General features: G+C 38.1%; 1 long non-coding RNA gene across 1 annotated transcript; it reads right to left on the minus strand.

Annotated features, from left to right (window-relative positions):
* Positions 1–17,096: 17,096 nt before the first annotated feature.
* On the minus strand, positions 17,097–53,108 carry LOC110346581 (uncharacterized). The gene is made up of 2 exons (XR_015449076.1): positions 52,339–53,108; positions 17,097–17,554 (listed from the first exon to the last, which is right to left on the minus strand). It is a non-coding gene; the product is annotated as an uncharacterized LOC110346581 (long non-coding RNA).
* Positions 53,109–72,089: the final 18,981 nt, after the last annotated feature.

The raw sequence follows: 72,089 nt of genomic DNA on the forward strand, positions 1-72,089 counted from the left end.
GTCCTAGCAAAACAAAGGAAAGAGAACATTACATGCTAATGTTGGACCCAAAGGACACCTGGGGCTTGTTTTGGTTCCAGAATTTAACAAAAAAAATTTCAAGAAAGGAAAAGGGAGAGGCAGGTCTTTCCCAGAGAGGGCCTGCTATGCTACAGAGATTCTTCTCATGGGGCGGTCTTGCTTTTGAAAGCCAGCCCTAGGAAGCAGCAACAGGAAATGCAGAAAGGAATAACTCTATTAGACTCATTTTGGTTTTTTTTAAAAGAATTTTATTTTATTGGTACAGTTTAGGTGCACAATATAATGCCATTCATCATTGGAAATTTGCACCTTTACATAGTCTCTCTTGGTAGACTCATTTTTCTTTCTGTTTTACAGCACAGTTTTTGTGTTCTTCCCCCTAGATTTTGGATGGAAGTCACATTTTCCTGTGACTTGCACGAATTCCTTAACCAGAAAGAGTGAGTGGAGTGGGTTGGGTTGAGAGGGGTCAAACAATGCTGTCCAAATTCTGGCTGACCCTCTTCACTTACTCTAGGGAGGGTGACGAGGGGAAGCGCAGACTTTCATAATGTAGTTGCCTCCTTATATAGCATAGCATTGGTTTCATACTTTGTATGACGTTATTGTAAATAATTTTGCTCAAATTTTGAGACGAGAGTCTTTGTGACTTCTAAGGAGCTCTTGGGGCTGTCTGCCTGCTTGGGATAGGCAGGAGAGGTCAAGTGAAGACTCATCTCACCACACCCTCGACCCCTTCTTTCCAGAACAAAACCAGGGTTTCCTTGTTCTATTGTTTATGCTTCTGTCTATGTGACGGACACTCTGGAGGGCAGTGGATTCCAAGTCCTCTACCTTTCCCGGTTTTAAAACCTTTGCACTGTGCTGTGTTTAACAATATCTCATGTAGCTTCAAGATGGAGTAGATCTTTGCCTTTCACAGGAGTCTTTGCCTTGAAGTAGTTCTCATTTTGGAGGAACTGTAAGCATTTGAAATTTTGCTGATGCACAAATTTGAGCTTCAAGCTCTGAGAGTTTGCTTGGGATCCAGTGAGATGGCTGAGTTCACTTATTTATTTGAAGAGATGGGAGCTTGATATGTCGCTCAGGCTGGCTCCAAATTCCTGGGCTCAAGTGATCCTCTTGTCTCGGTCCCCACAGGATTTCAGGGACTACTGAGTAGTTGAGATCATATTTTTGGCTCCAAGATGCTACTTTAAAATATAAATTCTGGGGCTGGGGATTTAGCTCAGAGGTTCTGGCGCCTGCCTTGCAAGCGCAAGGTCCCAAGTTCAATCCCCAGCACCAAAAAACAAAAACAAACAAACAGATAAAATATAGATCCTGCATTTCATCCCCAGTTTGTTTTTTATATAAACTGAGCAGTTCTTGGTTTTAGATCAAGCATTGGGAAATTTTTTTCTATAAAGAGCCAGATAGTAAATATTTTAGGTTTTGTAGGTCACATGTGATATCTGCTGAATATTCTTTTTCCTCTTTTTCTTTTTATAACCTTAAAAAAAATGTAAAGATGGGCTGGGGATTTATCTCAGTGGTGAGCAAGGCCAAGGTCCTAAGTTCAATCCCCGGTACCAAAAAAAAAAAAGATTGTTTTTTATCTGAGGGTTTTAAAGAGCAATTTAGGAGGCTGGATTTGGCTGGTGATCATAGCTTGTTGACCTCCACTTTAGGTAATGTCATCCTTACTTTAAGATTATGGCTCATCACTTAGAGAGGGGAAGTAATTAATCCAGGTCACACAGCTCACAATGAGGAAGACCTTTGCCTGTTTAGCTCCAAGCCCATGTGTTTTCCACTGTCCCATAGATTTCTTAGATATATTTCACCATCTCATATACTTCGTAGTTCTTTCCATAGTCTCCATAAAAATAGAGACACCAGTTTGGTGTTTTGCTTGTTTTGTTGTTGTCGTTGCTATTATCATTTTCCTCGAACCTTTTCCCGCAAGAAACTCATCTAACAGAATGGTCTCATTTTTCAGAAATGCGATGAAAAACTAATATGAAACAGAATGTAGGCCAGATTAGGTACCAATGATCTTGTCTTGCTGTAGTTTGCTAATGAAGATGATTTTAACAGACATCTCACACTTGAGGATAAAGTCATTTTGATGTAAACTGCATCCAGTCAACACATATTTTTGCTTACTAATTTTAAAAAACAAATTCAGTAGAGCAAAAACTCCCAACAAACAGGCTAAAGAAGGCTAAAACCATACTTGGGAGCATCCCTGAGCTACTAGACTCTTGCCGAAGCTTAGGAGTTTCTGTAAGTCACTTGTTTCTCACCTGGAACTGGGTATGACATGAGGAGGGAGTTGAGGATCTTTCCTGAACCAGTTGTTCTATCCTCTGTGAGTGGGAGGCAGTATTGTATGGTGGCTTCAAGCCTGCCTGGCCTGGGCTTGCTTCTTTGTCTTGTGTCACTTGACAGTTTTGTATTAACTGGCAAGTTATTCAGGCTGAATATCTGAGTCTTCCCTTATGTTAACCAGGAAAACTACAGTATAGACCTCATTGACAACACAGGTTCACTAAATGAGATAATGTGTGTACAGCACTTAGTAGTAATCATGCAAACATTATTTTTGTTGTTATTCTCTCCTCAACAGGTGCACAAATAGGCCTTGGGGCTCAGCATGCTTCAGACAGGCTTTTTAGTTACATTTCTCTTTTGCTCCAGGACATAGCTTCATCCCCTTATCATTCATGTTGTTATTGGATTGTCCTTACCCCCGTGTTCTGTGATCTCAGGACTGTAATGAAGGGGTCACGCTTACTCCCTATTCCTGCACTTTCAGAGGGAAAGAGAATTCACACAGGAAGACACTAGCTAATTAAATAACTGAACAATCTGGCAGCCAGTAGAGACTGGCATAATGAATCAAGAAAATGAGAATATTGTTCTAGAAATGATATGTGTGGTAGATTGAAGCTGGGTGAAATCCTAAGATAGGAGCTAAGAGTCTGTTTTAACAATTTAGATTTTAGGGTAGGGTTTCCCAAGCTTGTCAAGTCCTAAGCATTCCCTGAGATGCTTATTGCCTAGAGGGATTCCTGAAATTCCTAGGTGACCTATAGACCTACTGAATAGAACTAGACAGAAAAACCTGGAATATGCAGTTTAAATACATCTCCCTGGTGATGCTTATAGAAATACTGCTGTCAAAGCAGATGGTAATATAATGGGGGACACAGGGATAAAATGCCTCTCATTAATTTTTAGAAGTAATAACTGCCACTTCAGCGGCTCCTATAGAAGATATCTTTGCATCTCTGCTTTCTGGTTATATGTGAGTCTGTGTATATTTGTAATATTGTGACTGCCCATCTTCACTGTACATTAGAATCACTACAGAAACTAGAAGAATCAATTTCTGGACCCCATTCTAGATCAATTAAAGTAGAACCTTTTCAGTTGGATTCCCTGATTTTATTTATGTTTTTAAAGTTCTCCATTTATTCAAATATGTGCTCAGGCCTGAGAATGATTGCCTTGCCTGTGTGCGTGCCTATGGTATTCTAGTTATTATTTTTATTTTAAAAATAAACTTTATTAGGATATTTTACATGTAGTCTATTTTAGCTACTTTCACACTCCAAAGATCTTTAAGGGGTTCAGAATATACGCTGCTGGTTCACATCAGCTTGGAGGATGGGTATAACTATGACAATGACTGGGGCTCGTTTATCTCTGTATTGTGATTATAATTAAGGCTTCACATAGTGGATTTTGAAAGAGCACAGGCCTCTTTCAGGATCACTGGGAGCCAGATATACACACATCTGTCCCTCCGGGTCCTCACAAGGTCACTAGGGCACTGCAGGAGAACCCGAGGCAGCCCCGGGGAAGTGTTCAGACTCTTAGAACCCTCCTCTGAAGCATCGCAGGCTGGAGAAAATGGTGCTCCCTATTTCGGCTCCCAAGGCCATCTGGCTGGGCTTCTCCAGCAGTCTTGAGGACAATGAATTAGGAGCTAGCATCTCCATTACCTGTTTGGTGTTCCACTTTGTGCCTCCAGGAGGCCCTGTGAGGCATTCAGGGTTTGTAAAGTGATGATTAAAGATGTTATAACAATTAAACCATGATGGCTTTTAGGAAACCCAAACCCTGAAAAATCAGGCCCCCAAATGCTCATGTCATTTAAAATGGTATCACTTTGGAAATATCTAGATGGTGACTGTACTTGCTTCCTCCTGATATATTGGTTGGACATTGATTTTCTAGAGCTTTGTAGCAGAGTATAATTGTACTCAAGGGTTGGATGGCACCTATAATCAATCATGTCTTTTGGAAGGCTGGAAATATTAACACCAAATTCACATTAACTGAAGAAGCAAGAGCCCCTGGATAAGTAAAAACAATGTCAGAGAGGTTAATAGCACCTCATGCAGCAGATTCACACACAGATCTGTCTACTTAATGGACCGGGGCTAGCAACTGTCACATGGAGAGAAAACAGAAATGATCAGAATAATTCAACGTGGAGATGTTTTGAAAATAAAACTTACAGCTGAAGCAACTTTTTATGAACTGTCATTAACAATGTACCTACTCATTAACAAGGTCATTGACAATGTACCTCATTAAGAAGGTACCTTCCTACCAAAATGGGCTCTGCCATGCTGAGGGGATGATTTTTCTATCAATAACTTTCTTTTACAGTAATTTTGTGTTTGTTGCCTGTTGTAGCTACTTTAACATCTCTTATGCCCTCAGGTTGTCCTTTATTATCCGAGGGGATGAGAAAACTCATTCGATTTTATTTATATTTTGGTGTGATAATTAAGTGCAACCATCCAATCAAAATGGAGATATGTATTCTAGTTTTTCTTCATGTGTGTGAGTACTACAGATGATGAAGCCGAATGGGTACAGGGGTTCTTGCCTTCCTTCTATTTGACATCCCAAGTGCAGCTGCAGGCCACGCTGGTTAAACTTAGGGTGTAGGCAGTGGGAGAGCCTGAGTTTCATTCCCTGGAGACTCCTTTATCTCCAATCTGCAATAAAAGGGGTTTTTATGTCAGGGCCTCTTGTCCCCCCGAGGCGAGGTGGAGGAAGGCTGTTGGTCTCACTGGTAAGGAACTGCAGTGGGGGAAAGCTGAGCTTGAAACCAAAGGCTCCAGGTGGACCCTTTGCACAGGAAACAAAGCTTGGTCTGGGGCGGGGGTGTGTGCGGCTGAGAAAAAAGCCAGGGCTGGTGTTGCTAAACCAGCAGGGAGCCCCACAGGGCCCGAGCGGATGGAGAGAGAATGGATGCCAGCTGCGGGACGGGACTTCGGAGGGGTGAGTCCCCCAGGTGCGTAATACACACTCCGATCTCTGAGGCCAGCAAGGACTGGGGAGCACCCCGGAAGCACGAAGTTTCCTTTCCCCCACTTCAAGATGCCACTGTGGGGAGCAGAAGGGGTAGGGGAGGAGATTTGAAAGATTGAGCTATTTTGAAAAGAAGTATTGTAAACAAAAGCAGACTGCTTAATGCAGAATGACTGGGAATTATTTCGGAGCGAGTTTAAAGTTCTCCTCTACCTAGAAGGAGGTTGGAGGTTGCAGTGCAAGATCACCCAGACAGCAGAAGTAAGAAGCTGTGTGTGCTTCGCCTCACAGTTGTGTGATGAAATGTGGCTCACTGTGGCTCTGTGATTCAGTCAGACAAATGGGAAGGCACCGCTCTCTGTTCCGAGGACAGATGCGATTGGTATCACTCAGAGCTGATCACTGAGAAGATCAAGAGAGGTGGGGACTTCTGAAATGTTGTATTTTTGTATCTCTAAATTTGCATGTGCATCGGTGAGGCTCTTACAAATGTGAAGACATGGAGTGCAAAAAAAAAGCTCTTTCCTTTTGCTTCTCCAAGTGTTCTTCATTTCTGTCCCTCGCCCGGAGAGTGGTATGTCATCAAGCACCGCAAACAGGTTTCCCACTGCAGGGACCACATCGTGGGGCCTCAAAGGAAAAAGTTCCTTTTGAACACACTTAATAAATGACTCTCTGAGGCAGGATATCAGGAAAGATTCCACATATGTAACAGCAGATGATAAATCCTGGTAATTTACATCCATAGGTCACTCTAAGGACATTTCTGATTTATGGCTTGGAATTGAGGAAAGTCTAACTCCATTCAGGATCCTGGTAAGGCAGAGAAAGAAGCAGCGCTCACGCCTGCCATCTGGTGTGAAACAGAGGTAAACACAGCCATATTTTCCCGACTGAATGCGAATCTGTTCCCGGAGAATGCCCCTAAGTCCGATTCCTTCCTAGGTCTGACAGTCTTGTGTATCTTTGACACAAACACACAACGTGCCCTGCTCCGCGCTTCCTGGCGCCCCCTCCGCAGCACCCGTCTTCCTCTCGCTCACTCTCGGACGTCCGGGTTCTGCCTGAGCGCCGCGCTGCCCTGCACCATCGCCCTGCAGGGGGAGCGCAGCGCATCACGGCCTCGACAATTGCTCCTAATTTGAGCTCCGTTCCTGCCTGTGAAAGTTTGCAACTTGACTGTACGTAAGTTGGGGACTTACTGTATTTTTTTTTTTTTTACCTTGTAGATACTGTAGTCTTCTTGATGCCTTCTGTTAATATTCTTAAACTCACAGAAAAACAATGGTCTGCATTCTGTGTTTAATGATGTATGAATTTCCCATATATATTTGATTTTGCAGTTTGGCTTTAAAAAAAATCATAGTAACAGGAACTTGAAAGCAGAAGGGGTTGCAGCATATAAAATGAGGAACAGAAAAAAATAATAGCGATTCCCTCACGATGATATTTTCCTCTTTACAATTAAATTTTTTTTTTTTGGTACCAGGGATCAAACTCGGAACCTTGCGCTTGTGAGGCAGGCGGCAGAACCACTGAGGTAAATCCCTGGCCCCCAATTCAATTCTTTTTTTGATTGGAACATTGTGGGTGTGAAGTAAGAACCACAATGAAAGCAGCAGAAATGTCTCTGGACATTTCCAAGTCAGATTTGGATTTACAGTGCAATGAAATTCAGGGACAACTAGGACAACCCCTGTTCTGACTCTCTGGGTCTAAAGTTTCCCAGGATGCAGGATTTTCATGCTAAAATGGGAAGCATCCCCAGGAAACCTGGATGATTTCATCACCCTTGGTCAGAGTCTCAAATGAGGTATACTTAAAAATTAAAACATAAACCAAAGAAGCTATGTACAGTGGACCCTTGACTTATAAACTCAGTTTGTTCCTGAGGGCTGGTTTGTCAATTGCCTTCAAAATCTCTTGGCTGTATAATTCTAGGTTACACTTTCTTCCAGGCAGATCTCAGTGTCCTTAGAGACACTGCCCCAGGATTTCTCAGTTAACCCCACACAGGAAAGGATGTTGTAAAGTTCCTTCCAGAACTCTTTAAGGTTACATCTGTATCTGAGACCATCTGGAAGCACAAGTGGCCGGCATTCAGGTCATAACTCAAGACTTTGGTTGTAAGTTAAAACTAAAAACCAGGTTGCAACCCAAGCTGTTCATATGTCAGACCGGTTGTAACTTGAGGGCCCACTGCATTTGGAAGTGGTGGTTTCAAGCTGATAAGGAAGATGAGCCGAAGAGATATGCAGATATCTTATACTTTTTATTATTTTCAGTTTCTTTTCTCACTCAGCCTATGCTGTTCTCAGAGTAGGAGAGAAGGACTTTCTAAAGCACTGGGGAGCTGGAGTCTGTCCTACTATTCAGGGACATCTGGTGCAGACTGCACAGTCACTGGGTAAAAGTAGGGCCTCGCTGGATTTGGTTCAAAAACTAGTAGATCCTGACATTTGCTAAACTTCCTTAAATGGAAATACATGACTATTAGTTTAAGTTCTTCAAGAATGACAATATGAGTATATTAGCTTGGTATCACTGTAACAAAATACCTAAGATAATTAACTTGTAGAGAGAAAAGGTTAATTTTGACTCACAGTTTTAGAGGTTCTCTCTAGTCCGTGATTGGGGTGGAGGAGTTGGATGGCAACAGCATGCCCACAGGTCAGAGCAAACCACCCACTTCCTGGCCAGTAAGCAAGAGGGGAAGAGGAAGAAAAGAGAGGAAGAGAAGGCCCGGGGATTTAGCTCAGTGGTTCCCGTGCCTGCCTTGCAAGTGCAAGGTCCCGAGTTCGATCCCTGGTACCAAAAAAAAAAAAAAAAAAAAAGAGAGAGAGAGAGAGGAAGAGGTAGGGGTCAGGTTCCCGCAGTCTCTTTTGAAATCATGCATCCAGTGACCCAAGGACTTCCCACTAGGCGCCATCTCCCACTAGCATCACCCTGCGGAGCCAGGCCCTCTGACCCAGGCCTTTGGGGGTCACTCAATATCCAAACAGTAGTGATCAGTGTGAGAATAAAAGAGTTGATGGTTAGGAAGACTTCAGCCATGTCACAGGTCTAATAGAAGTCTGCTGGGGAAGAAGTTACCTGACTTAGTCCTGTTAGGGATGCAAGGGGCCAGGAAAAAAAGACAAGCACACTGCATCCGGCCTGTTCTTAGAAACCATTCTTGCTGCTGATTTTAAGTTTAGTGTCTTCATTTAGAGCAAAAACCTAAGTTCACATGTTCATGGATACGTATGCACTGATGTCTTTCTGCTCGTGGTGCAGTTTTCTCTAACTCATAACCCACCCGAATTAGCAGTGTGATGGAAGTTACAGTCACTCATCTGGTTTTGCTACCTGGCTTTTCCTCATCATCTAATAGAACTAGCCCCTCCCAATAGAAAGACATAAAGTGAAAAGTAAACCCCCTTCCTACCCATCTACTTCAGCTGATATAATCCCTGTAGAATTTTCTTGTATAACCTCAAAATTTTGATGTATATTTTAAAAACCAGATCTTTTAAAAAACACACACATAATATGCAGACTATTGCAGTACTTACTTTCTTTTTACTTTAACAGTATATCTTCAGCATCTTGCTAAATATATTATTTTTAAATGATACTGTGTGTTCTACCATGTGAGTGTTCCCTAACTTTTCCCTCAGCCTCCTACTGACAGACTAAGATTATTTCTAGTATTTTATACTTACAAATGAAACCACAGTGAATAGCATTGTACATAGGTCACTTAACATATGTGTAATAATACTGGTGAATTAAATACCTGGAAATGAAATCACTAGGTCAAAACATATATATGTTTGTAAATCCAATAGCTTTTGCCAAATACTTTCCACAGAGATTGTTATAAATCTAGACTTTCACCAGCAATGTCTGAAAAGGACCTTTTCCGCACACCTCTAACCGCATAGTTTTATTAAACTTTTTTCATTGTAAATCTGATAGATGAAAAATAGTATTCTAAAGCTTGGGGCTGTAGCTCAGTGTTAGAATACTTGCCTAGCATGCATGAGGCATTGAGTTTGAGGCCCAGGACTGAAAGAAAAAAATATATATATAATATTCTAGGAAATCTATTTATTTTACTTCACAAAAATTTCAAAATTCCCTTCTTCAAGGAGTCAGTTTAGAAAAATAGAAAGATAAAACATATATTGGTATAAATATACGCAAAATGTATGCCTGACAAAGGACTCAGCAATACATAAAAATATGTGTCCACACAAACTTGCACAAATACTATCTTGCTCAGTCCTTCCTTCCTTTCTCCCTCCTTTTCTCTTCCTTCCTTCCCTCCATCCCTTCCTGTGCTTCGGACATCCCTTCCAGGCTTCATGCATGCTGGGCATGTGCTCCACTACTGAGCAATACCCTCTGCCCGACTAGCCATTTTTTTCTTAATTACCATCAGACAACTTTGAAACGTCCAGTCTATGAATATGATGTCTGTTTATTTGTTCAGTCATTGTTCTCTCAGCAGTGTTCTGTAGTTTCGGGTCTTGCACACATTTGTTAAATTTAACCCAAAGTATGTCATAGTCTTGATGCTTTTGTAAATGGTAGGTTTTGCGATTGTCCTTTGCTTAGTACATAGAAATACAATTTATGCTTACATATTTACCTTGTAACTGTGACTTTGCTAAAATCACTTATAAGCCCTAAAAATACAGTATTAAGATTGTCTACATATATAACGTCTTCTACAAATAGGCAGTTTTACTTCTTCCTTTCTAACCTGTGTGGCTTTTATTTCTCTGTTTTTCTTGACTTGCTGAAAAGACAGAACCTGTACAACAGTGCTGAGCACAAGTGGTGGGAGTGACACCTGTACCCGGTCCCTGATCTTAGGGGAAAAGTGTTGTCTTTCACCATTTTTATGGGTTTACACAGGGCTTCTTTATCAGCTTGTGGAATTTCCCACTTACGTCTAGTTGGGGAAGTTTTCAAAGTTAGGTTGATAGATTTTTAAAGGTTACACTTATCTGCTAGCTGGGGGGCAACTCTTTTTGGTCGTGATATGCTGTCCTCTATAAACCCCTGGACTTGATTTGCTAATATTTTGCTAAGGATTGCATCTACGATCATGAGGGAGGATATGGCCCCAAGTATTTGTTACTTGCAAGGCCTTTGTCTAGTTTTAGAATCAGAGTAATAGTGTCCTTATGAAAGATGTTTGGAAGTGCTTCCTCATCTATTTTTTTAATACCCATCTATCGATTGGTATTATTTCTTCCTTAACTATTTGATAGGATTAGTCAGTGAAGAAATCTAGGCCTGGAGATTTTGTTGTGGGACGATTTTAAATTATAAATTAATTCACTTTAATTGATATAATCCCCGTAATATTTTCTTGCATAACCTTTCTGGTTTAATGTATAGATTTCTTCTTTTCATTACTTGAGCTTTGGCACTTTGCATCATTTAAGGAATTTTTTTCTCTCTCATCTGAGTTGAATTTGTTGACATAAGTTTTTTTTTTGGTACTGGGGATCGAACTTGGGACCTTGTGGCTGTGAGGCAGGTGGCGGAACTACTGAGCTAAATCCCCGGCCCTATTTGCAGTATTTCCTAATTATTTGTTTAATGTTTATAGAACATTTACTTTCTGGTATTGTTTTTATTTTCTCATTTTTTTTGACTAGTTTAGCTGGAAGCTTATCAGTGTTTATTGATTTGTTCCAGATAAATGGTATTGTTTGTTTCATGGACTTTTTTTTCAATGATTTTTAATTTTATCTATATTATTTCCTTCCGTTTACTTACTTTGGACTTAATTTGCTGTTCTTTTTCTGGAGTCCTAAGGAAGAATCAAATTTCAGCCTTTTCTACTTTATTTCTTTTTTTTTTTTTTTTGGTACTGGAGATCAAACTTGGGACCTTGCCCTTGTGAGGAAGGTGCCTGACTGAACCACTGAACTAAATCCCCAACCCCTTTATTTCTAATATGGACATCTAAGGCTGTAACTCTTCCTTTAAGGTACATATCACAAATTTTTATATGTTGTGTTTTCATTTGTATTCAGTTAAAAGAATTTTCTAATTTCTTCTTTGGCTCATTACTGATTTATAAATATGTTGATTAATATCCAAATATTTGGGGACTTTTAAAAATGCTTTTTTGTTTTTGATTTCTAATTTGATTTAGTTTGGGTCAGAGAATGTACTTTGAATATTTTCTTTGAAATTTATTGCATCTTTTTTTAAGACCCAACATGTAGTCTATTTAGTGAGTATGTGGATTAAAGAGTGTGTGTTCTGAGGGCTTTGGATGTAGGGGTCTATAAACATTAATAAAGTCAAGTTGACTGGTAGTGTTGCTCAAGTCTATGATCTTTTTTTTTTTGTATTGGGGATCGAACTCGGTTGGAACCTTGCACTTGCGAGGCAGGTGGCAGAACAACTGAGCTAAATCCCCGGCCCTTCTGTCTACTTTTCTAGCAATTACTAGGAAAAGTATATTAACATCTTCAAATATAAATTATGGATTTGTCCATTTCTCCTTTGAGTTCTGTCAGTTCTTGCTTCAAATATTTGAAGCTTTCCAGTGTAATTATAATTTTAAAAACTTAAATTATAATGTGTGAGGTTTTACATCTAAGAAATATATTTAAGGATTTGGCGCGTGGGGGGGGGGGCGTGTAACTCTGGTGGTACACTTGCCTAGCATGCATGAGGCCCTGGGTTTGATCCCCAGCATGGAAAACCAATTATTTGCTTTTCCTTTTCTCTGAATTTTTTCACCCATCTTTTTTCCTATGGTTGTTTTCAATAAGAAATTAGCCCTTTGACTGTGATGTTTACTGCAACCTTTTTACTTTCAACTTGTTTATGGAGGCTTTTACTAAGCAAAATATTTTATTTTTAAAAATAGAATTTATTTTTCAGAGCAGTTTTAGGTTCTCAGCCAAACTGAGCGGAAGGTACAGAGGTGTCCCATATTCCCTGGTCTCACACACGCGTAGACGGGATTCCCTGCTACCTGCGCCCCGCAGCAGAGTGGCGGAGTTTTTCAAGCGATGAACCTACACTGACTGATCATTAGCACTTACATTCCTTAGCTTACAGTAGGGTTTACTCTCGGAGTTGTACATTATGAGTTTTGATGAATGAACAATGATATCTGTCTACCATTAGAGTGTCTGACAGAACAGTTTCACTGCCATGAAAATCCTGTTTGATTATTCACCACCTCCGCCCCAACTCCTGAAAACCAGTGATCTGTTTTGCTATCTCCATAGTTTTGCCTTTTTAGACTGTTAAGAGTTGGAATCACACAGGATGTAGCCTTTTCTGATTGGCTTCTTTCACTTAATAATGTGAGTTTAACGGGCCAGAGATTTAGCTCAGTGGTTTCGTCGCCTGCTGCGCAAGCGCAAAGACCCGAGGTAGATCCCCGGTACCAAAATAAAATAAAATAAAATAAGAAAATTAAAAAAAAATAATGTGAGTTTAAGATTTCTCCATGGTTTTGATGGCTTAATAGCTCATTTGTTTTTAGTCCTAAGTAATATTCCCTTATCTGGATGTACCACAGCTTGTTTATCTATTGACCTTATTTATGAAGGACATCTTAGTTGCTTCAAGTTTAGTAATTCCTGCCATAAATACTAGTATGTAGGCTTTTGTCTGGACATAAGCTTTCAATTCATTTCAGTAAATACCAACAAGCATAGTTGGTGGGTCACACAGAATATATAAAGAATTAAGATGTATTATGTCCATGTACCAACTCTAAACAGGGACTATAAACTTTATGTACTACAAACATGTACCAAAAAAAAAAAAAGGAAGGGGATCAAGAGGTGGGTGGAAAGGGGAGAGAGGGAGGGGAAAGAGGATGAAAAGAGAAATTAAGATGTGTTATGTAGGGCCAGGGATTTAGCTCAGTGGTTCTGCCCCCTGCCTCCCAAGCGGAACGACCCAAGTTCAATCCTCGGTACCAAAAAAAAAAAAAGATGTGTTATATAAATGCATTAATTCCCCACAAGGATTGAAAACATTATTTACTACAAGCATGTACTAAACAAACAAACAAACAAAAAACCCACGATAATTCCAAAAAAGACAATGAAAAAGGAAAAGCTATTTTAAAAGACATTAAAATGTACAATGTAATAATGTAATGGTAATTAAAAGTAAAGTATTGAAACAATTAAAAACACATCATAGCTGAATAAAAAAGAAATGCCAGAAAGAAGTCCAAACACATTCAGTGACTTGTTATTTAATAAAGGCATTATTTCAGATTGGGAGGGGAAAGATGGCATTGTAAAAACTGGGTATTGTGTAAAAAATACAAGTTTGGAACTGTATCTTACATCATACATACTCACTATATGCACAAAAGTTTCAATGCAAGAAAAACTGAAATAATAAATATTAAAAGGCAAAATAAAATTTATCTTTCAAATAGCACAAGAAAATTTGTTTCAAGTATGACCTCTAGCATGAAATAATTTTTTAAAAGACTGAAAAATTCAATGACATAAAAACCTAAAACTTTTTACATCACATTGGAAGTCCTATCTAAGACAACAAGACAAGAAAAGGTACACTTATTAAGAAGAAATAAATAAAACTGTTTGCAGCTGCCATGATTGTCTCTGTTGAAAATTTGAAGGAATTAACAATACAAAGTAATATACCAAGGCCAGGGATTTAGCTCAGTGGCACTGTGCTTGCCTGAGTTCGATCCTCGGTACTGAAAAACAAAAAACAAAAACCAAACAAAAACCCCACAAAGTAATATACCAAATCCAATCACTTTTCTATATACCAGCAATCAACAAGTGGATTGAAATTTAAAATACAATGCTATTTACATTGGTACCAAAACAAACAACTTAGGCAGGCATAAATCTAAATCTATCTATGTATGTGTATATATGTATGTGTCTATATGTGCACACATGTATATGTATACACGTATAGACACATACATCATGTATGTGTATACACATATGTATATATGTATGGGTACATACATATATGTACATATATATATTCCATATGAGGAAAACTATAAAATGCTGATAAAAGGAATCAATGAAACTGGTCCAGTGGAAAATTATTCTATATTCATGGATTGAAAGACTTAATACTGACATGGTATCATTTCTGCCCAACATGATCTATAGAGTCAATGCAGTCTAAATTGAATTAGTCAGTTTTTCCATTACTGGGGCAAAATACCTGATATACACAATTTAAAGGAGAAAAGACTTATTGTGGATCATTGTTTCAGAGGTTTCAGTCCATGGCTAGCTGGCAGAAGTCAGAGACATCATGGCCCAAAGTCATGAAAGAGGAAATCTGCTCAACCCATAGTAGGTAGGAAACAGAGAGCAGAAAAGGCAGGAGGGAGAAAGAGGGAAATGGGATAGGGAAAAGTATATGCCCTTCCAGGTTACACACCAGTGACCTACTTACTCCAACCAGGTCCTAGCTCCTAACAGCACACTAACATATGAATTCATCACTGAATTAGTCCAGATCTGTGAGGTATGCTGTTTTTGATTGAGATAGCATTAAAGCTATATACCAGCTTTGGAAATGTGGCCATTTTGACTATACTGGTTTTACCTATCCAAAACAAGGGATATCTTTTTATTTTGTGATGTCTTCTTTGATCTCCTTTTTCACAGTAGTGCAGTTTTAATTATACCAATCTTTCACTCCCTCAGTTAGAATAATTGCTAAATATTTAGTTTTTCTTAATGCTATTGTAAATGATATTATCTGACTAATTTATTTCTCTGTGAGTTCATTATTGGTGTGCAGGAACACTACTGATTTTTGTGTGTTGATTTTGTTTTCCTGCTATATTTGTGAGTTTAATTCTAGAAGTCTTCTGGTGGAATATTTTTGGATCATCTATGTAGAGGATCATGTCATATGCAAATAATGATAATTTAACTTGTTTTTTCCTATGCACATCACTTTATTTATTTTTCTTGCTTAATCACTCTTGCTGATGTGTTGAGTACTATATTGAATAGGAGTGGTGTCTTGTCTTGTTCCTGATTTTAGAGGAAAGATTTCAGTTTTTCTCTATGTATGTTGATGTTGATTAATGTGATGTAGGCTTGTCATAAATGGGTTTTATCAGACTGAGAAAAGATCCTTCTATAACATATTTTCTTAAGTGTTTTTTTTAAAAATCATGACAGGGTGTTGGATTTTGCCAAAAGCTTTTTTTGACTATTGAGATCATGATGTGATTTTTCTCTTTGTTTCAGTTTATGTGATGTATTGCATTTATTGATTTGCATACATTGAACCATCTTTATATCCTTGGGATGAAGCTACTTGATCATGATGTATGATCCTTTTCATGATTCATTGCATTTTGTTTGCCATTATCTTGTTGAGGATTTTTACATTTATATTCATTTAAAAGATTGGTCTACAGTTCTCTTTTCTGGTTGGATCTTTATCTGGTTTTGGAATCAGAGTAATACTAGCTTCCAGGAATGAGTTTGGGATTACACCTTCCCTTTTGATCTCATTAAAGAGTTTGAGAAGTATTGGTGTTAGAACTTCCCTGAAGATTTGTAGAATTCAGCAGTGAACCCATTTGGGCCTAGTTGATATATTTTTTATTACTGCTTAAATTTCATTGCCTGTAATTGGATTATTCAGGATTTTAAAAATCTTTGCTCAGTTTTAGTAATTCATGTATATGGAACTTCCCTGAAGATTTGTAGAATTCAGCAGTGAACTCATTTGGACCTAGTTGATATATTTTTTATTACTGCTTAAATTTCATTGCCTGTAATTGGATTATTCAGGATTTTAAAAATCTTTGCTCAGTTTTAGTAATTCATGTGTATGTAAGAATCTATCCATTTCTTCTATATCTTCCAATTTACTGTTATTCTGGTTATTTTTCTGTGTTATTTTCCCATATAAACTCTAGATTTAGCCTGTCTAGTTAAAAATTGTCTCAATATTTTTAATATATTAGTTTAATGTAATGGAGTATTTCTTGAGTTGTTGTAAATATTTTAAACTTACAAGTGTATCATCTTCATGAAATAGAGTGTTACTGTCATAGACATAGAACATGGTATGTCTTTCCAGTTTTTCAAAGTTTTTAAGGTCTTATGTTTATTTAAAACATTTAACTATATAGATCTTGAACATATTAAATGTATTTCTATAGCAAAATATGTAGACTTTCTAATTTGTTGTTGTTCTTATGAATAAAATTGTTACTTTCTAGATATTTGAATTTTATTGACTCACTTTATTGAATTTTGTTGTTCCTTAAAAAAAAACTTTTCCTTTATTATCCTTGGTATTCATGGTATATAATATCACCACATACAAATATTGTAGTGTTTTTCTTTCTAATTTATGTGCTTCATGAATCTTTCCCTTTTTTAATTGTCTAGATTGGTATGTACAGAAAAAAACATTGAATAGTTATGGTGATAATGGACATTCCCATCTTGTTTTTGACTTTCATGAGATATTTCTTATATTTCATCATTAAAAATAATGACAGTTTTGGAATTGTGAAATGTATTTTATTATGTTAATATATACTCTCTATTATTATTTTAAGATTAATTTTAATCAGAGCAGATGTTAAAGTTCTTAAGAATTGTTTTTAGAAATATTATAGAGAAATAGTTCATAGAATAAAGAAAAAAGTAAAATATTAGTACATTTGACTAGATTCAAATTTGAAACTTTATTCTTCAAAAGATTGATTGGTTTTTTGTTTTGTTTTTTTTCAATTGATGCAACTCAGTAATTTTTATTGCAACTGGAAGACAATACATCACAGAAACTTTATGGTAGGTCTGGGGAAAAGTGTTATTTACAATAAATGATGAAATAGTTTGTCTTTGGCAATATGATTACATATGAAGAATGCAAAATGCAAGTAGAGATCCTCCAAAGCAACACCATGAAGTCCCTAGAGTTTGGCTGACTTTGCCCATCTCCAAACTGCTCCTTTAGGTTAACACAAACACAACTGAACATCACTTTCCTTCTCCTTTGCAGTTCTCCCTTTCTATTCATGATATTGGCAGTTTCATACAGAAGAAAAAAATTGGCTTTTGAAAAAAATTATTACTGTTGTAAGTTAATTTGGCCATCTAGGTCTATTGGCCAGCAAAGGTGAGTTGACCTTAAGCATCAGTCATAAACCTCTTGGTCTTCTGATTGCTTTATCACTTTCTTTTTTCTTCTGTAAAGCAAAAACAAAACTCAGAAATGTTACAGAATCAGAGTATAAAAAAATGTACAAGGTATATGCTTCCCAGACACACATGAATACTTTTTTCCTCCACATTTTCACCATGGCAATATAAGTAGTGAGTGTGAATGACACAGCATGAAACTGGTTACTGAATCTGCCATGAGCTTAGATGGGCTCAACATACATACTCAGAAACGGTGAGTGTTTTATTAACTGAGTGTGTGTTACGTTTCCTCTAAAAGGGATGGGGGATGGGGAACTCAGGCCACAGTCATGAAAGGATAAAATACAACTTCTAGGTTCACCATATTGAAGTCTTTGAGAATCCAATGTGGAATATCAACTATTTGCAAAAGGTGGAGAAGGCTTTTTCTCCAGTTTTGCAAATGAAACACAGTGGAGAAACACTGCTGTATATATTTCAAATAAATAGTCGCCATTTCAACACTAAGAGAACAACAGGAAGGGAACGTGTGAGCATCGCAGGGTAATTCAGAAAAGGATCTTTTTCACCTAGGTCTGATCTCAGAAGCACAACGGCAAGATGCAGCACCATAGATACATTGGTTTTGGCTGTTAAAAGATGAATCATTTTGCAAATGGTGTTTTCCTTCCTTAATTTTTGGTCAGTGAAGCTAGCACTTTGCTGAACTGTGGAAGAATGCCAAGGTCACACAAATTGTTCATGATAAAGCAACTGAGCTGACGAGTCTGTGCTTAATTCAAGAAGAACCAGCAGGAGAGCAGACACAGGAGTCAGCCACCATGGCTGGTGCTCTCTCAAAGGAAGAGGGTCAACAGATGACTTCACAAAGGTAGGTAAATCTATATAGAACACTGAATGCCGTGTGTAAATCCTCATGAAATTCCAAGAAACAGGAACACCACACAATGTATATACTTTGATTTACACATTCCATTACAAAGAAAAAAAGAGACACCATTACAACTTTGTAACTATTAACTGCAATATAAACTGAAGTCCAGAGTTTGGCAGGTAACTAAAAGGGGTTTATCACTTAGGTTATATAGCAAAAGTGTTGATGTATATTATATATAGTAGTATAAATAATAAAAAAGTGTTATTTAAATTAGATCACAGTGCTGCATTATGTGCATAACAGTGTTTGATACAGTATTGGTGGTCTGGGACCTACAACACTAAGGACTTAACTGTCAACACTGGTAAGTCACAATCAAGAGGGGACATAGAGTTCCAATGTTTTCTTTTGGTGGCAAAAAAAAAATTCCTGAAGATGAAAGAAAAAATACTTCTCCACAAACATAAAAATAAATCGCAACATCTGGGCAGCTGTGATCCACCAGAAAGAAATGAGTCCCAATCTGCATAAAGTTGAAAGGGAAAGAGAAATCACATTGAATTTAATCCGATCCCATATGCAAAGCCCTCCCCTGTAGGTCACTTGTACAGACTCATTCCTTCTGAAAGAGCCCTTCAGCAGGAGGCTGGAGGCCCCGTAGAGGAGCCACTGTTACTCAAGTCAGCTGCACGTGGTGCTGGGCAGACCCCGTGTGATGGACTCAGAGCAGGCAGAGCCATCCTTATGGCTTCCACTCTACAGAGCCCACTGCCCTGCCTTGGGCAGGGCACCATTTAAGGCAGTGGCCTCTTCCCAAATGTCCCATGGGAGTACCTGCCTCAACCAGCAGGCACTAGCCACACCGAATGCCTCTGTAAGAAAAATCCATTCCTGGGGGAGGCCTCTGACACATTCCTCCTTCAAAACTCTGCCCCAAGATTGCAAACTGCCCCAGGTGTCTTGGCCATGGTTTTCTCAAACTACCCTAGAAATGTGGGTTTGGTTCAAGATTGATTGTTTTAAAAAATGATTAAAATCTAAAGTCAATATAAATGTGTACACTAAAATTGAGAAAAAACCATTTTTTTCTGGGGTTTATATATCTTTTGTGTAGAACAGAAAAAAGTACAAAACCACTATATACAATCTTTTTTTTTTTTTTTTTTTTTTTTTTGGTACCGAGGATCCAACTCTGGACCTTGCGCTTACAAGGCAAGCGCCGGAACCACTGAGCTAAATCCCTAGCCTATATACAATCTTATTCCTAGCTAAAAATCTATTTTGGCTTTTCAATTTTTATCTGTCTGCTTTAAGAAATTGTTCCTGTATGAGTTCCATCCCAGAAAACAGAAGTGGAATATCCACAGTAACTTCCAGCAATTTTTCGTGTTTTGTTTCTCTTTGCTCCCTTCACAGCCATCTCAATTCTTTTATTGCAGCTGCATAAATATGTTTTTACAGATTTCACATTCCCCCAAAGTCCTGTTAGAATCCAAATAAAATCATAACAATACAGCAGCAATAAGACATTGAAACAGAGTAATACATCAGTAGCTGAGCTACAAATGTTTCCTTCAGACTGCTGAGTCCTAAGATGCTGTCTACATCACTGTGATAAAGGAAGTAGGTAAAATAATGGCTTTGAATTGTCTTAGAGAGATATGGTTGGGACTGTGATTTTCAACATTATACTTATATAGTAGACTTTCAGGCCTTGGGGGAGAAAATCCTGCTTTGGGTTTTGAATATTCCAGAAGGAGTTTTGGTGGCTATAAAAAGGAGAACCAGATAAAGACAGACACCCAGGAAAGGGTAGAGTGAACCTGGGAGTTGACCAGGAGGAGCGAAGGAAAAAGAAAAAAGCAATGGGAGTGGAGGAAGAAAGCAGAATGGTGTCTGTGGGATGGGACACAGACCCCAGGGAAGTGGCCATAGCTATAAATCTGCCCAGCTTGTTTTCATACAGCTCTTCTTTCACACAAGATCCCGTTTAGCTCTTGACTTGACTGTTTATTGTCTTTCGCCTTGAGAAAGTCTCTTTCCTTTTTCAAGTCTTGCTTTCCATGTTTTAAAATGTGAAAAATAATGCTCATTTCCTGGGGTATTGTGAAGATTAGAGGAGATAAAAACATAGATAACATATGCAAAACTCATTCTACCGCCTGGTGGGTAGTCAGCACTCTACAAATGCTGATTGTCTTTCCTATCTCTGGATTACTTTCTTATCCTTTCCAGATGCTCAGGGGTTATACAAATTTGAGAATTTTACCATTTATGTGCTGCATATTGCCTCCCATGACCTTCATTCCTGTAGGAACAAAACTATGTTGATGCAGACCCAAGAAATTACAGGAGAGAAGGTTCAGAAGGTTCTGGGTTTGGTAAATGAAGCTTATTGTGACTTTACAGGTGCTCAGTCTCAATGAGTTGGCAAGATGCTCTTGAGTGGGCTGGAAGCCACGATTCCTCCAGGGACCACTTCAGGTAGACAGACACTTCCTTTAGTTCTCACCATCTCCCTGGCTGTGTTTGTTGGTGCATCTTGATTTCACTCTCAGTATAAGATCAACTATTTCTTTTAGCTCTTGGCAGATGTAGTTTCCTTGATGTTTAACCTCACTGTATTGGTCAGCTTCCTGTTACTGTAACAAATCCAGGAAATGATCAACTAATAAAAAGGAAAGTTTTATTTGGGTTCAACATTTGGGCCATGGTCAGTTGGTCCCCTTGGCTTGGACCTGTGATGAGGCAGCACATCATGGAAGGGGAAAACTGTTCACCTTGTGGCTGGATGTGGAAGAGAGAGGAAGAGGAAGTGGTGGGATTTCTCAGTTTCCTTCAAAGACACATTCTTAATGATTAAAAACTTCCCAGTAGGCCTCACCTCTGAAAGGATCCACTATTTCCCAGAGTGCCACCTGGGGAACACACCTTAACGTAGGTACCTTTTGGGAGTCATTTGAGATCCAAACTATAGCACTCATTTTCTTCTTCATTAGGCCAGGTCTGACCCTCCTTCTTCCTTTCCTTCTCCCCTCTCCCTCTCTCCTTCTTTCTCTTCTTTTCCCTCTACCTCACCACCTTCTTTCTTTCCTTTTATATTTTGGACTGCTGTTGCTTGAACCCAGTGTTCATGCTAGACAAACATTTACCACTGAGCTACACCCCAGCCCGACACATCCTTTAAATCTCAGATTATCTGTCAATTTATAAAAAATGGCATTTATTATAATTATGATTATAATCACTAGTTGTAGTATAGTGAATTCCATATCTTGTTCTCTGATTTATTTCTAATATTTGGACCATACGAGTATACCATCAGTATTTATTGATTGAATATATATGTAAATACACCAACCAGTCACAGAAACAGCTGGGAAAGGCTTTGAGTGGGGGGTCTTCATTTAAATTTAAAATTGGGCCTTAAATTTAAAACTTGGCTTTAATTAAAACTCCAAAGCCTTACAGATATTCCCTCATGTACAATGCTGCTTGGAATAAATCTGTCTCCATGAGAGGTAGCTGTAGACCAAGTGATTGTTTACTTTAGTGACATATAGGAAAGCAGTTGAAGTGAGAGATTTCATTATAGGCTTATCTTCCTAACTTAGAATAATGTTCTGTAGTTACTGAACATACTATCACATTATAATAGAACAAATATAATTTATAGTCTAACAAAAGGTGAAATTTTATCCAGCTCAACTAACTTTGACTTAGTCTGCTCTCGGCCAGTGATTCTCAAACTTTAGTACACATCAGACTCGCCGAAGGGGGATTAAAACTCAGATTGCATTTGATTGGAGACATCAGCACTCTACTCTCAAACCCTAATAGAACCACTAGAAAAGATATTAGTAGGGTTACTAGACAGGCACAATCCCATCAAACAATAGCATCTAATTAAAATTTATGGAACATGCTATCCCACACAATGATACATATTCTCTTCAGGTGCAATGGAACATGCCCCAAGATAAATCATATTCTGGGTTATAACACAAACATTAAAAATTTGAAGAATTAAAATCCCATTAAACTGAGCATTCTAATCACAATGGAATGAAACTAAAAATCGCTGACAAAAGACAATGGGATAATCTCTGAGTACTTAGAAATTAAACAACCTACTTTTAAATAATCTGAGTCAAAATGCAAGTCTCAAAGGGAATGCAAAACTGCATAAGATTAAACAAAAATTAAAGCATCCCACCAAATTGGTGGGATGTAGTGAAGGCAGTGATGAGAGGGCATTGGAGAAGAGGGAGGATGGCAAATCAATAGTCTCACTGCTCAGGGTTCTCCAGAAACAGGACTCATTCATGATATCTGTCTATCTATTCATCCAGCTCTATATGTCTTCACAGAGATTTATTGTAAGTATTGCCTCTCATGAGATTCTGGAGGTTGAAAAATGTCATGATCCCTGTTATTTCCAAGCCAAGGACCCAGGAAAACCAGTTCCAGTCTGAGTCTGAGCCCAAGAACTTGAACACAAGGTGTAAGTTGTAGTTCACATCTGAAGTGCTCAGAACCTGGACTGCCAACAGTGTAAGTGCTAGTCCAAGGGCAGGGGACTGATGTTTCAGCTCCAACAGTAAGGGAAAAAGAGAGAGAGAGAGAGAGAGAGAGAGAGAGAGAGAGAGAGAGAGAGAGAGAGAGAGAGAGAGAGAGGGGAGAGAGGAGAGAGGGAGGGAGAGAGAGGGAGAAAAAGAGAGGGAGAGAGAGGGGGGAGGGAGAGAAGGGGGAGAGAGGGAGAGAGAGAGAGGGAGGGGGAGAGAGAGGGGGAGAGAGGGAGAGGGAGGGAGAGAGGGAGAGAGAGGGAGGGAGAGAGGGAGAGAGAGGGAGAGGGAGGGGGAGAGAGAGGGGGAGAGAGGGAGAGGGAGGGAGAGAGGGAGAGAGAGGGAGAGGGAGAAAGAGAGAGGGAGGGGGGGGAGGGAGAGAAGGGGGAGAGAGGGAGAGAGAGAGAGAGGGAGGGGGAGAGAGAGAGGGAGAGGGAGAGAGGGAGAGAGAGGGAGGGAGAGAGGGAGAGAGAGAGGATGCTCTGTTTTCCTATCTTGTTGTGCTACTTAATTCTCTGTGGCTTAGGTGATGTTCACCCACACTCATCTCCTTTTCTTAGCTTACTGACTCAGATCCAAATGTCGCTCAAAACACCCTCAGACACACAACAAACAATGTCTTACTGAATATCTGGAAACTCCGTGACTCACTCCAATTGCCAAAATTAACCCTAATCCTAAGTCCCTCTCTTATGAAATTTGAAAGCTTTGATAAAAGTAAGCTCAAGATAAGTAGAAGAATGGATAGCAGATACCAAGATAGCAGAAATCAATAGAATTTAAAACAAAACGTTAGAGAAAGTTAGTGAAGCAAAGCCTGGTTCTTTGAAAAAATAAAGTTGAGAAACTTCTATAAGACTGATTAAAAACTGAGAAAACTCACCAATATTTATACTGACTGGGACATCACTAGCAATACTGAAACCATCAAAAAGTAGGAGCTACCTGAACAATTTTATGCTCCAATTAAAAAATTTAGAGGAAATCAACAATTCCTCAGAAACCACAATCTCCTAAAACTCAGCAAATGTAAAATAGATAACTAACAATAACTAACTTTAATAGCTAAAGAAATTAAATTTGTTTCCTAAAAATTCTTACAAATATTTAGGCTATTAGAATTTTACCAATTATTTAAAGAAGAAACACAACTTTTACATAATATCTTCCAGAAAAGTAAGAAGAGGGAACATGTTCCATCTCGTTTTTTTGAGGCTAACATTTTCCTGATACTAAAACTAGACAGATGCACTTCTAAAAAAAGGAGAAATTATTATCTGTTATGAACTGTGGTATGAAAATTCTCAAGACAATTTAGCAAACAAATCCAACAATGTATAAAAAGTAATAGACCACATCACAGTGGAATTTATTCAGGTATGTAAGTCTGGTTCAGCATCTGAAAGTCAACCAGGGAACACACCATATCAGCAGACTAAAAACAAAATCACATATTCATATCAGAAAAAGCACTTGGCAGAATTCAACAGACATTTATGATGAAACTCTTAGTACATTAGGAAAATAGGAGAAACTTCTTCAAATTCATAAAGAGCAACAAAAATCAACATTACACTTTCACCACTAAGGAAGGCTACTCACACTACTTTTATTAAACACTGTGTTTGGAGTCCTGGTTAATGCAATAAGACAAGAAAAATAAAATGTATATAGATTAGAGAAGAAGAACCAAAAGTGCAGATGACTTGGTTATCTATTCAGGTGTGTGGCCCTGAGTTGTACATACCTCTGTTATAAGAAAAAATATTTTAAAAAGGAAGTTTTGTTACTTATATATATTAACCGTATTATATATTTTATATGTGGCCTAGGACAATTCTTTTTCATTCAGTTCAGTCCAGGCAAGCCAGGCATGTCCAGTCCATGGGCTGCAGGTTGGACATACTTGATAGAAAAACCCAAACAATCTACATAAACAAATAAACAAATATAGCAACTCCTAGAACAAATGAGTGCACCAAAGTCACAGAATATAAGTGCAGCACACAAGATGCAGTTATTTTTCTGCATTCCAACAGTGAACAAGTAGAAACTAAAATTAAAAATGCAATACCACTTAGAGTCATTTCCAATAAAATGAAATATTTATGTATGACTGTAAAAAAATGTATAGGATTGGCATTATAAAATACTGCTGAAAGACATTGAAGAAAAAAATGAATATGTGGAGAGACATCCTGTGTTCATGGATAGGAAGATTCAGCATAGTAAAATATATCAGTTCTTTCTAAGTTGATTGTTAGATTTGATGGAATGCCTATCAAAATCCCAACAAGGTTTTTTGGTATAGTTAGATAAATTTATTCTAAAATTTATGTGAGAAGAGAAAAGCTCTTGAATAAACGTAATTTTAAAAGGAATCATAAGCTGGGAAGAATTGCTCTTCTTGATGTTAAGGCTTACAATTACAGTTACAATAAAGACAATGAACTAGATGTGGTGGTGCACACCGGTAATCCCAACATTTTGGGAGGCTGAGGGAGGAGCATTATAAATTGAAGCCCAGCCCGGATAACTTAGTGGCTCAGCAAGATCATGTCTCAAAAATAAAAAATGAAAAAAGGGGTGGGATACAGTTCATTACAAAGGCTCTAGTTTCAATTCCCAGTAACACACACACACACACACACCCTCACACACGCAGCATGTGATACTAGAGGGAGGATAGATATATAGACACATAGATTAATGACACAGAATAGAGACAACATACCCACCCAAATATTCTTTCTTATTTGTTTCTTTGTACTAAGGATTGAACCAAGTGAGCACTGAGCTACATCCCAATCCATTTTTCATTTTGAGACAGTTTCTTACTAAGTCACTTAGTTGCTCAAGCTGACTTGACCTTACAGTCCTCCTGTATCAGCCTCCCAAAGGGTTGATATCATTAGCTATTAGATAAATTTGAATTAAAACAACAAAGAGATATCTCTCTACACCTATCAGAATAACTAAAAGCTGATAGATGATAGATAGATAGATAGTAGACAGATAGACAGACAGAAACCAAATCCTGGAGAGCGTATAGAGAAAATAGATCACTCATACATTGCTGATGGAATGCAAAATGTTGCAGCTAGTCTGGAAAATAGTTTGGTAGTTCTTTAAAAAAAATGGACATAATATTCAATCCAGCAGTTACACTATTGGGTATATATTCATAAAAATGAAAACTTCTTTGCACACAGAAGCTTCTACATGAATATTAACAGAAGCTTTGTTCCTAATATCACCAAATAGAAAACTTCTCAGACAGTGGATGGTGAGGAAACCTGCTGTACACCTATACCAGGTGTCTTAGGCCAATTGGGCTTCTATAACAAAACACCTTCGACTGAGAAATTTATAAGGAAGATAAATTTATTTTTCACAAGTCAGGAAGCTGGGAAATTCAAGATCAAAGCACTAGCAGATGGGTGTTTGTTGAGAGCTGCTCTCTGCTTTATAAGTGAGACCTTTTGCTGCTCCCTCATCCGGGGGCAAGTACATGCAAGGTTTCTTTTACAAGGATACTAAGTGCATTTATGAGGGTGGAGCCCTCATGATCTAATCATTTCCCAAATTTCTGTCTCAATTCCTGTAGGAGAAGAAATTAGGTTTCAACATATAAACTTTGGGAGAACATAATATTCAGACCACAGCACCATAGACATACACCACCTGGGTAAACCCCAAGGAAATGGTGAGAAAAAGCCATTATCAAAAAAAGATACATACTTAATGGTTCCATTTATATAACAGTAATGAAATAGCACAATTAGAACAGATTAGTAGTTAGCAGGGGTTCAGGATGAGAAGAGGGATGGATGTGATTATACAAGGGAGATTGTGTGGTGGTGGCACAGTTTAGCATCTTGAGTGGTGGTGGTGATATGAAGGTACACATGTGATGAAATTGTTCATGTGCTACTATTTTTTTTTTTTTTTGGTACCAGGGATCGAACTCGGGTCCTTGTGCTTGCGAGGCAGGCATCATGTGCTACTATTGCACACACATACACACACGGTGAAATCTAAAGCTCTAGGGATTGTTAGTTTCCTGGTTTTGAAATTGTTTTATAGTTATGCATAATATTAACATGGGGCAGTATCTTAGCTTTCCATTACTGTAGCACAGTACCTGAGATAATCAACTTAAGAAGAGGTTTATTTTGGATTACAATTTTGGGGGTTTCAGTCCATGATTGGTTGGCTCCATTGTTTTCTGGGTTAGTGGTGAGGCAATACATCATGGTGGGAGTATGTGGGAGAGGACATCTTCATCTTAGTGAAGGAAAGGGAGGATAAGACCTGTGTTCTACCATCCCCTTAGTGAGTATATCTCTAGTGACCTAAAACCTCCCTCTAGCATGCTCCTTTTAAAGGTTTTCACCACCTTTCAATAGAGTCAAGCTGAGGATCAGGCCTTTAATACATGGGCCTTTGAGAGACATTCCAAACTCTAGAGAGACTGGCTATAGGGCTCATTTTGTTGTACTTTTCTTTTAATTCATAATTATTTAAAAATACAAAGTTAAAATATGGTTGCTGAACCCCTGTCCCATAGTTCTTGATTCAGTAGATCTGGGGTGGGGCCTGAACATTTTCATTTCTGATAAGTTCTTTGGTGATGCTGATTTTTATGTTGAGAAACTGCTCTTGGCACTGTGGGAATTGCGATGACAAAAGTAAGAGTTTCGATAGTCAGTGTGTCCATAATTTAGGGAGAATAAGTGAAGAGCTAACTGTATGGCAAGTAGGTAAAATACAGATGCTGAAAATAAGATAGTTCTAGTAAAGTTTCAAAGTGGCACAGATTCAAAGCAAGGGATCAAGTAGATCTGTGGACATTTGAGATAGGTATAAAGGATGAGGTTAAGTATAAGGTGTATAAGGCAGGAAAGGGCAAAGGCATTGCATGGGCAAAGGCAAGAGGAGGAAAAAAATCATTAGATTATTCAGGGAACAAAGTTTGGAATGAGTAATGGAGTGTAGGAAAAATGTAGGTGGTAATCATTAATCAGAAGCAAAAGCTTATAATCCATATTAGACAGGGTCATGCATGCCAGGCTGAGAACTTTGTACCCAATGTTAAAAGTAATGAAGGCCAGTTGAAGCTTCCTAAAAATTGGAATTATGCTACTAGATTTGAAGCTGTCCTATTAATAGAGACTATAAATACAGAACTTGCTCAGTATGTTCTTGCAAGATTAAGTATGATGTGGGGAAGAAGAACCCATAAAAATTGGTTCTTATTCACTACCTACTAGCTGTGGAACTGTGGGTATACCCCTTAACTTCTTGGACCTCATTAGCTTCTTCATATTCAATCCCTCATAAAATAGGGGAAGTAATGTCTATATGAAGAGTTATCATTAAGCTTATATGAGATAATGATGGTAAAGGGCTTATTAGTGAACCTTCATAAATAATAGCTGTTATTATTATGGTTAATAAGAACCTAATGCAGTTATTCAGCCTGAAGAATAAAATATGGTTATTTTGCCTTAGTTGATATGGTAATGAACATCTTTCCTAAAAGAGCCAAGATATACATATAGAATTCCAGTGCAACCAAGGCTGAAAACTGGTTATTCTTAAAGTTTAGTAGGATGACTTTCAGATGAGAACATAGAAAAGATACAGTGACACTAGCAAGTGACTAAGTAAGGCTGCACCGTCGATTATGCATCTCTCAAGGTCTGGACATCTTCAGTTACTCATCCAACCATATTACTCAGTTCCCGTAATCTGTAAGCTACCATACTAAGAGATTTATGTACAAAAAGTATAAGGTGAACACACATAATAGAGTTAATATAGGCTAGACTCAACAATATGTAAAAAAGAAAGGAACAATGCTAGAGAGAAATGACAACAAAATATCAGGAATCAAAATATCAAGGTTTTGAGGTGAACTAGTAGAATGAATTAGTTTCTAGACACTTTTTTCTTGTATACTTGTGCATCCAAAGACCTCTGCTAATTTCTACCTAAAGGTATTTACTCACCACATCAGGAATGTTCTTTCTTTTCAACTCCCCTATCAAGACCCTCACAGTCAATAAGACCTTTGATTTTCTTCTGCATTTGCAATCACACAGACTGCCAGTGACATGTTGTTGAAGTCTTTCATGTAGCCTGCAGTTCTCTGTGCACCCTGAACTTCAGTATCTTCCATGGCCCTTCAATCTGCTGGCCTCCAATCAGCACAGGGTTGACTATGCTTTTAAAGAGTGTTATAGGATTTAGAGTACTATGAACTCACCAGTCATTCTCTGTTACTGGTAAAATGCCTGGAGAACACTTGACCTTGAACAGTGTAAGAGAATAGAGAAGGCATAAAAAGCTTTATGTTAATCACTAGAGCTTATTTTCCCTCTCATCTATATGACAGTTTCAAGTATAAGAACAATAAATTCTGTGTAAATATCATCAAAGATGTCGACAGCATATTACTCTTGAGCTCTGTGGAGTCTTTCAGAGTGGGCCTTTCAGAGTTGGCTTTCAGTGGAGACAAGATTGAGTTCCTGTCACTGCAGAGACTGGTGGGATGAAGACACATAATAGGGATGTGATAGATGCTGGCCGAATTGAATTGAATTATCTAGTCTTGGATAAATCCTACCATTGATAAAGAATATAGTCAATTCTTAGATAACAAGAAGTATTGCTTGCAAATTCTTATTGACATATTTGAGTGGAGCGGATTAAAATATCTACTTGCTGACACAACCAATGATTTGCCTTATTTTATTTCATCTTTTCATGCAGGCTACCAGGGCAAGAATCTAAATTCAGAAAACCATGTCTTCATTTTCTCCTTCCTATAACCTGATATTTTTCCCTTGGGGACTAGTAGAGCTTCCCCCTTCCCTCATTTCTATCTTAGGCTTGTTCTGCCTGCACAATTGCTAAGCTCCAGGCTTCATCAAAATATGCATATGTCTGAAGCCTCATTCTCCTCAGGCCACTTTTACTATTTCCTCAAAAAGGATTTGGAAAAAGTTAAAACCTCAATCCTCTTTCTCTCCCCAGTAATTCAGGGACATTTAATTATTATCTTCTCCTCTGGCTACACCTTTACCTAAACTCAAGTGATTTTTATAATGAGATTTTCAAGCCAGAAAGAAGGGAAGGTGGTGGTCTTTTTAAAGAAAAGGAACTGCACAGGGAGAGAATTAGTATTTGAGTGCCTGTTCTAGGCCAGGCATTTTGCTGCAACCTTTGTACACAAGATTTCATTAAATCCTCACACTACTCTTGTGAAATAGGTCTTGTTATTAGCCCAGTTTTATATATTAGGAAACTGGGATGCCAAGGAGGTTAAATAATTTCTTCAAGGTAAGAGAGAGCAAGTAGTAAAGCTGGAGCCACCTTCTCCTCAGTGTCCTAAAGCGGAGCTACTTTCCGGGTTATACCCGTTACAGTGATAAATACAGACAAGGGCAGTCCTTCTTTATCCAGTTATCAGGATTTCTTAGCATATGTGGCGCTCCCCTCCTTGCGTCTCTCCCTGTCTTTAGGTGGTGTGTTGTGGTGAAATGCACCTGCATGTGTCAGGCGAACGTGATAACCACTACACTACGGAAACTACAATTTTTTTTTGTGGTACCAGGGATTGAACTTGGGACCTTGCACTTGCCAGGCAGGTGCGGTACCACTGAGCCACATCCCCAGCCCTGAAATGCACCTGCAGTGGAAGGGTGGAGGAGGCCAATCCCACTGAGACCCCTGTTCTGTATGGGCATGGAAGGGACATGAAACATGCCTGTATGTTGTTGTGGAGACATTGAAGTTCAGTTAAAAGAAAGGTATTGACTGGATTTACTAGAAATCCACTGTAGATGAGCAAAAGGTTGCTGTTCATCCAAAAGGAGGTGATGCAGTGCCTGGCAGGGTGTAGGAAAAGGTTCATGAACCCTTGAACAAAGGCTCTGTGATAACTTCACCAAGGACACCTAGGACACACAGTCTCATTGTGCAGCCTTCATTTGGAAATGATACCTGGTCCCATCTGTCCTGGCTAATGCATAGGATCTCAGAAAAGTGGACTTCTCTCCACTCTACCATCAGGGTCTCATGGCTTCAGTGAGTCATCAGTAGGAAGGATACCTGGGGTAGGGGAGTAGGGAGCAGATAAGGGAAGAGAGAACAAGTGAGTCCACTTCTTTAACCCCATTTCACTCTCCAGCTGCATGGTTTTGTCTAGGTTATGAAAGTACTGAGGACAGTAGACCCAAGTGACCAAAAGCTGTAGAATGGAGTAGTGATGCCATTACTCTATAACTATGTTTTTGTTCTTCTTGTTCCCCCTGCTTCATTTTCTCCAAACAGGTGGACAAGGCATGGATCTGGGAAGCAAACTGACAGCATTAGTGTAAACAAAGGTAGAGACAATCATGTGGAAAAAAAATATCAAAGAATATTTTTAGCACTGAATGTCAGTTGAAGGTAATATAACACCAGAAGTCAGTGCTGTGATGTTTTCTTCTCCTTACTTGGAAATGGCCACTTTTCTGCTCTCCAAATGCCCCATGGATGATTGTCCCTTCTAGCTTCCTGCCTGGATCCAGGACTATTTCTCCTCCTTTAACTGATCCCTTAATTTCTGCTCATCACAGCTGTTATGAATCAGCCAGGTATTTCTGTCCCCTGTGTATCCTGTCTCCTCCTAGTTTCCTTGGTTCATTATTATCTATACTGCAGTTGTTTCAGTATTTTTTTTTTGGATGTGAGCAAATCTCCATATACTGGTGGTGCCCAAATATAGGCAAAAGTTGCAAAATACATTGTCCAGTCACTTCGGGCATTTCTCTTTGCCTCTCTCTCTCTCTCTGTTTCTGTCTCTGTCTCCTTCCTGTACTTATATTTCCAATCCTTTTGCTCTTCCATCCTGGAGCACCACCAGAATCTGGCCATACCAGTTAATATTACTGAGGACCACCAGTTTTCACCTATAAAACTGCTATCATCCACACAAAATTAAACTTCTTTTGGCCTATGTGTCAGTCTAAACAAGTGTGATAGAAGCACTGTGCCAGGAAAATGAAGAGTTCTGTGTATTGTTTCTTTATATCATGCCCTGAACTTCTCCCCAAGAAGGTAATCAACCTTTCTGCAGGCAGCAAACATTGCTGGAAGGTTCTACTAGCTTCTGAAGTTCACGTCTGTTGTTAAGATTAAACTCCTTGAAGACCTTTGCTGTGTGGTCTGACAGGGAGAATAGGACTTCAAGAATCCTAACATGCTTGGAAAGAGATTCCTGGGAGTGGTTGGAATGTTGGTGGGGCCTGTAGTTAATTCCAGGGTGGTGTCCCACAGTAACTCAGAGGCTTGAGAGCTTCTATTTGGGAGCAGCAGGGTCTTGGGGGTATAAGGATATCCTTTGAGTTGGGAGACTGGGCATCTCTGGTAACCAGAGTGCACCAGCTACTAGAGTAAGTTCCCAGATAAGTACTTTCACCTTGTGAAAATGATCATTATGGTAGTGATAAATAAATATTTACTGCACAATTAAGCACCAGACTTTATCCTGAGAACTTCATATATTCTAATTTTAGCAGACAAAACCCTTGTGAGATGGTTAACTCTCACTGTATCTATTTTTCATCAGAAAGGTTAAGTAAGTTATCCAATGTCTCATATAGTAGAAGAACAATGAAACAAATCCTGGTGGCCTGGTTCTGGAGCCTTCACAGAAAGTCATTTGCACCCTTTCTAAACAATACCAGGAGACCTTGAGTTGGAGGTGGCAGTGAGTAGGAAGAACCTCAACCCTGTTGATTGACAATGTCATGATTGACAATGAATTTCTCATCACCTGGAAGGATGAAGATTGAGTTTTATTTACTCTCTTAGAAAGGAAATAAATGTAATTCTTTCGTGTTCCTTGTTTGTGGACCAAGCTTCAAACATTTTTCACACCTGAAATAACTGATTTCTAAATATTAGCACTACCACTAACAAATACAAGGGGGAAATTGACTTCCGACCACATAATTAATTGAATCTTGTGTATTTTGTTCTCTCAGCAGGTCCGAGTGCCTACTGACTCCCTCTAGCTGTGGCTCTCTAAAGAGACTTTGCTCTGCTGAGACTCAGCAGGGTACATGTAGCTACAGGGTAAATGAGCTGCTCCCTAAAAGATGAATGCCATGGTAACCTCACGAACAAGGGCCAGCAATTCTTAGGTGGGTGGACTTTCGTGGACACACATACAAATACATATTCACTGATTAAACAACTTCCTGGTGTTGCTTGTATTTCAAGTATATCATTACACTAAAACAAAACCAAACAAAAATAACTTTTGAAGAAAAATTTCTTCCCATTTATCACCAGCTGAGACCAGTATTTCTCAAACCAAAGTGAAAGAGGAGGAATAATTTAGACACTCCAGGAAGGTATGATTTCAAGACCATTGTTAGCTGTGGGATAAACTGCCATGGAGAGTTGGCAGCTCTAGGAGCAGCACAGGGTTGCAGCCACATGGGGTTTTTTTGCAGTTCTTTGAATAAGTTGACTTTTTCTTACCTCTGGATCTTTGCAGATGCTGTGCCCTTTGTCCAGAAAATGCTTTTTCTGCTTTTTTCATGGCTGTCACCCTCTCATCCTTCATGCTCTAGGTAGTCTTCCCTGACCACTCTTTCTACAAACAGGCCTATTCTCCCTGTTCTACTTCTTAGTGTGTTTTATAAGACTGTTTCTTTAATAGCACTATCATAATCCTTAATGTTTTATGTGCTTACTTCTTAATCACGTTACTTAGTTGGTTGTATTTAATCAGCTCCTGCCACCCACCCTGCCATAACAGAAGCTCCATGAGATTAGAGAGGTGTTTATTTTGTTAACTCCAGGACTCACAAAATAATTTGTACAAAAATGTCATCAATTATTATTTGTTGGATAATGTAAGAATTGAACTCCCAAGGGTCAGACTTGGATCTTGGATGTACAATAGCAACACTCTTTTCTTTCATTTGGCAGTGCTGCCCTTGAAAATGTGCCTCTGGAGTCATATTCACTTTTTCCTTAACATAATTCTTTTCACATTAATATATTGATTTGGCTAGGTCCTAGGTTTCTGCTCTGTCAATTATTCTGTTTGCTCCATGTCAATTCAGTTTACCACCACAACTTCTGCCTGTGGTTTTTGCTATTAACCCTGATCTCTCCCACTTCCTGTTATTTTCTTAGCAATTGACATGACTAGTTACTAGTTTAAATTTCCATAGAAAATGAGTTCCAATTAAAGTAAATATAATAATGTAATTTAACAAAAGTAAGTTATGTTTCCATAAAATAAAAGCAAGAAATAGAATTTAGCATAATTTTATATCAGTAGCTCATCTTAAATAAATTTTTAAAAATGCAATTTCATACTTTAATTGTAAGGCTTCACAAATCTACTTCATAATGAGCAATTTTGGAAGTTTTTGTAGAAGTAACATCTATATTCATGTCATATTCTCCAAGGAAATCAGAGTACCCAAATTCTTTGAATCAACTTGTATATGAAAAACATGCCATATTAAGCCTCACCACTAGCTGGAAACCAAGACACTGAAATTAGGGAAAGAATTCTTACTAGGAATTCTATGATTTTCTCAGAAGAGAATAAAATCTTCACTTCTAGATTCATGAGATTAAAAATGGCAGAGTAAAAACTAGCAGCAGAATCCAGCCATTTTGGGACTTGGAAATGAGACACCTGGAAAACAACTTGGTGAGGGAAAAAAAATAGATCTTGGGGAATTGGGAAGAAACTGACAAGAACAGTAGAAACTATAGAGAAGCTGGAGAAATAGAGTACAGTGTAGGCAAAAGAATGAAGCAGTCTGGAAAGTTAACTCTGGGTCCCCAGGAGGGGGAACCTGTCTTCATTAACAAAAGCTAAGCCTGGAGAAAGTCAGCAGCTCCCAGGGAGAAACAATGGATGAGCCAGCAGTACAAATTCCCCAGAAAGCCCATGCTTATTGTAAATTTAAAAAAACAGCACAGGATTTTACTCCAAAAATGACTCCTTCCACATGGCAGGATAGCATTGGATAAGAAATCCAGTGAAGTGCCTGCCATATTTGAGAGAGTTTAATCAGGAATCATTTGAGGAGGAGGTTAATTGTTTAAGACTGAGCAATAGAACAACTACATTTACCCTACTACAGTGACAGAGTGGGAGATGACTACAAAAGGCAATCATAAGAGGGCATGGGCTAGACATGGACCACCTGAGAAGTTTAAGCTCAGATAGGGAAGGACACAGTGGTCCCACCCTCCAAGGTAAGAAGTAAGGCTGGTCATCTGTGGCTTTCAGAGTAGACTGGGTCTAAAAATGCTGAAATTAAGTCCGGCAGACTGCTTGACCCCACTGCCCCCACTGCTGCCTACACACAGCACAGAGCTAAGTGGTCTGATGGCTTTCTCCATCTTCCAACATGATCAAGGATATGGTTTGGCTTGATCTGTTGCCACAACCTGGGGTGTATGGACAGAGTGAGCTCTGGAGTGGCAGGTGTAGGATATCTCAAAAACCCACAGGCCATAGTTTGGTGTAGAAAGCCTTGACATAGGGTAGATAGTGGGATATGGAAACTTGAGGGGCTGAAGAGAATACAGCCCTAGGGCAGACCTCTTTGACTAAAAATACCCAGAAGGAAAGGTGGGGCAGGACTCAGCATTTAAACTCAAAAAAGTGAATATGGAAAGAAAATAGATCTTAGTAGTGACCCATTATTCCTCCCCCATGTCTGGTGGCTTTTATCACTACAGCTCCAGGAAAGAAACCAGTTATTCAAAAGTATAGAATTTTTTTTTGGAATCATTTCTCTTTTTCTTCATTGGTTTTTAGGGGTTTTTGATTTTTTTTTTTTTTTTTTTTTTTTTTTTTTTTTTGGTACCACGGATCACACTTGGGACCTTGCAGTTGTGAGGCAGGCGGCAGCATCACTGAGCTAAATCCCTGGCCTGGGGGTCTTTGAGTTTTTAATTTTTTCTTATTTCTTTATTTCTTCTTTATTATACTCTCAGTTTTTGCTTTTTTCTTCTTTTTCTTGTTTTTTTCCTGTTACTTTTATCTAATTCTATTAATTTTCTTGTACTCAAAGAGGATCTTTTAACACTTTTAACCTTCCTTTTCTTTATTTTTCAAAGTTTATTTTTTCCATTATCCCTTCCCCTCTCCATCTTTAATAGTTAGACAAAATGGACTTCAAGCCAAAACTGATCAGAAGAGGCAAAGAGGGTCACTACGTGTTGGTTAAGGGAACAGTTCAGCATTAAGAGATAATAATTATAAGTTATATACACAGAACATGGCAATCTCAACTTCATAAAGCAAACACAACTGCACATAAAAGATCAGATAAACATCAACATAATTATAATGGGGAGACTCAATATCCCACCATTACAAATAGATCAACTAGAGAAAAAAAATCGACAAGGACATATTAGAATTACATGGAAGTCCAGAATTTGTATAATATTCCACGATGAAGAATTTCTGCTCTTATTATTTCATTGCTTCTTTTGAGAAACTTTCATGTCCAAGATCATTTTATGGTCCAAGGTGGCCATTGGAGCTCCAGCCAAAATATTTGGATTCCAGCCAGCAGGAAGGAGTGAGAAATGCAGAAAGACATCTTTTTCCTTTTAGCACTTCCTTTGGAAGTGTTCATACCAATCCTTATACATTCCATTAAGTCATGCAACCATAGAGAGCTCCAAGGGAGGCAGGAAGTGAACTGATTTGTCTATCTCAAAATTAGGGACTCTGTGACAGAAGGGGAAGGGGAAGGCCAGGGATTTAGCTCAGTGGTTCCACTGCTTGCCTTGCAAGTGCAAGGTCCCGAGTTCGATCCCCAATACCAAAAAAACAAAAACAAAAACAAAAAAAACAAAAACAGAAGGGGAAGGGTAGAATAGATATTGAGGGATAATTGAATAGTCTATGCCACAGGATCCAATTTTATTTGTTTTCTAGGCATCTATCCAGTTGTTAAAATATTATTTATTAAGTAATTCATTTTCACTCACACTTCTGAAGTACTACTTTGTTAATTTTTGTATGTATTTAGTTTATTTTTAGGTTTTATATAATATATTACAATAAAATAACATGATTATTTACTATAGACTTCAATTTCTATTCTTCTTTTTATATGCCAGGACCACATTGTTGTGTTTCAGGCCTCTGGTTTCTATTTTGTATGATCAGAGAATATTATTTCTACTTATGTTTTTTCTTTGAAATTTACTTTCTTCTCTGATGTTATTACAGAGACTTATTTGGGTGATCATTTCATGGATAATTGAAAAAGTTTTTTATATCTAGGGTATGTAAGTTTTTAAAAATAATAGATATATCTACTAGATTTTTTTCCTAAGTTCCTTAGGGTTTCATAATCTGGAAAAGATGAATTAAAACTGTTAGGTAAATGGTGGTGACCCAGTTAAAGAACACACCCAGACTGAATCTGGGCATTCTGAGTGAGACCTCATAGAATAACTGCAAAGTAGAGTTCCAGTCAAGTTTATTGACTGGGGTTTTATTGACAAGCTGAGAGCAAGGGACCAGTGAAGCAAGATTAGCTGAATGGGAATGGTTACATGGCAACTGGCTGTCATAGCAAAGGGTAAAAGTTTTGTTGTGCCAGGTATGGCCTGTTCTAGCAGTGCGGGCAGGGTGGCTACAGGACGTGGAAATGGACTATGATTGTTCCTGGAGCTCAGGCAGTTGCTCTAGGGAACTTGGGCAGCTGAGGACAAATAGAGGTCAAACCTATAAAAACTATTATGATTAATATGGTTCTACATATTTCTTCTTCTGGTGCCTTCTATTTTTGCTTAATAAATGTTGGTTGGTAAATAGGTGCATAGGCGTTCATTACTTCTAGATACGTAGTGTACAATGCATCCTTTATTATGGTAAAATGTCCTTTTGATGTAATACATGAGGGTTCCTGAGAGACAGATTCAAGATTCTTATGTATCGTCAGCAAAGAACTGCAAGTATACACCCAATGGTAAAAGAAAAAGAAACTATGTCTACTGAAACTAATGGGGGAAGGTATGCTCAGAGCAAGCAGGTTATGCCAGCAGAAACAAAAAGGTGGCATGAATGGAAAAGTAGAGGTGCTGGGACAGCAGGAAGAATAGGACAAAGTTAAGTCAGGCTTTTGAATTTGAAAGGTGTGTGCCCTGCCAAGGGTGTCTTTCATTAGATTTCTCTGAATGAGACTGATGAAAGCAATTGACAGGGTGCTGAATCATCTTGAGGGTATCTGGTGATACCCTGACTCTCGTAGTTCACTGTTATAATCACATGCATGACATGCACTCCTTATGTATGAAACGCTAATAAATTTCAAGTGGAAAAAATGTTATTGTATCTAACATGCCTGTGCTCTGGCCTGGAGCTTTCAAAATTTCCTGGTTCTTTGCTATTCTTTATTTATTTTTATTTTTATTCTTTTTTTTTTTTGCTATTCTTATTTCTCCATCTCTTAGCACAATAGAAAGAGATTTGGCCCTGGGCTGTTGCCGAAGTTCAGGTGCTACCTGCACTACTTTTTATTCTGATTAAATATTTTTAGACTTGAATCCAACTGGGTCTGGCCATTAAGAAAATGATTGCTTCTTGGCCGGGGATTTAGCTCAGTGGTTCCGGTGCCTGCCTTGCAAGCGCAAGGTCCTGAGTTTGATTCCCAGTACCCAAAAAATAAAATAAAATAAAATAAAATAAAATGATTGCTTCTTACTTCATGTTTATATATTCCTGGCACATTTTTTGCCCATTATTTCATATTCAACTGCTTTGAATCATTTTTAAAGTTGGTGGTTTTATATTACTGAGTCCAAGAAGACCTTTCCTTTTCTCTTTTTTGAATGTTATTTTCCGTATCTGATCTTTTTGCTAGTTCTGTTCATTATTTTAGATTTTACTTTGTTTCTGTAGCCTTAAAAACTCACAACCTGATTTTTCTTTGCTTTTGAGTATTTCTTTTGATAATTTGCATTTTGTTCAGCTGGTTAATTGTTTTATTAAATCTTTACTAAGTACACTTAATTATCAATTTCTTTAGGTAATATCTTTTAAGTGACAAACTAAGTATATTTCTACTTGTTCTGACACCTTTGCCCAACCATTTGTTTTTTGTTGTTTATACCCCTATTCTTATTCCAAGCGTTTACCTTCTGGTACATTAAGTGTTTACCTTCTGGTACATCTATTGCAGTAGTCCTCTTTGATCTATGATTTCACTGTGTTTTGTTATCTATGGTTTCATTTTTTCAGTTTGTTGCTTGCAATCAACTACAGTTGAAAATATTAAATAGAAAATTCCAGAGGTAGACAATTTTGGAGTTTTAAGTTGTGTGTCATTCAGAGTAATGTAATGAAATCTTCCCGTCCTACTTGGCTCCACCTAGGCTGTCACGTAGCCCCTTTGTCCAGCATATCTAAACTGTCCGTACTCTCTGCCCACTAGTCCCTTAGTGGCTATCTTGGATTCCTAATCCACTATAAGCACATTGCAATGCTTGTGTCCAAGTAACACTGATTTTGCTTAATGGCCACAATGTGCAAGCTTAGTGACAGGCAATTTAGATATGCCAAAAAGAAGCCATCAAGTGCTACTTATCAGTGAAAAGATAAACATCCTCTACTTAATAAGGAAAGAAAAATGTTATCCAAAGTTGCTAATTTACCTTCTGTCCATGAAATTGTGAAGAAAAAATTTGCACAAGTTTTGCTGGTACTCCTCCATTTGCACAACTTACCACCATAGTGTACAATAAGCTCTCAACTAAGGTGGAAGAGGCATTAAATTAGTGAGTAGAAGACATGAATACAAAACATGTTTTCACTGACAGCAACACTTGTAATATTTTATGTAGAGAATTCAGTAGAATCCACAATTTTAGGCATCCACTGAAGGTGATAGACTATCTCCTCAGATAAGGGGAATATTGTATTTGAGTAACTCACTTTAAATTATGATTTTTGACTTCTGGCTGTTAATATAATCATACTTGTACCTCTTTCAAATCCCTCAGCCTATTTTAATTTTAGTATCATGGCTAGAACTGAGTTCATGCTCAGTTCTCTTTATGGGACGTATTTCATTCAACTTTCAGTTGGTTTTAGTTTCTTCTCTAATATTATCTTCCAGAAAGGCTCAGGGGAAATATTCTTTAAATGTTTGAAAGTCCAGAAATTTTTTTCTGTATTTTTAAAATTTGAGGCTTGGTTTTTAAAAATTTTATAGTACATGCTTGTGGTACATAATAATTATATTAATCCTCGGTAATTGGTACATGTTACACCTCCATCTTTTTACTGATACTTGTTTGGTTAGGGATTGAATCCTTGGATTACAGTGAAATAAGAAGGAATGTATATTTCAGACTTTGCTCCCAGTCCCTAGGACAGAGCTCCTAAAACTCTTGAAATTTCTGGAGTGACAGGAACATAAGCAGAAACTTTTGTCCTAATATTTGGTCTCTGACCCTAGATCCTGACTCAGAGTTCCTCATCCCTTTGTTCTGATGAAGCAACTCATAGTGGGCTTCCAAATGGGGCTCATCCAGAAAGATCAACCAGTGGTTGTTAGCGTGGAGCTCTCAGTCCTACCCTCCATTCTCTGGAGACAAGACAGGACTGGAGATAATGTTAATAACTGATCATGGTTAATGGTGAATGCTTCATGAAAATCCTTAAACTATATGATCTGCAGAACTTTTGGGTTAGTAAATATACCATATGCTAGAAGGATTGGAGATGGAAGACGCTGGGCTCGGGTCCCTCCCTGACCTTGCTCTTCATACCTCTTCATCTTGCTGTTTATCCCTAGCAAAAGAGCCAATGAAAATTGTGACCAAAATTCTCCATGACATCAGTATCATCTTAAGAAAGCAATGAACACTTTTAAAAAATTTGAATTTAAAGCAAGGATACAATATATCCTTTATTTATAAACTGGTAAGCATATTATTTCTCTAAGTTAATTAAATTGAGTTGGGGATCATTAGAATTCGTGTTTAGAGCTGATAAGTGAGAACTACAGATCATAACCTAGAGTTTGGCAATTGGCATCAGAAATGGAGACCAATCTTTTGAGATTTAGCCCTTAACCTGCAGGGTCTGATACTATCCCTAGAAGATAGTGTCAATATTGAATCAAATGAGAAGACAATCCAACTGGTGTCTTGAAGCAATGAAGAATTGTTTGGCATGTGCCGAAACTCCCACACACATCTGTGTCAGAAGGGTTGTGATGAGTGATGAGTGAGAATGGAAAAAAGCACTTAAAAGATCTCTCACCATAGCATTTTCTTTCTTTTTTCTTGAGGAAAGAAATCTTGAAGACTTTTCAGGTATACTCCAATGATACACTTGCATTTAGTGCTGCTGAGGAGTACAAATGAACCTCAGTTTTTCCGGTTATAGATGGTTTGGTTTATTCCTGCCTCAGAGATTCTTTTTTTGAAGTCTTGGCTGTGCCTGCGTGTTAAGACTTCTGTTTGAATTTTTGCTGAGACGGTGTTCTTTCTCAGTCTTCAAAGCTTTAAGTCTTCTCTGACTTCTTTTTCTTAAAACTTTTTAGAAATTTCTTTCTCTTAGAGAAACCAAACACTGATGGTAGGTTTCCTTTGATAATTTTTTAAAACTTTTGTTACTCTTGGTCTTCTGTGTCCCTTACCACATTTCCAGCAGTCTTAGTATATGAGATGAATCTGAATTTCTGTAGTGCTTTGCTTTCATCATCATCATCATCATTATAATAATAATAATTATTATTGTTATTTGGTGGTACTGGGTCTTCACCTAAGGCTCTACCTCCAGTCCCTTTTTCATTTTGAGACAGGGTCTCACTAAGTTGCTAAATTGCCCAGGCCAGGCTTGACTTTATGATCCTCCTGCCTCAGCCTTTCAGACTGCTGGGATTATAGGTATGCATCACCACACCTAGCTTATTTTCTCATTCTACTTCTTTCCTAAGATCTGCCAGTTTACGGTAATACCTCAGTTCACAATTGCTTCTTTTCACAAACAATTTGGTTCATGAACAGAAGCATTCAACAAAATTTTGCTTCCATTTGTGAACTCTGCATTGGGTGAGGAACATGGCTGTGGCCATCTTCCCTACACGAACACAAACATGGCCTTTTTCCCAGCTCTGACATGTGCTCATGCCTTCCCCTAGTCGAGATCAAGGTCACAGATGGACTTGTGGACACTTTCTGTGAAGCTTTTTTTGTGTGCTTTTTAGTACATAACAGTCTCGTGCAGTATTATTTAATTTAGCATGGCTCCAAAGAAAGTACAGAGCAAGCATGGTGGCAAAAAGAAAGTGCAGAGTGATAATGAAGGTGACCAGAATGTGCAGAGCAGTGATGAAGGTGAGACGAATGTGCAGAGCAATAATGAAGTTAATAAGAAAGTGAAGCAAGAATGGTAAGAAGAAAATTTTGAAGAAAATAACCATTGAATCAAAGAAGGAAACTGCAGAAAAGCATGAGTGTGGCATCCATGTGACTGATCTGACCTGGAAGTACAAGAAGGTGAAGTTGACAATCCTGACTATTTAGAGGAATAAGATGCTATCAAAGGAGCTGATGTGGCAAAAGGAGTTACAAAGTTAACCAAGCTGAGGACATAAGTGCTGTAAGAGGTAGAAAAACTTTTGTTAGTGTTGTTGAATGAGAAACAGCTGGCAGGTGATAACATTAGTGAAGCTATAATTTGTGAAAAAGCCAGAAAATTGCACAGTGATTTACTCCAAGAAGACCCCTTTACAAGTGCAACAAGTGATGAATTTAAAGCCAGTAGAGGATACTTTGATAAATTCCACAAGAGGAGTGGCCTCCATGGTGTGATAAGGCATGGTGAGCCTTCAGGTTCTGACAAGGCCGCTGCAGATGCCTACAAGAAAGAATTCACAGAATTTGTGAAGGCAGAAGGATACAACACTCAACAAGTATTCAATTGAGATGAAACAGGACTCTCCTGGAAGTTGCTGAACAGAACCTATATCACACAGGGGGAAAAGTCACTGCCAGGGCACAAGCTCACAAAGGACAGATTGAGCCTTTTGCCGTGTGCAAATGCAAGTACTGATCTCAAGATTAAGCCACTACTGGTGTCCCATTCTCAGACCCCTTGTGCATTCAAGGAACAAAATGTTCACAAGGTGCCTGCCTGTCATGCGGAGGGCCAATGCAAAAGCTTGGGTCACAAGACAGTTGTTCATGGAATGGCTGCAGAAGGTGTTTGCACCCACTGTTAAGAAACGTCTTTCTGAAAATCAACACCTGAAAAAGTGGATCAGGTCAGTTGGTCAGTGTCTCTGTGGTCCTGCCCTGAGAGGAACCAAAATACAAAGCCAACTAAGAGTTGGTGGTTTGATATGGTCAAGGCATGGAATTCATGGTGATGAGGTGGCTAGTGGTGGCTTCTCTCCCACTGAGTGGTGCAGCATGGCTGCTCTGCACTTTTTTTTTTATTAAACTAGTTAAATATTAATGACTGACATGGGACTTCTAGGAAGATGGCAGAATGGTGAACAGCAGAGAAACAACCTCTCTGAGATTTGCCAGATGCTGGAATATAGCAATATGAGGAAGAGAAGAAGGAGGGAAGGAAGTCCTTGGGACCCAGTCAGGGTCTGAAGCAAGAATTAGAGTACACAGGGAGAAAAAAGAGAGGAACCTCAGTACAGAAGAGGGAGGACCAAGTGGTGGTTTCTCTCTGAGTCCTGGCTCCTACTGTGACAGGAGCAGCTCAAACTTGCAGAGGCAGAATTGATTATCAGTGACCCCCCAGAAGCCTCCACAGAGAAATGCACCAGTGGAATGAAGCAGTGAATGCTGCAGACTTCAGCGGTGAATGATTCCAGTCCAGTTCAGGCATCCCCATGAGAGGGTGCTTGGTCAGTTGTCATTTGGAAAAGGGGCCAACTGAACTCAGAACTCAGAGCAGCTGTGGGTTGGTTCCACCTAATGGCTCCCACTGTCAGAGAGAGGCACAGCTGTGGGAGACACCCACCCAAGGTCAGGGAGCCAAGTTCAAGCTGGCAGGAGGCACCCAGAGTGTTTCTGGCTGAACGACTTGTGTCCCAGCCTCACAGCCAGAAACCAGTGTCTGAACTTTAGTGGAGCTGAAGGTGCAGCCTTGCTGGGTTTATCCACAACCTCACAGTATCCTACTGTGGGCTTGCTGGGATCAATTGATATGGATATGGGCTCTGTCTGCCCCTTTTGTCTATCATTGATAGCAGAGACATGCCCCAAAGTGGACTTTTTTTTCCCCTTTTTCTTCCCTTCTTTGTTTGTTTCTCTTTTTCTTGACTATTCTTGTTGTTATGAACATAGTTTCTAGTTTATTTTGTTGCTATTTTGTTCTGTTCTTGTTTCTGTTTCTTCCTTCTTTCCCTCCTGTTATCCTTACCAGTTTCTCAAAGCTTGTATAATATTCCTTTGTCCTTCAGCCTTGCTTCTAATCTCTTTCTCTATTTTTTCCCTAACCCCTTTTAAATTTTCTCCTCTGAGGGTAAAATTACCATATTGAGGAGATACTTACTGTGTACAATTTTTTGATTGATTTTAGTTTTTGTTACATAACTAGAAATTTTGTCCACATAGTTAAAGGTGGCAAATTAATAGTTATCATAATTTTTCATTTTCTAGGGTATGGTTTATGCTATTTTTATTACTAATTGCAGTAGCCAAGGTGATGTAGTTGTTCTAATCAGTTGTTCTTCCTTGAATGCTTTTGCAGTCAGAGCTTACAAGAGCTTGCAGGGTTGGGGCAAGGCTCCTCAAAAGGCTGCACATTTCTGAATCAGATTTAATGCAGGACACAGAAATTTGGAAGATTAACTGACAATATCTACCCATAGAGTCAAATGTAGAAGAGTGCAAGTCATATTTCCATGCACTAGAGATTTGAAGAATCTACTCCAGGATTTCAACCTATGAAAGATTAAAACTAAACCCATACTTTTCACCATGACTAAACTAAAATCAAAGTGGATCAAAGATCTAAATATTAAAACATAAACACTAAACTTGCTGGAAGATAAGTTAGGTAGAACTCTTGCAGACATTGGCATAGGAAAAGACTATGAATAAAACCTCAGTAGCATGAGAACTAGCACAAGGAATCAACAACTGGGATCACTTCTTATTAAAAAGCTTCTGCACTGCAAGAGAAACCACCAACGGAGCTAAGAGACAACCTACAATGTGGGAAAAATTTTTTACCAGCTGTTCCCCAGACAGAGGACTACTATCTAGAATATAGAAAGAATTGAAAAAACTAGACTCCCCCCCCCCCCAATTTAAAGACCTAATTTAAAAATGGGCACCTATTTTTCAGACAAAGAAGTAGAGGCAGGAAATAAACATATGAAATAATGTTTAACATCACTGGTCATTCAAGAGATGCAGATGAAAGCAACACTGAGATTCCATCTTACTCCCAAAAGAATGGCTGCTATCAAAAAATCAACCAATAACAAATGCTGGTGGGTTATGAGGAAAAAGCAACTCTTTTCCATTGTTGGTGGGAGTGCAGACTAGTGCAACCACTCTGGAAATCAATATGGAAATATGTCAAAAAACTAGGATTAGAGGTCCCATTTGACCCAGCTAGTCCCCTGCTGGGTATCTTCCCAAAAGAATTAAAAGAATCATACCACAGTGATATATGCACACCCATGTTTATAGTGGGACAGTTTGTAATAGCTAAAACTTGGAAATAGCCCAATTGCTTATCAACTGGAGACTGGATAAAGAAAATATGGTTTTTTAATAAAATGGAGTACTACTCAGCCATAAAGAATGGGAAACTAGGGACATTTATAGCTAAATGTATGCACATTGAGGCCATATTCTTAAGTGAAATAAATAGGAAGCACATGTGTAAACACCAAATCATTTCTGTGGTATGAGAAACTGAAATTGTAAATGAGGATCAAAATGTATAATAGATAATGTGAAATAGGGAAAAGAGGTCCAAAGGGGAAAGGGAAGGGGAAGTGCTAGGGGTTGGGAAAAGGAAAGAAGGGAAAGGAATAAATATGAGAAAAGGAAAATATGGAAACAAAATCTTTGTAAATAGGGAGAGGTGGAGGGGTTGAAGGGAGGGCAGTGGAATGGGGGAAAAATAAGAACCAAGATATATCATGTAAAGGTACAAATTTCCAATGATGAATGTCATCATATTGTATATCTGAAATGTACCAATAAGCTTAATAAAAAAAAAATGTTCACTGAAGAATCCAGTTGAAGGCTGAGAGCCCATGGCAATGTCCTGTATGAGTCTATATCATGAGGCCAAGGCAACTGGAAGACTGAAATGTCTGCACTGGAAAGTCCAAAGGCTGATTTTGAAGGCTAGAGAGTCAGTGATGGCAGGCTGAAAGGCCAGTTCTGGCAGCTGAAGAATCTGTGCCAAAAGCCAAGAGACAATGCCTAAGGTGAAGACTAGAGCTCCTTCAAAGAGAACAGCAGCCATCCCTGGTGACAGCAAGGACTGGAGCTCCTCCGAAGAAAACAGCCTAAGCTCCTCCAAGGAAAGTCAGCTGGAATGAAACGCTTCCAAGGGAAATCAGCATGAAATTCTCCCCTCCCATTTTCCTTTTATACCATTCCAACAACAATCCTCCATGCTGACTCAATTCAGCTGGGTGTTCCCACTCCAGTTGACAATCAATTAACCACCATATATGCCAAGACTGAGATTGTCTGAGGGTCATAAAAAATACTATAGGCCAGTGCCAATGAACCAGGGGCTAGGCCAAGTATGCAGCAACTTTCTATCACCCATAAATTGAAGAGAAAATACCTTGCAACAAAGCCAAAACTCAAACAACTCTAAGAAGTAGTCATTTCTCAAGGGTTCTCAATACTAGCAATAAAGCTACCTACCATAAGAAATGTACAAGCATCAATGCAGAAGTTAAACTTAAAAAAAAGAAAATGAGGAAACAGGGAAGCAAAATGTAACCTAGTCTTCCAGCTGGCCAAAGGCACACCCAAGAGGCTATGAGGTGGAACAATCTGAAAGCCACCCACCTGGACTCTCTGAAGTGTAACAGTGGAAGTAACAAAGCAGAGGAATGAGGCTCTAGAAAAAAAATCAAATTAGAAATAATTTCTCAGATAACTACAGGGATAATGACCATAATGAAAGACATGGTTAGTGGATCCAAAGTAGATACAAATTAAAAAATAGAGGAGCATAGGAAAATGATGGAAGCCATGAACACCCAACATAGAAAAGAAGTGGAATTCATGAAACAGATTCAAACAGACATCCAGGAGATTAAAAATTCTATTGAAAGCAGAATGAACAAAAATGAGGACAGAATATCAGATCTAGAAGACACGTATGCAATTAGCAATCATGAAGAAAAGATTTCTTAAAAATAGCAAGGAACCATGAAAAATCAATCGAACAGCTCATAGATGATGCAAAGAAAAATAATATAAGATAGATCGGAGTCAATGAGAAAGCAGGAGATAGTGCAAATAACATAAAAAATATGTTCACAGAAGTAATGGTAGAAAACCTCCCAAGCAAGGAAAAAGAATTTGACACACAGATAAGTGAGGCATATAGAACTCCAATTAACCATGATAAAACTACACCAAGGCATATAATAGCCAAGATTCCAGAAATTAAACACAAGAATAGAATATTAAAATTGTTAGAAAAAGAAACAAATCATCTATAAGGAAAGCCCATCAGAATCACACCAGACTTCTCAACACAAACTGAGATGAAGGACAGTTTGGAGTGAAGTATTTCAAGCCCTAAAAGAAAACAACCTCCAACCCAGATTGCTGTACCCTGCAAAACTGTCTTTCAAAATTGATGGAGAAATAAGATACTTCCATGACAAAGAACACTTGAAAAAAGTCATGACCATCAAGCTAGCACTCTAAAATGTTTGAAAGATATCATAGAAATAGATAATGAAGACTCTAACTCCACAATCCCCAATGGAATGAATCCATTAGGAAAGGCAAACAATTAAACAGAGGGGAAAGAAAGAGAACAAACAACAGAAAAATAACATGACAAAAATAAGTCAATACATATCAGTAATAACCATCAATGTAAATGGTCTCAAAAAGAAACAGATTGGCAGAATGGATCAAGAAAAAAGATTCAACAATATAGTGCTGGGTGGGGATTTAGCTCAGTGTTTCCGGTGCCTGTCTCAAAAGCACAAGTTCAAGGTCCCAAGTTTGATCCCTGGTACAAAAAAAAAAAAAATAAAGTATATATATATATACACACACATGCACACACACACACACACACACACACACATACTGCGTATAAGAAACACATTTAACTCAAAAAGAAATTCATAGACTGAAAGTCAAAGGATGGAAAACAATACTCCATGTGACAGAAACACAGATAAAAGCAAGGTTAGCTATTCTATCTGCAGACACAGTGGATTTCAAGCCAAGACAGATAGAGAGAGACAAAGAAAGTCAGCACACACTTGTTAAGGGAACAATCCAAGAGGAAGAGATAACAATCATAAATATGTATGCACCAAATATAAGCACACCCAACTATATAACAAATATTAATGGACACAAAGAATCAAATAAGCACTAATATAATTTTAATGGGAGAACTCCATACCCCATTGTCACAAATAGACAGATCAGCTAGACAAAAAATCAACAAAGAAATATCAGAACTGAACCAAACTTTTGAACAAATGGACTTAGTAGATATCTACAGTGTTCAGAATACACATTCTTCTCAGCTGCCCACAAGACCTTCTCCAAAATAGACTGCATACTAGCTCATAGAATATAAGTAAATGCAAAGGAAATGAAATCATCCCATGCATAGTATCAGACTATAGTCTAATGAAATTGGAAATCATTGGAAACAGAAACCACAAAAACTGCACAAACACATGGAAATTAAATAACACCCTCTCGAACAATCAATGTGTCACAGATGAAATTAAAGAAGAAATTAGACAGTTTCTACAATTAAGATAATGGCAGTACAGCATACCAGAATGTATGGGATGCAATACAAGCAGTTCTATGAAGGAAATTTATAGCAGTGAATTCCCATATCAGAAAAACAGCGAGAACTCAAATAAACAACCTAATGTTGAACTTCAAACTTTTAGAAAAAGAATAGCAAGTCAAGCCCTAAGCTTATACAAGGTAGGAAATTACAAAAATTAGAGCAGAAATTAATGCAATTGAGACTAAGAAAACAATATAAAGAATCAATGAATTAAAGGGTCGATTCTTTGAAAGATTAAATAAAATTGACAAACCCTTAGTCACCTTTATCAAAAAAGGAAAGAAAGGACTCCAATCCATGCATTTAGGAATGACAAGGGTGAAATAACAACAGATCCTGCAGAAATCCAGAAGATTATCAATACCTACTATGAGAATCTGTATGCTAATAAGATGAAAAACACAGGAAAAACAGACAAATTTCTAGATGCATATGAATTACTAAATCAAAGAGATATAAAATCAGAGATATAAAAATTTGAAATAACCCAGTATCAGTCAATGAAATTGAAGATGTAATTAAAAGCCCAGGTCCTGCTAAGTTAACTGCTGAATTCTACAAGAACATTAGGGAAGATAAAATGCAAGTACTCCTCAAACTCCTTAGTGAAATTGAAAGGGAAGCAATACTCCCAATATCATTATTGGAAGCAAGCATTACCCTGATACCAAAAGCAGAGACAGATCAAACCAAAAAAGAGAACTATAAGCCAATCTCCCTAATGAACATAAATGCAAAAATCTTCAATAAGATACTGGCAAACAAAATGCAGCAAATAAGAATATTATATACCATGACAAAGCTGGATTCATCCCAGGGGTGTAGGGATGATTCAACATATGCAAATCAATAAATGTAATACACCATATTAACTGAATCCAGGACAGAACCCACATGATCATCTCACTAGATGTAGTAAAAGCATTTGACAAAGTCCAACATCCATCCATGATAAAACCTACAGAAATTGGAATAGAAGGTCTTTATCTCAAGCCATCTATGACAAACCAAAGCCAACATCATACTAAATGGACAAAAACTGAAGGCTTTTATTCTAAAATCAGGAAAGCACATGGATGTCCACTATCCCCACTGTTATTCAATATAGTTCTGGAAACATTAGCCACAGCAATTAGACAAGAGAAAGAAATAAAAGGAATAAGGATAGGAAAGGAAGAAGTTAAATTATCATTATTTGCAGATGACATGGTATTCTATATAGAAGATCCCAGAAACTCCACCAAAAGACTTCTAGATTTTTTTTTTCCAGAACCAGGGATCAAACTCGGGTCCTTGGGCTTGTGAGGCAGGTCACAGAACCTGGATACAAAGTCAACACTCAAATATCAATAGCATTCTTATACCCAAATGACAAACTCACCGAGAGAGAAATTCAGGAAACCACACCTTTCATAATAGCATCCAAAAAATAAAATACTTAGGAATCAATCTAATGAAGGAAGTAAAAGACATCTACATTGAAAACTACAGTACTCCGAAAAAGGAGATTGAATAAGATATTAGAAAATGGAAAGATATCCCTTGTTCTTGGATAGGAAGAATCAATATAGTGAAAATGGTCATCCTTCCAAAATTGTCATATAGATTTAATGCAATTCTGACCAAAATACCAATAGCATACCTCACAGAATTCCAAAATTCCAAACTAGGATGCATATGCACCAGATCTCCCTGCATGACGTAAAGTAACTTTCTTCACCTGAAGCTCATTGAAGAGTCCTGCATGGAAACTGTATCTCATATATACAATTATAATGGAAGGAATTATGGGAAAGGACATGTAGAATTCACACAGGTGACATGACAACATCTTGTCAATCATTTTGTCAATCATACTCTGAAAGACCCCAAAGGGAGGCATCTCAGAGCCAGTTTAGCATTTTAAACTCGAACATCCTATGCCCTGGTGCCCATGTATTTTTCTTTCTCTGGCACAGTAGCATAGTAAACTTTAAAACCATAGTAAACTTTCCTGCTGTTTCCTTGAATCGAGTGCCACCTGAAATTTTTTGTTTGTCATGCACCCAAACCCAAGCTTCATCATGGACCCCATCATCTGTGGTAACCCCAAGGTTTAGGTTTTAGATGGAAAATTTCATAAAAGCAATAGTAAATCATTGGAAATTGTTGATTAAGGGAGATTATATAATGAAATAAACCTATCGTGCTTGGAGTTGGGTGTTGGGTATTATGTCTCAGCAACGAGAAAGTAACTAAGATAATATGGAACCAGAAAAGACTCTGGATAGCCAAAGTAATAGTGTGAAGAATAAAGTAGGAGGCCTTATGCTTCCTGATTTCAAACCATATAAAATCACAGTAATTAAAACAGATCTTGGCATAAAAAAGACTAATAAGCCAGTGTAACATAACTGAGAACCCAGAAATAAATCCAAGCATATACAGTCAACTGATTTATAGAACCAGAAATACACAGTGAAGAAAGGATCAGCTTTTCAATAAACTGTATATTCTGAAAACCAGATTATCCACAGGCAAAATAATGAAACTGGACCATTATGCTACACCATACACAAAATCAACTCAGATTGGATTAAAGGCTTAAATTTGTGGTCTGAAGCCATAAAACTTCTGGAGGAAAAGCCTTTTGATATTGGCCTTGGTAATGGTATTTTCTTTATCACACAAGCAACAAAAGCAAAAATAAAGAGAATATATCAAACTAAAAGGCTTCTTCACAGCTAAAGTCAACAAACCAAAAAAGATAATCTACACACAGATTGGGAAAAACATTTGCAAGATATATATCTTATAAAGGATTGATATTCAAATTATATAAGGAATTTATAGAACTTAATAGTAAAACACCAAATAATCTGATTAAAAATGAGCAAAGGACCTGAGTAGACATTTTTTTCTAAAGAATCTGTGCAAATGGTCAACAGGTAAATGAAAAATGTTGAATGCGCAGCTCCCAAATGTGGTGTGTGTTTGTGATTTTCTGATTTAAAATAGGGAGCATTTGATGTACACAATATTCAACTGCAGGGAGAGCTTTTGGTGATACCTACAGATAGGGATATCACCTGAAACTGAGGGCAGGGGCGCAGCTAGGCTGTTTTAAGGGTGCTGTATAGAAGATGCTGTTAGCTTTTTGATACCATGGCAAACTACCTGAGTAATCAATTTAAAAGGAGGAAAGGTATATTTTGGCTCTTGGTTTCAGAGGTTTCAGTCCATGGTCAGTTGGTCCCATTGATTTGGGGCCTGTGGTGAGGCAGCACAGCATGGCAGGAGAGAGTGGCACAGAAAACTACTCACCTCAGTGGCTGGGAGGCAAAAGAGAAACAGGAAGAGCCTGCCTTCCTTCCTTCCTGCCTTCCTTCCTGCCTTCCTTCCTTCCTTCCTTCCTTCTTTCCTTCCTTTGCTCTTTCCTGGTATGTTTGGTGCTAAGGATACAAAGGCGACAATCTCAGCCTCTGTCCTTGTGAGTTGGTTTTGTGTGAGAGCTAAGGCGTGAAAATCTCATGCAATGTTCTACCTAGCTTTTAAAAAAATAATCTTAGTTTTATTGCTTTCTTTAAAAAGTATTTATTTTTACCCCTTTCTTCTTACCCCTGGCATCATGTTAGATCTGGGTCAGCCGAAGTTTCCCCTCTGCACTGTCCTTGTCATCACCATCCTGGCTTAATTTCCACACAACAAAATTCACAATAACTACAGTGGTCATACTGGGATGGAGGGGATTATTGGTGAGTTTAACTTCTTTTCTTTTTTTAACTTCTTCTCTTTGTGAACTTCATCTCCAAGTTTTACATAAGGAATAAGGATTACTTTCACAATTAAAGCAGTTATTAAGAAAAAATAAACCATCATCAACTTGCCTCAAAAAGTCCAGATTTTCTTCCTTTAAACATTTATACTCATTTTAAAGTGGAAACCCCACAGCCCTGTCACATCCTGAAGATTTTTGAGAGGTGAGAGCTCCAGAGAGTACAAGAGGAGAATTAGCCAAGGCCTGGTGCAATATCTGCTCAGCAAGCTTACCGCTCCATCTGAGGGCTCTTCACAGTCCAGAATGCTGAGAGATGCTGAACTCACTCCAAATGCCACACGAAACTGTGGACTATGACCCAGCAATCACATATCCCACAAGGGGCGGGTAGGCATTCTGAGAAGCCAGTTGGTATTAATTAATATGACTATTTTCTTGTCAGCTGCTTTTTGACACTTTATAAAATTATCCATTAGCTAGTTAGCTCTTTCCCCAATTCTCTTTACTATGTTTGTACTAATTTAATTTGGAATTGTTACAACCATTGCCACATTTTTCAGGGTGACTAAATCTTACTCATTAAATCCAGGGACCTATAAATTTCAGGATGACAGAATATTAGATGTGTGCTTGACTATGCTCAATATGGCTTCTATGTGCAGCAGCTATTAACTAATAATTTATACACTGAGTTTTATCTTTCCACCCTGCTTTTTATCTGTTAAATGAAGGCAGTAAACTTAACAATCTCTAAAGACTCCTTCTTTTGTAACCATCTTCTCTTGCTAATATACCCTCATTCCGAAGAGCAGGTGATCCATCTGTCCATTACACATTGAATTGCTTGGTAGAAATTCCTCAGTCTTATTTCAGTTGCACAAAATGTAATGTGAAATTATTTTGGTAATATTTTCTTCCTCTCAGGGTGGATATAGTAGACGGTGAAAATGAAAAGAAGCTTGTGAATAGAAGCGAGAAGAGTTGGGACAGTGAATCAGGTGGCAGAGTAACTGGAAGCTTCTTACAGACACAGGTGGTAGATGTAAACTGTCGAGGCAGGGGATTTCTGCCCGGCATCCCATGGAGTTTATTACTAAATGTGGATCAGTAAACTTTTAAAAACGCACTGTGCATGTGAAATCATTCAAGATATTGCAAGTGCAAAATCTTTTTGTTTCAGCAATACCTAATCCTTCCCTTCTGCTTTATAAATAATTTAAATTAAAATCTCAGCTTTGGTGTTGAATGAAATTTCTTTTATATAATTGTTGAACAACTCATTAGGAAGAGCGAAGGTTCTGATTGTTTGGTGGCTCCTGGTTCTAGGCTATGTTTAACCTCCAAAAACGTAGAAATATTATAAAAGACAAGTATAAAATTAGTGTGAAACACTGAAATAAAATAGAATATTACGCCACAGTGTGTGGTCTGAGTAAAAAACATTAAAATTGAGCCAGCTGTGAAACTCAGTGCTAAACCATAACAGTTAATTTTATAATGTAGGTAACAACCATAATTAGGAAATGGTTATATCTTAAGCTGTAACCCAGTATAGTAAAACCAGGCACTTTGCAAGTGGAAACAGAGATTTTATGGAACATTAAAAGTGTTTCAGAGCAAGAAATCCCAGCTGTAGAATTTTGGAATTGAATTGTGTATATGCTGTTTTTCCTCTGCATAAAATAGCAAATATTTATAGTTTATAGATATTTTCACACATGTTATCAAATTTGATCTTATAACCCAAAATGTATGTGGGAAGTATCAATGCATTCACAGCTTCACTATTATTTGTAAAAATTTTGTTATTTTAATCGTACATATTTCGGAGGTGCACTGTGATAATTAAGTATGTGTGTATAGTGCATAATGATCAAATCAAGGTAGTTAGGATTTCCATCTTCTTAAGCTTAAAAAATGTTTTGAGTGCTACATAATAATTATACTGTACATATTTATGAGGTGCCATGTGATCTCTCTCTCTCTCTCTCTCTCTCTCTCTCTCTCTATATATATATATATATATCGTGCACTGATAAAATCAATTCATCTCATCTTTAGTGTTTGGGGTGCTTCTCTTCTAGCTATTCATAAAATGTATAATAAGTAATTGTTACTACTATCTAACCGTTTTCATAGCTATTATCCACCTCCTTCTGTTCTGTCTTCCACACCCCTCTCAACCTCTAGTCATCACTATTTATATTCAGTTCTTCTTGGAACATCCACATGTAAAAGAGAAAGTGCAGTGTTTGTCTTTTTGTGTCTGACTTATTTCATGTAACACAATATCCTCCAGTCCCATTCACTTTGCTACATATGATGGGAATTTACTTCTTATGGCTGAATGTTAATTATTCCAGTGTATACAAACACCACATTTTCTTTATCCATTTATCTCTTAATGGACACCTTGGATGATTCCATGTTTAGGTATTGTGAATAGTGCAATAAATATGTGTGTAGATGAATGGCTTTGATGTGAATAGCTTCACTTTAAAGAACAAAAATTAGTTCAAACAGGCCAGTGACTTGCCCAAGTAAGGCACAGAGCCAGCGCTCAATCCAGTTTCTCTTGGGAGAATCTTTCCTTTTAGTGGCTTCATGAAGAGCACATAGTAGTACTCATTTTGAGTTGGAGACATTCTTACAGTTTGGGTTTGTTTTTTTTTTGGTACCAGGGATCGAACTCAGGTCCTTGTGCTTGTGGAGCAGGTGGCAAAACCACTGAGCTAAATCTCCGGCCCTGCAGTTTGAGTTTTGATCTTCAGGCAAAAATTGTTTATATTTTGGTGCCCCAAATTCACTGTGATCTAAGTAAGTAGTCTATGAATCAATACTATTGCATCTATTTTTTTTTTTGAGGTACTGGGGATCGAACTCAGGACCTTGTGCTTGCAAGGCAGGCATGGTGCGACTGAGCTAAATCCCCAGCTACATCTATTTTTAGAAGGCATTTAATTTGAGGTTTTTAGATCAAAATAAATTTGCCAAAAATCTCATGCAAATCAATGGTTAATTTTTAAAATTTAAATGTGTTGAAGGCGAAAGCATGGATTGGCTTGTTTATTTACCCTGGCCATTCTTTTATATATAAACATATGTAAATTTATGAGGAAGTGTAAACTAATGGAATATAGAATGTTGGAAGAGATTAATGTGTCATCAAGCCCAACCTTCCCACTGCTGAAATATGATGCACACTTCTCTGGAAGATATTTGGCTAGGTTACTATTTTAAAGACAATCTATCTGTTGTGGGACAGCAGTACTTGAAGTTTCTCAAAGTGAATCCAATACTGCTTTTTAAAATTTTGCTACCAGTAGTACTAGTTCCACTTATCTGAGATACTCAGAGTTAAAATTCTTGTCCTTATGAAAGTTTTCCCACCTCTGGTTCCTTTTCCCCTCTAGACCCTTCAGTTATTCTTTATGACATGGCTTTTGGACCCTTCCAGTTTCTGACTATCCTTCCTTGAAGGTGTTTCAATGTGACACTTAAATGTAGAATTCATACTTGAATTGAATAATCTAGATGTAATCATATCCAGTAGTGGTATGACTGCTTTGGGAGTTGCCTATGACAGATAAGCAGCAGGAAAATGTGAATGAGAGAGCGAGAGAGGGAGAGAGAATCCTCAAAGTCCTGATGGGATTTAAATATTCTACAATGTTGCAGTAATTGTATTAATTTTTCTAAAAATTTAATCTGATATACTAGTATTAGCCTTATTAGAAGGTTGGCTGATAGCATCACAGAAAAGATCACAGTTTTTTCCCCTACATGATTACTATTTTGCCACATGTACCCCACTCTAAACTTCAAATGGATTTTCTTTCTGATCCTTAGTGTAGTATTTCATATTTCTGCCTATTTATTTTTATTTATTTATTTTTAAATTTTTAAATTTTAAATTTTATTTTTTTTGGTACTGGGGATCAAACTCAGGACCTTGCGCTTGTGAGGCAGGCGGCAGAACCACTGAGCTAAATCCCCAGCGCCCCTATTTAGTTTTAGTATGTTAGTTTTTAATGTTTTGTTTTTGTATTTGAGACAGGGTATCACGATATATATATATATATTTATTTATTTATTTATTTTTTTTTGGTGGTACCGGGGATCGAACTCTGGACCTTGTGCTTGCGAGGCAGGCGCAGCACCACTGAACTAAATCCCTGGCTGGGGTATCACAATATGGTTCAGGCTGGCCTTGAACTCATAGTGATCCTTCTCTTTCAGCTTCCCTAGTGCTGGGAATCACAGGTGTGTACCACCATATCTGGGTAGTTTTGACATATTTTAAGTTTTCTATCATTCTTTATTTCAAAACTTTCCAAAATTTGTATTCTTATCAGATCTTACTACTATGCTTTTAATATCTTCATTCATGTTGACAAAATATTCAAGACTCAGGGTAGAGTATAACATTATATAGAATGCATCTAGGGACTTCTGTTAATATTGGCAAAAATCGATCAACATTCTTTGACCACAGTGTTCAACAATTCAGTTGGTATGCTTATTGGTTCCTAATTGTTCATGATTACTTTGGTCCTTTATTTATTGTAGAATCTCTTAAATAGCACTGGTCCCTCAAAAACTGAAAAAAAATTTTTGAAACAGGATCTCACTATGTAGTTCAGGGTGGCCTTGAACACACTGTGTAGCCCAGGCTGGCCTTGAACTCTCCATGATCCTCCTGCCACAGCATCCAGAATGCTGGATTACAGGTGTGTGCCACTATGCCTGGCTGATAAATTGAATTTTGTTGAATTGAATTGGATGTTCCTTTTTGTAAATCTTCTTTGCATTTTAGGTCTTCAGCTCTCTTCAAGCATATGCTCAAATAGCAAGATATCATTCATTCTTCAGAATGTTTTTCTCTACTAACGCTAAACCACAATTACTTTTTATTAAATCCTGTAGCTTAAGGTACAACCCATCTGAGCATGTAACCATGGAGCACGTTGTGCTATTGTCTAAAGATTTGTGAGTATAGGTGTGTGTCTAGCGACATCTCTTCTTCTTTTAATTTCTTTGCAATATACTCTAACATTTCCGCTCCTTCTGCCATTTGTCTGAACAAAGTGACCCCACTTTGGATGTATTTGATTGGTTTGAGATTTGTCACCTGACCCAAACTAGGATAATCAGAGTCTTTTCTGGGAATTGTAAAATCAAGAAGGAGTTCACCAGCTCACTCTAGGAACTTAACCTTGTAAAATGAAAAGCTTGGGAGTTGTTCATGGCTGCAGCTAAGCAGTAGGAAAACATGAATAAAATCAGAGAGAGAGAGAGAGAGGGAGAGAGAGGGAGAGAGAGGGCCACATACAACCTGAAAGTCCTTATGGGATTTAAATATCCTCAAATATTACCAAGAACCAAGCTACATTCCTCAGCTTGAGCCCCTCAAAATATGTTCAATAAAATTCAGTAAGTTCTCCTTTCTTAAGCTATTTTAAATTATGTTACTTCAATATTTAAAGGAGAAATGAATTTGTCTATTAGCATCTGAAATGGTAGAGATTAATCCTAGACTGCCTCCCCCTCAAGCACAAGGACCCGAGTTCGGTCCCCGGTACCAAAAAAAAAAAAAAAGAGAGAGAGAGAATAATCCTGGAATGTGAGATAGAAGATAGAATTTTTTTTTGTAGATGCATGTGACTTTTATTTGACTCACGTAGTATTTGTAAAAAGTTAAAATAATGACTGGAGGGGTTGAAGGAAGGGCTGGGCAAGGGTGAAAAATAAGAACCAAGAGAGACTATGTAAAGGTGCAAATTTCCAATGAGGAATGTCAGTATATTGTATACCTAAAATGTACCAATGATTAGAATGAATAATCGATAATCTAAAATAGGAAGAAAAGGTCCAAAAGGGTAGGGGTAGTGGGAGGGGCAGGGGAAAGGAAAGAAGGGAAAGGAAAAATGCTGAGAAATGGAAAAAATGGAGATAAAATCTTTGTAAATAGGGAAGGGTGGAGGGGGTGAAGGGAGGGCTAGCAATGGGGAAAAGATAAGAACCAAGATGCATTATGTAAAGGTACAATTCCCAATGAGAAATGTAATTGTGTTGTATACCTACAATGTACCAATAAAAGAATTCAATACAAAAAAAAAAAGTTAAAATCGTGTCCAGAATTTTAACAAATTAGAAAAATATATACAGACTGAATTTCTGGCTTGTCTTGGTAAATTAGAAGATCTGGTGATCTGGGCTGGGATCCTGCCTAACAGACTGGAGCTGGAGACCAGTTGCCTCCTTTAGATGGGGAAGGAATTCTGGTTTGTTCTACGGTTTACTTATTTATTTATTTATTTATTTATTTATTTATTGACTGGGAAATATCACACCCTAGTTTGTCCTTGTGCATTCTTTTTTTACCCCCATTAAGTTTATTGGTACATTTTAGGTATAAGATACAGTTACATTCACCATTGGGATCTTGTACCTTTACATAACGTATCTTGGTTCTTATTTTTTTCCCCTTCCTCTGCCTTCCGTTCACTCCCTCCACCCTTTCCTATTTACAAAGACTTTGTTTCCATTTTTTTCCTTTTCTCATTGTTATTTTATTTTATTATTGTTATTATTTCTTGGTACTGGGGATCAAACTCGGGACCTTGCGCTTGCGAGGCAGGTGGCGGAACCACTGAGCTAAATCCCCAGCCCTCCTTTACTCATATTTTTTCTTTTTCCTTCTTTCCTTTCCCCTACCCCTCCCACTTCCCCTACTTCTTTAGATCTTTTCTTCCTATTACACAGTATCAAGAATACATTTTTTTTTTAATTTATTTTTTTTTGTATTAAATTCTTTTATTGGTACATTGTAGGTATACAACACAATTACATTTCTCATTGGGAATTGTACCTTTACATAATGCATCTTGGTTCTTATTTTTTCGCCATTCCTAGTCCTCCCTTCACCCCCTCCACCCTTCCCTATTTACAAAGACTTTATTTCCATTTTTTCCATTTCTCAGCATTTTTCCTTTCCCTTCTTTCCTTTCCCCTGCCCCTCCCACTACCCCTACCCCTTTGGACCTTTTCTTCCTATTTTACATTATTGATTATTCATTCTAATCATTGGTACATTTTAGGTATACAATATACTGACATTCATCATTGGAAATTTGCACCTTTACATAGTGTCTCTTGGTTCTTACTTTTCACCCTTGCCCAGCCCTCCTTTCAACCCCTCCATTTCTCCCTATTTACAAAGATTTTGTTCCTATTTTCCATTTTCTCATATTAATCCCATTTCCTTCTATCCTTTCCCCTAGCCCTCCCACTTCCTTCCCCTTTGCCCCTTTTCTTTCTATTTCACATTATCTATTATACATTTATTCCTTATTTACACTTTTTGTTTCTCACACCAGAGAAACTATTCGGAATTTATTCATGTGTGTCCTATTTATTTCACTTAAGAGTATGGCCTCAATGTGCATCCACTTAGCTATGAATGTCTCTAACTTCTCATTTTTTATGGCTGAGTAGTACTCCATTTTATAAAAAAACCACATTTTCTTTATCCAGCCTCCAGTTGATGGGCATTTGGGCCATTTCCAAGTATTAGCTATTATAAACTGTGCCGCTATGAACATGAGTGCACATATATCACTGTGGTATTATTCTTTTAATTCTTTGGGGAAGATCCCCAGCAGGGAAATATCGGGGTCAAATGGGACTTCCAGTCCTAGTTCTTTGAGGTATCTCCATACTGATTTCCACAGTGCTTGCACCAGTCTACACTCCCACCAGTAGTAGAGCAGGGTTCCTCTTTCCCCACACCCTTGCCAGCATTTGTTACTGGTTGATTTCATGATAGCAGCCATTCTTTCTGGTGTGAAGTGGAATCTTAGCATTGTTTTCATTTGCATCTCTCGAATGACCAGTGATGTTGAACATTTTTTCATGTATTTATTTGCTATTTCTACTTCTTTGTGTGAGAAATGTCTGTTCATTTCAGATGGCCATTTTTGGATTGGGTCTTTAAATTTGGGAGGTCTGATCTTTTTAAGTTCTTTATAGATTCGAGTTAGTAGACCTTTGTCTGAGGAAGAGCAGGTGAAGATTTTTTCCCACATTGTGGGTTGTCTCTTCACACTGCTGGTGGTTTCTCTTGCTGTGGAGAAGCCTTTTAATAAGAAGAGATCCCACTTGTTGATTGTTTGTGCTAGTTCACGGGCAGCTGAGGTTTTGTTCATAAAATCTTTTCCCACACTGATATCTTCAAGGGTTCTACCTAACCTCTGTTCCAACTGGTTCAGGGTTTCTATTTTAATATCAAAAATACATTTTTTAAAAATTACAATATCAAGATTTAGAGGACATTACCACAGATTTTACAGAATTTAAAAGGATATAGAAAACATATTACAAAAATATTTTTTGAAATAAATTTGACAACTTCTATGAAGTACTTGGAAGACAAATTAATGAAACTGACTCTGGAAGACATATAAAATTTGAATAGCACTTATTAAAGAAAGTATATTCCTAGCTTGAAAACCTATCTATATGACAAAAACAGGCTCATACACATTTTAACTGATAAATTATATCAAATGTTTAAAACAGGAAAAAGAAGGAACACATCTCCCCTCATTTTAGGAACTCAACATTGTGCTAATATAAAACTGGATGAAGACAATAGAAGAAAAAAGTATGAACAAAAATAAAAAAAATTTGTTTAAAAAAACAAACTATTAGAAGTCAGATCTGGCAGTATGGAGAAAGTGGTTTTGTTATAGAGATGGTAGTGTTGGTTCAGCATTGGAAGGTCCACCCTCATAAGTCATCATTTTAACAAAGGAAAGGAAAAACCCATATGATCCTAACAGTAGTTGCAGAAAAAGTACTGGACTAAATTCTACAGCAGTTCATGGTAAAAGCTATCAGGAGACCAGAAGTAGAACAGAAACTTCTCAACAGATCAAAGACATCCACTCTATATTTCCAGCAAAAACACTTTATATGAATAGAAAAGATATAATGCTTTCTCCCTAAGGTGGGGAACAAGGGCAGATATGCCTACTCTTCATCTGTCCATTAAACTTTGAAACATAGGCCCAAACCAAAATAGTCTGGCAATATGGCAATAAAAATAAACAAATAGCATAGGATTGGCCAGGTAGGAGTAAAATCTTTATATGTAGATGAAATGATCATCTACAGAGAAAATACTAAGAAATCTCTAGGAGCCCCTAGAACTTGTATTTGAATTTAGCAGGATTAGAAAACACAAGGTATATATAAAAATTCATATCTATGTATTGTTGCTATAAATGCAGAATTGGTTATTGAAATTTAAAAGTTTTATAGGAATACAAAGGACCTGGAAAAGTAAAAACAAAATAATAACACGGTTGGAAGACGTTTATTACCTAATTTTAAGACTTCTAAAGCTACAGTAATCAAGACAGTTTTGGCATAAGGAAAGACATATAGATCATTGGAATAAAACAGAGAATCTAGAAATAGAACCACACATATATGGTCCACTGATTTTTGAAAGATTATTTAACTTTAACATTTTCTGCCAGTCTATTTCTTTTGATTGGTGAATTGAGACCATTAACATTGATGGTTATAAATGATACGTATTGACTTATCCTGTTTATGACTTTTTCTTTTTGTTGGATTCTCCCCCTTTGCGTTTAATTTCTTGTCACGCCTGATGGACTCATTCTGCTGGGCTTCCTGGGGTTGTGATCCTTGTTTTCTTTTCCTAGGATATTGTCTAAAATGTTTTGGAGTGCTGGTTTGGTATGCATGAAGTTCCTAAGGTGCTCTTTGTCATGAAAGTGTCTTATTTCTCCATGAATTTTGAAAGATAGTTTTTCATGGTGCATCAATCTGGGTTGGAGGCTGTTTTCTTTTAGGGCTTGAAATATATCATTTCAACCTCTTCTTGCCTTGAGGGTTTGTGTTGAGAAGTCTGCTGTGATTCTGATGGGCTTTTCTTTGCATGTGATTTGTTTCTTTTCTCTCACTGCTTGTAGAACTTTGTTCTTCTGTTGGGTTTCTGGAATCTTAACAATTATATGCCTATGTGTAGATTTTTTTTGATCAAGGCTAGTTGGAGTCCTATATGCCTCACTTATCTGTATGTCAAGTTCTTTTCCCCTGCTTGGGAAGTTTTCTGCCATTCCTTTTGTGAAGAGTTTTTTATGTCCCATCTGCTCTCTCTCCTGTTTCTTCATTGACTCCAATTAGTCTTATGTTATTCTTCTTTGCATTGTCTAGCAGCTGCTGGACTGATTTCTCATGGTCCCTTACTATGTTAAAGAAATTTTTCTTTTCCTGGTCACTAATTGTAATCTTATCTTCTAAATCAGAAATTCTGTCCTCACATTGGCTCATTCTGCTACGTAAACTTTCAATGGAGTTTTTAATCTCCTGGAAATTTGTTTGGATCTTTTTTTTTTTTATGGGTACTGGGGATCAAACTTGAGTCCTTGACTTGTGCAACAGTGGGGGAAACCACTGAGCTAAATCCCTGGCCCTGTTTGCATCTGTTTTATGGATTCCACTTGTTTCCTATGTTGGGATTCTGTCATGTTCCTCAGCTCCTCTATTTTTTAAATCTGTGCCCTCTCTAGATTTATTAATCATGTCTTGCACTATGTGCACAATCTCTGTGTTATCTGAGAAATTATTTCTGATTTCATTTTTTCCAGATCCTCTTTTGTTGCCAGTTCAGGGATTCCAGGTGGTTGAGTATCAGATTGTTCCATCTCATTTCCCTTTGGGGTTGCCTTAGGTGATCTGGAAGTCTGGTTTTGAGGCTTGTTTACATGTCTTCTCATTTCAACAGATGCAGCCTGCTGCACCTTTGTTGAGGTAGCTTTTTGCTCACCCAGTGGTCTTCAATTCTCAGCAAGCCACAGATATGCCTTTTCATTGCTGCTCACCAGTACACTAATTCCTGGGTTCAGAAAGGTGGCTTTCTGGATCCCTGAGCTGACCTGTTGTCTGGATGGGCTTCTGGCTGGGGCCTGTGCACACTTGGGATGATATCTAGGCATGCCTCTGGCTAGGGCCCCTATGTAGCTGTTGTCTGGGAGGGTCTTTGGCTCGGGGTTGTGCATCCCAGTTCCTATTGTGTGAGCAAGCTTCTGGCTAGGGTATCTCCCACACTTACTGATGGTATTGGGGCGAACTTCTGGCTGTTGCTTGTGTGCCTGTGCAGTTCTTTTCTAGGTAGGGCCTTGGCTTGGGCCAGTGTGCACCAACCTCTGGGGTTGGGGAGGGGCCCTGGCTGGGATCTGCTTGCAGCCACCCTGCTCCACTGGTCTCCCAACTAAGGTGGTCTGGTGTGCCTGTATTGCAGAGATTTCCTTCACTTTTCCAGTGGGCTTTAATTTTCATCAAGGGGCCTCAGAGAGACCCTTTTTCTGTTGTTCAATTTTACTCTATTGTTTCAAGCTCAGAACAATGTCCTTTATGACCTCTGCAATTCTGTGTGTGGATCTAGGTAATGGCTTGGCACAGTTGTGTATGCATGTGCATGTGCGTGTGTGTGTGTGTGTGTGTGTATGTGTGCTGGTGCTCACCTCCTTGGAGCTTAGGGGCAGTGGTACAGTGGCCCGAGAGGCTCACCTCAGTGTTCTGGGACAGTGTTACGGCCTGTTCTAGGGTTTAATACTTCATACTAATTGAATAATAAGGCCAAAACCTTCTGCCATGTCTCATCACCACCATCTCCCCAAAACATGAATAACTTGTAAAATAGTACTTTAAGAATAAGAAACAACTTTGGGAAATGAGGGACTGACAAAGCTGTGTGTTTTAAGAAAATCTTATTTGTCAAAGTAAAAGTGATTCCTATATTCACCTTACTTCCCTCACTTGTTTTACCTTTATGTATCTACATGCATGTGAGACCTGGTAGAAAGAGAAAAGACAAGGCTTACCTAGGGAAATAGCCAATGAAACCACCTGTATCAAGGAATGGCCAAGGAGTTGCTAGGGAAATTGATGTTTAAAATAGAGTTTAACATTGTTTCTAACTTTGATTATCCTCCCTTATCTTTGGTCTTTAGTAAATATATGTTATAAGTAATGGCCTTAGGTTAAGGGTTTTTGGTGGGATAAAGGCAAAGAGAGTTTCATTCTAGGATTGTAAGTGTTATGGTTTAAATCTGGAATGTCCTCTGGAAGCCTGGTATGTTCAGAGGGGAGGCCTTTGGAAAGGTGATTGGATCATAGGGGTGCTATCCTTGTCACTGGGTTCATCCACTAATGAATTCAGTAGCTGAGTGTGCTGTTAAGAGGTTGGACCTGGTTAAGGACAGATCAACGTGGTGTACCTGGAAGGTTCTGTCTCCCTCCTAGCTTCCTCTGTTCTGTCCCTGCTTCCTGGATGCCATGATGTGGCAGCTTTCCTCTGCCAGGCTCTTTCATCATGCCATTTCTCACTTGGAGCTGGGTGACTATGCATGGATTGAGCCCTCCCAAACTGAGCTGAAATAAACCTCTCCTTTGAGTTTAAGATGTAGGATATTTTGTCTCAGCAACTGGAAAGGGCCTAAGAGAGAAACAAATCTCCAGTGAGCTGAGAACAATGATCGAAAGACAGATGACAGTGAGAAACCCTGAATCAGCTGCAGGCATGAGAAAAACTCCATTTCTCAAAGTATACTAGAAAAAGGTGAGAAGAATAATCTCATGTGTGGAACGAATGATGCAACTGAGTAGAATAATTTTATTTGATATTAAATATAATTACTTGAATTGTTACCTTAGGACTTTCACTGCTTCATAGTTTTGATTTAATGTTTTGCTTCTTGGGTTTTGTCTTCATTATTAATTATAACTAACACTTTGCATGTGTCTTGTTTTCAGAATCCTGAAAGGTTTCTCACTGGGTGAGTAGGTCTCTACCTACCATTGGGTAAAACATCTCTACTGGTTAGAAGCTTTTTCTCAGAACTTCATATAAGTTGTATGCCGGCTGGCAGGGTAGTGGCTATTGGGTCAAATGTGGCCGATGTAGGAGGGGTTCTCATGGGCAGTTTCTCAAGTGTATAGTGAACTGGACTATAAATACATCACATCTTGTATCTCTTATCATTTTACTTAATGTTGTGAAATTTACTTTGCTAGGTCTTATCTAACTCACCATAAATTATTTTTTGGAAATGTGTGAGAAAGTATAATTAATCAATTTTAAAATCCTAGGATAAATATTCTGATGTTTATTCTTGGCTTTCATAAACTTAATGATGATAACCATTAAATCTGAGGCTGTTGTGATATCTCAGTCTGGACTTCTATAACAAAGTACCATAAACTGAGTGGCTTATAAACAATAGAAATCTATTTTACAGTTCTGGAGGTTGGAATGTGGATGGGTTCTGGTGTGGACTCTCTTCTAAATTGTAAGTGGCTGATTTCTCCTTGTATTTTCATATAGTAGAATGAATTATCTAGTTCTCTTTCAAAAAGAAGAAAACTATAAGTACCCATTCCTGAGTGCTCCACCGTCATAACCTAATTACCTCCCACAGGCCCCATTTTCAAATATTATCACATTGAGGATTCGAATTTTAGCATGTGAACTTTGGGAAGACATAAATTTTCTGTCCAATGTATATTATTCCTAAATTATCACTGAAAACCTTTTGGTATTGGAGACCATGTTTTCAAACCTTTTAAAGGTACTGGTTGAGGCTATGAAAGGTTCTAGCAAACCCTTCACTGTGTATTTTGTTGGAGGTTATTCTTTTCTTTATCCTAAAGTTTTCTTTTTCCTTCTTTTTCAGCTTTACCTTCTTATGGTAGTTCCAACAATTCTTCAGGAATCTCCCCCAAGAAGTCCTTGATGTCATCTATCCACATTCAGGTGAAAATTTTTTGCCATCTCAACAAAAGCTTTGCTGATTTTTGCAACCTCTTCAACCCTCCTTGACAAACCCAAGCCTCTGGAGTGTCTTCCTCCAGATGCAGATGCCACTTCAGTGGTATTACCAAAGATCCACCCACATGCCGATGGAGTTGTAGATGTTAAAATCCTTCCAAAATGGCACAGTAACTTCTCAGTCTCTCCTTCAGTTGGAGAAATCACTGAGCAAAAGTCATCCTTGGGTAGTAGACTTTGAAAACTTCAACAGATCCTTGATCCTCCACAGGCTGAATCAAAGAGAAGGTAGATGGAAGAAGAAACACCACTCTGATACTGGAATGAAGATCAACAATAAAAAGAGAATGTGCTGAAGCATTATGGATAATAAACAAGAAAGTTATGTTATTCTCCAAACAGTACTTCTCTGTAGCACAAAAATATGGGAGGGGACCTCAGAGGCGAACCTTGGTCATCTGTGAGTTCTTATTGAGCCTGTAGGATTCGGCAGTGTGTGCTTATTAACATTCTTGAAAGCTCTGGGCTTCTCACTGGGCCAGATCATAGAGGGTTTCCATTGGTAATTTGTGACATTGCCCACAAATAGGACTGTTATCCACTCCTTAAAAGTCTTAAAATCTGGCACCTAATTGGCCTTTTAACAGGTGGAAGTCCTTTCAAGCATTCATATCCAGAACAGGGGAGCTTTTATCCATACTGAAGATTTGATCTTGCCATGCAGTTTCCTCTACAGTCAGCTTATCCAGAGTATCCAAGAATTCTTCAATTGCTTTCAGTCAGCACTTGCCGATTCACCACTTATTTTCCCATTATGTATGAGTAATGATTTATGGCTTATTTAAACCACGCAGGGCTAGCCTGTAGTTGGATTCAGCCTTTTTTTTTCAACACTGAAATAAGTTTTGTGCTTTGGCTACGATCATTATGGTGTTGTGTGAGATATACTTCTGTGCCTGGTCTTCGATCAGTTTCTTCATATCTTAGAAAGGCCCTTCTGGAATTTTTGCTAAAGGATGGAGATCCTTTAGCAGTCACTTTGTACTTCTTCAAGATCACAGCCATGATGCAATCAGAAGTGCCCGACTGGTGAATGGTTACTGTTACTGATTTTCTACCTTCATAGCCCTCAATCACTTTTAGTGTCATTTCCTGGTCAATCACTTCAAATGGCCTCTTGGTGGGAACATCAGCAGTGGATTTTGCATGCTTAACGGCAACGCTGAACAAAATGACATGAGATTAAGTTGAAGACAAGAGAAAATGATGCAATCAAGAGGTGAAGTAAACACAACATATATGAAGCTGCTGCTGGTTTATTATAGCGTATTGTTGCACAGTAAACTTTTAAAAATAAATAGGAGCAGACCCCAAAATAATGAAAAAAGATATAGTATAGTAAATACATTAGCTAGTACTTTATTATCGCTATCAAGTGTTATGTTTCGTATACAACTGTACACAATTGGCTGCTTGGTAGGTAACTATTACCAGCATCACTAAAAGCATGAGTAATGTATGCTGCTATGACATTATAATGGTATGCTGTCACTAGGTGTCAGAAAAGTTTCAGCTCTATTATAATTCTATAGGAACACCCTTATATATGCCAGCTGTTGTTTACCAAAATGTCATGCGGTGCACGACTATACTTTAAATCAGTGGGCCTCAATCTTTTTGCACGAGGGACTGGTTTCATGGAAGACAATATTTCCCTGGATAGGGGAGAAGGAAATGGTTTCTGGATGATTCAAGCACCTTACATTTATTGTGCATTTTATTTATATTATTATTGTTACATTGTAATATACAATGAAATAATTATACAACTCACCGTAATGCAGGAATCCACAGGAGCCTTGAGCTTGTTTTCCTGTAAGCAGATGGTCCCATGTGGGGATAATGGGAGACAGTGACATTCATAGTGTGTTGCTTATGTCCAGTCTGCTCCATAATCTCATTTTGTTTGCTGTCATGGTAAAAATTTTGCTTTACAGGTAAAATGACGGGAATGGAAGCAGGCTTTTTCAGTACTTTTGTGGCAATCTCAAAATATTCTGCCTTGACTTTAATTCAGAGTATATGGAGGTTTAAGATTGTCTCAAACATACTTTTAAGGCCATTGTCTCATTATCTTAAGCAGCTAATCTTCTAGCATGGACAAAGTCAGTCATCTGGCTTATTCACAAATGGGCTGAAGGTCCATTCATTCCCAGTTCAAGGAACTTTTGTTGTTGGGAAGTAATGCCGAAACTTTTTTGAAAGCTGAGGAAGATGATCATGCATCAGCTGGGAGAAAGATGGTTCTGGTCTGTCCCTTTCAAAATTTCTGCTAATGTTTGAAAGATGTCTAAAATTCTAGTGTTCACTTGATGCCCACGTCATTCTATTTTTGGCTTTGAATGAATCCACTTTATCTGATGACTTGAACACAGTTGTCACTCTCCTCTAAAGTGACTCCATTTGTCGAGCTGGTGGAATATGTCACATCAATAAGCAAATTTTGCAGCTCAGTTTTTGTCTCTATATTGTGCTGCTGGTGGTGACTATTTTTCTAAAAGAAACCACTGGAGCAGCTCTCCTAACTCAAAAACTCTGACCAGTGACCTACCTTTAGGAAGCTATCTGACTTCTGTGTATAAGAGAAGATGTGTATGCGCTACATCCTTCTTGTCACAAAGCTGCACATATAGACATGACTTTAATGTGGTTCATAATTTTAATCACAATCTGCAAAATGTTGTTAAATTCGGATGACATTTTTTTGGGGTAGCTAACATTTCTCTATGGATGACACAGTTTGCAGACTCACATTCAGAATCAACCTCTTTGACCTGATTAGTGAAACCAGAAAGCTGAGCAGTAATGGCAGCCACTGTCTTTGCATTTACTGACACAAAGTGACAGATACAGTTTTGCTGATATGTAATCCAAAGACTCGAATAGTTCTGCAGCTTAGTGTTGGTTGGCAACAAAAGTATACCCAACATATCCTCATGGACATTTTCCTGAAACACATATTGCACAAAAACAGGCATTATTGCCTTGTTGTCAACATTGGTAGATTTGTCAATCTGGATTGTGTACCATGGTGACTCCTTAATCCTCTCTAATAAATGTGCCTCAGTTATTTAATCAATTTGTCTAGTTTTGGTGCTAGTTGAAAGAGGAGCATGTGCCAACTTTTGAACTGCAATCTTTTTAAAAAATTCATGAGAAACATCCTTAATAGCAGGCAAGATCAGCCCTTCAACCATAGTAAAGGGCTTCTTAGCTTTAACAAAGAGGTTAGCCACAAAGAATGACACTTGCAGTGCAGACACATTTGATGAAATAGTAGCCTTCAGTAATTGATTCTGTTCTTCATGTTCATGGTTTTTCATTTTAAAATCCCTCTCTTTTAATGAAGCTTGGTCTTCATGTGGCAAAGCAGTTTTGAAGGTTTCATGGCTTTGTTTGGTAGTTGATTGCCATGCATTATACAAAGTGGGCTTGGGGAGTGAATCATCTGTTGCAATGAACTTATAACTTAAGTAGGATTTGGTTTTTTCTTTTTCCATGCAGCTTGCTTTTTGTTGGCAGTCTTAAGAGTCTTCTGCTCTCTTATGATTGGACTTGTCTCCATTTTCAAAGAAGCTATAAGTTATGTTTGCTTTTTACTCATTTTGGCTAGGGTTAGTTTGTGGGTTTACCAAAATTGTGACTAAGACAAGTGTGCAATGTGGGAAAAAGTTGTGGTGGAAGTGGTAAAGAAAATAATGGGTGGGCTACACATGGCCTGAGATAACTGTTGGATTCTGACATAAAAGCCCTCTACCAGATGCAGCTGTACAACTGAAGAACAACTCAGTTGCCACTATACAGCCTGCCACCAGACACAGCCTAATTGTCAGTTGCCACTTGCTTATATGTTCTGATATGAACCTGCCAGTAATTGATTTATTATGGCCTAGTGGTGCAGTCAAACCTCTCTGCTAATGTTTATCTGTATTTGCAGGCACTCTCCAGTGCCTGCGCCACTACCTCAGCTCCACCTTAGGTCAACAGGCATTAGATTTTCATAAATAGAATGTAACCTCTCATGTGCACAGTTCACAGTAGGGTTCACACTCCTATGAGGATCTAATCCAGCCATAGATCTGACAGGAGGTAGAACTCACGTAATAATTTCAAGATGTAAATACAGATGAAGCTTCCCTAACTAACCCCTCCTCCTGCTGTGCAGCCCAGGTCCTAACAGGAACTGATAGTTCCTAAAAGGACTGATGGGCTGAGGATTTAGCTCAGTGGTTCTGGCGCCTGACTCTCAAGTGTGCAAGGTCCCGAGTTCGATCCCCAGTACCAAAAACATAAATAAATAAATAAAAAGCCTAATAGGACTGATATTGATCTGTGGCCTGGGTGTTGGAGCCCACTATTTTAAATCATCTCTAGAATTACATAAAATACCTAATTCAATATAAAGGCTGTGTAACTACTTGTTATCCTGTATTATTTATTTGTATGTGTTTAATACACGTGCAATTTTCCCCCCAACTATTTTCTTATTTTTTTGGTGCTGGAGATTGAACCCATGACCTTGCACTTGCGAGGCAGGTGTTGTGCCACTGAGCTACATCCCTAGCCCCCTTACCCAAATATTTTCAATTTGAAGTTGGTTAAACCCATGGATATGAAACCCACAGATACAGAGGTTGGTTGTACTTCATTCTAAGATGGAAAAACTAAAATACTTTGTGTCCAAGCATTTTCATATTTTATTGATGTACTTATCTTTATTTATATAAGAATGAAAAATGTTATCAGAAGAGATCATTTAGGTTCTTCAGTATTTAATTTCTGAACTGAGTACCTGGAAATAAGCTTTTAGGAATATTTTATGTGAATAAAAATTGGAATGTCAGCCACAATATGGAAATTTATCTTTTAGTTTATTTTAGTTTTATCCAGTGCCTTAGTCTACTTAAAGTATGCTTGACCTGACCTCAGAATTTTTATTTATTTATTTATTTATTTATTTATTTATTTATTTATTGGTACCGGGGATTGAACTCCGGTCCTCGTGTTTGCGCAGCAGGTGGCGAAACCACTGAGCTAAATCCCCGGCCCAGAATTTCTATTTATTAGAGTATAGTTTAGAGTACATTGATTGTGAAGGAACAATCATTGAACCACCTTTTAACATTTGTGCTTTAAGTGAGCAATGAAATGTGCAGCAATTTTGCCTTAACATCTCAGGCACTTTAGTTTTGAAACACAGCTCTGCATGTGGTTATGGTACGTTTAGTTTCACCTCACCACCTGCCTAGTGTTTGTCAATACTATTGATTAGGAATGCCTGCCTAGCAAGTATAAATCAAATATTTGAAAATAAAGTGCAATGATAAATTATATTTCCAAGTTTAATGTGACATTTTAAAGCTAGTTTGTGAC

The sequence above is a fragment of the Heterocephalus glaber genome, unplaced genomic scaffold (genome assembly GCF_053883595.1).
Source record: "Heterocephalus glaber isolate CG9 unplaced genomic scaffold, H.glaber_assembly_v1.0 deba00000613, whole genome shotgun sequence".
Taxonomy (NCBI): Eukaryota; Metazoa; Chordata; class Mammalia; order Rodentia; family Bathyergidae; genus Heterocephalus; species Heterocephalus glaber.